A 72,089-nucleotide genomic window follows, 5' to 3' on the forward strand; every position below is an offset into this window, starting at 1 on the left:
TGTTCTAGAGGCCTTTGCTGTGCTTGCCATCAACCTATTAGTTGTTAGATCAAGGGGAAGACCAGGGAGGGGGTGTCTGAGGAGGACCAGGGCAGCAGGAGTCCTAGGAAAGAAAGGATCACTTGGGTCTCAGGGCACCATCTATTACCAACTGTATGGATGTAACTTCAATGTTTTAACAACCACTATGGTCATATTAATGTACAGTACCGCCCATAACCCTAGACAAGAGGGGTCCCTGCTCTGGCCCCCACATCTTAGAAGGCCTCACATGTCACAAAAAAATATACCATAAAGAACACACAGATACATTTGTCTGTCAGTATCCAACACCAGCAAGCATGGCCCACTCCCTAAACACCTGCTCTCAAGACCAACACCATTTTCAGGCCCCAGAGAAGCAGTTCTGGTCACCTCTTACCCTAAGTCCTTGAACAAAAGATGGCTGAGTCTGAGTGTTTGTAGGCTGTGGCTCTGCTGACCTCAAAGACAGGAATTTTGAGTACAAGTGGGATTTGTATGGAGAGAGGGTTCAGGTTGGAGAAAGACAGATTAATTAATTTGTCAAATTCTTCCACAAAGATAGCATAAACATGATAGATTCCTGAATAATTAAGTATCATTTCCCAGTAGTGCTGAGGGTCCATTTTTTTGCTTCTCTTTTGTGTCCCAATGTATTATTCCAGAATATTCACAAATTAGAGTGGTATTCATAGTATTCAAGCACATGGTGGCTAAGGAATATCTGCCATATTAAACATTTCATCTGTACGTACTATCATGAAAAGATGGCCAAGCTATACTAAGTTAAAGAACAAAGTGCAAAACAGTAAGTACATTACGTTCTTATTTGTGGGGTAGTTTTAAAGTTCATATACCTAGAGACATACACATTTGTGCAGTCATAGTAAATTTCTGGATGTTCTGTCTGGAATTTTCTCTTTCTGGGAGTCCAGTGGGAGGAGATCTTACTCTGCTTCATGCTCTTCTGAAGTGTTGGAGTGTTTTTTTTTTACTGGGCATAGATTACTGTTGCAATTTAAGAAGAAATTTCTTACACACCAAGTGAATTTCTTTTTGTGGTTCATCTAGATTTTCTAATTTTTCAATGTTCAACATTCTTAGTAAATTCTCAATAATTCACTTCAAGTGAATTCAGAAAGTTATAAAAGTTATGGTCACTGAACACTTCCCCTAAATAATTAGCCCAGTGCACTTCCACAGGATTTCTGTCCCCACAGGCTGAGAATATGTGGGTTTCCAGTTATTCTGGGAAGTGAAGCTACTGTGCAGAGATTGTGTGTGTGTGTGTGTGTGAGTGTGTGTGTGTGTGTGTGTGTGTGTGTGAAAGAGAGAGAAGGTGAAAGAGACAGACAGAGACAGAGAGACAGACAGACAGTGACAGCTTTTACAATATCCCTGGAGAGTAAAGCCAGGAAAGCAGCAAAGGTAACACCCAGAGTGTTTCATCCTGGTGCGTATCCGGAGAATCTTCTGGCATCACTCTCCTTTGAGAGAGTGAAAATCCCCAGTCCTGGGCCCCTGGGACAGCATGGAGATGGCTAACAGGAGTGAGGTACAGAAAGGACACGGCGCTGGCAGCCTGTGTGAGGTTCACATCAGCCCGCTGGGCTGCAGAGGCCCGTTCACACAGCTGTCAGTCTGCTCCCTTCCCAGGTTCTAAGCTTCCTGCTCACCCTGGCACTCGCTGCCAGCCCTCAGGCATTGTGCACAAGTTGTCCAAAACTCTGAAACCAAAGCAAGGAGGTTTCCACGGTCCTGAGCTTCATACCTACAGTTCCAAATGCCTCAACCTTCTATTTAAAAAAAAAAAAATGCCTATTAGCTCCATTTCATTTCATCTCATTTTAAAATCCACTATTTCATTTAGGGAAATAAGACTCTTTTGATCTCTGATTGCCTCACCATTCATAATTGATAACCTGCCTTTGGAAAAAAGAAAAAAAAAGTCACCATTAGCTGTTCCATTTGATATGCCCCAGAGCTTCAATTATGGAAATCCCACTAGTTGAACAGAATTTATTCCAATGAGGCAAATCAATAAGGGATGAGAGGGGTGGGGTGGAGAAGAACAGGAGAAAAGAAATATAAATGGAGACAGAGACTAGAGTCCAGTGTACAGGCACAGAGAGGTAGAGGTAGAGATAGAGAGAGAGGATGAATTCATCAAACTTCCAACAGCCAAAGCATCATCCAAGGTTTTTAGCACATTCCTGGTTGTCTTCTCAAATCAGGTTTGGTAAAATTCCCGTGGCACTTCCCACAGATGAAAATAGGAAGCAGCGCTCCCTTTTTCTAACAGTGACCTCTGACAGTAACCTTTCCAGCATGCATATTCATGATCTTAAAGGCTTCAGCACCCAGCAACCGTCAGATTGAGCAATACGGGGGAAGTCACTGCACGTTTAAGAAGGATTAAGTTATGAAAGCCTATGGGTAAGGAGGGGAGATTGGGGGAAAGGAAGGTAGTTCATGTGGTGTAGGGGAAAAGCCAGGGAACAAGCTCAAAGGCAATACACTTTACTGCCAAGAACTTTGAAGTAATCAGCTCTTCTTAAAAGAATGCTCTGTTACTATGTCATTTATATGTGTCTTGGTTGCAATGTCACTACTCAGGAAATGTGTATCGTGTTCCATCATGTCAGCTCTGGCAGCAGTGGAATGCTTAAGATATCTCTTCTGGAAAATCCTATTGCAATGCAAACACAATACTACACACACACACACACACACACACACACACACACACACACAGTGACCTCATCTCCAAGACAGTCTCATACGTGATTGCCCACACCCAATTTTGCGTATAGAGGCTCAGTAGGGAAGAATGTTGGAATTCAACCCCCACAAAAGACAGCTTGCTGTTCCCTGCTTCAGCGTCTACTTCATTCTTACCAATTTGCTTTGAAAAGCCTGACACAGGCACTTTTGAGCCCTAAATGGGGGTGACTGCTGCTCTCCTCAGAAAATGTGATCAGCAAGCTACTTGCTGAATTCAAAGTCCAAATCCCTTAATCGTGGGTAACATGTTTTCAAGTAGTGCTACTACCTGGAAATCGTACGGCACTTTATATTTTCAAAGTGCCTTCACCAGCACAGTCCCCCAGTGCCAGCAGCCTGGCAGAGCAGCAAAGAGGAAGCCAGCAGAGGCAGTGATGTGCCCAAAGCTGTGCATGTTTGTGATGTGCCCAAAGCGATGTCCCAAGCGTACACTGTGGCTGAATCAGTGATAAAGCCCCAACTCCAAAGATCGTTCCACAACGCCCTGGAAACCTTCCCATCACTAAGCCTCACATTTCAACATCCTTACTTTGCTGTAATTATATCACTCGCTATCTCCCAGCTCAGGGCCTTTGTGGCAACCTCTGCCTGGAATGTTCCTCCCCTAGGAACAGGCAATTTTTTCTCATCTCATCTTGGCTTCCATGTCACCTCCTCAGAGAAGTCTTCCCTAACTACCCTTTCTAGAAGGCAAGACTTCACAATCACATTCCTTGCTTCAGTTGTCTACACAGAACTTAGCACTCTCTGGAATTATTTTATATACTGATGATCTTACTAATCACCTGCTCCCCCATAAGAACCAAGAGGACAGGAATCTTCATTAGCTTGTTCACCACTGTACCCCATGTGCCTAGAACAGTGCCTGCTATAAAGTAGGTGCCCCAAAATATTTTCTGAGTGATGAAACTATGTCATCAATACTCATAAACAATCTCATAAAACAGAGAGGAAAGCGTTAATGTTCCCATTTGATAAATGAGGACACCGAGGCCCAGAGTGGTTAAGTGTCTTGTCCAAGATGACACAGCTAGAAAGTGACAGAGCTGAGAAAAGAACCTGGGTCTCTGACATCAAGTCTAATGCTGCCTGTGGTATCTAACTCTTTTTACACTGAAAGTTTGGGGAATAAATTCTTTTTTTTTTTTTTCCTGTTTTCCAATTCATAAGTCTTTTATTAGTTTTCTTCTCTATAGTTTGTAAATACTTCTAAAAATACTTTTTGAGTTTTATCAAATGCATTTTCTTTTTTTTTTTTACAAATAGTTTATTGTCAAATTAGTTTCTACATAACACTCAGTGCTCATCCCCAAAGTGCCCTCCTCCATGCCCATCCCCCCCTCCCCCCCACATCCATCAGTCCTCAGTTTTTGTCAGCATTCAAGAGTCTCTCATGGTTTGCCTCTCTCCCTTTGTTTGGGGAATAAATTCTTATTAATCAAGAATTACTTTATATGCCCCTCACTCCCTCAATGGGAAATGCTGAGTACTTACGGAGTCCAAGAAGTATGTTTAACACTGTAGGAGATACAAGAATATAGACAAGGTACCCTCCCTGCCTTCAAGGAACTTACCATCTTCTGAGGAAGTGAAAATAAGCATATAAGTATCAGTAAAATAAAATAGAAAGTTTTAAATACTGTTTATGGACTAAATTGTGGACCCCTACCGAAAATTCTCATGTGGAAGCCTGAACCCACAGCACCTCAGATTGTAACCTTATTTGGAGATAGGGCATTTAGAGAGGTGATTCCATTAAACTGAGGCCGCTAGGGTGGGCCCTGGTCCCATAGGACTGGTGTCCTTAGAAAAGGAAGAGACACCAGGACAGCATGAGCACAGACACGGCCAGGTGAGGACATGGAATGAGGGAGGCTGTCTGCGAGGAGACAGAGAACTGTGGTACTTTGTAACAGCAGCACAACCTGACTACTACAAATGCTTGCTGGAGATCAGGAAAAAGCTCAGAAGCCAATGAAAACATGCAGCTAAGAAGTTCTGGTAGCTATAGACATCCAGACGGCCAAGAACACATGAAAAAATGCTCAACATTTTCACACATCGTCAGGGAGATGCAAATCAAAACCACAATGAGATACTACCTCATACCTGTCAGAATGGCTGACATTAACAACTCAGGCAACAACAGATGTTAGCGAGGATGCAGAGAAACAGGATCTCTTTTGCACTGCTGGTGGGAATGCAAACCGGTGCAGCCACTCTGGACAACAGTATGGAGGTTCCTCGAAAAAATTAAAAATACAGCTACCCTACAACCCAGCAATTGCACTGCTAGGTATTTGCACTGCTAGGTATTTATCCAAACGATACAGGTGTGCTGTTTCAAAGGGGCACATGTACCCAATGTTTGTCAATAGCAGCACTATTGACAATAGCCCAAGTATGGAAAGAGCCCAAATGTCCATCGATGGATAAAGAAGATGTGGTCTGTGTATATATACACACACATACATACATATGATGGAGTATTACTCGGCAATCATAAAGAATGAAATCTTGCCCTTTGCAACTACATGGATGGAACTAGAGAGTATTATGCTGAGCGGAATTTGTCAGTCAGAGAAAGACAAATATCATATGACTTCACTCATATGAGGACTTTAAGATACAAAACAGATGAACATAAGGGAAAGGAAGCAAAAATAATATAAAAATATGGAGAGGGACAAAACACAAGAGACTTTTAAATATAGAGAACAAACAGAGGGTTGCTGGAGGGGTTGTCGGAGGGGGGATGGGCTAAATGGGTAAGGGGCATTAAGGAATCTACTCCTGAAGCCACTGTTGCACCATATGTTAACTAACTTAGATGTAAATTAAAAAATAAATTATAAAGCAGTTCCAGTAGCTGTAGCCATTCCCTGGCTTGAGGTGGCCTAAAACCAATCTCTGCCTCACAGCCATCTTCCTGCTGTGTCTCCACATCTTCATGTGGCTTTCTGTTCTCTGTGCCTCACTTTCCTCTCCTTCTTAGGCAGCAGGCACACTGTATTCACAGCCCATTCTGCTTCCACATGACCTCGTCATAACCGGACTAATCACATCCACCACAAAACTATGTCCAAACAACATCGCATTCTGACCAACTGGTGGTCAGGACTTCAATGTGTCTTTTGGGAGAACACAATTAAACCCGTAACAAGCGGCTGCTTTAATCTTATCCAAAAAGACTTTTTTCTGGAAATAAGAAAAATAAAAGGTTTGATGTAAAAATGATGTAAACCTGGAGTGTTGGGGCCCATCATCATTGGAGAGGGACTGGCAAAAAATAGGCCTAAGGAAGGAGAAATGGAACAAGTCCTCATGGCATTCTCTGAGCTGCTGGATCCAATCATACCTGATGTTGGTCTCTCCAGGTATGCAGAAAATCTATTCTATACATATTTCATTCTCTGTGTTCATTGACCCAATATAATTGGATAGCTTAATACCAATAACCCCAACTAACAAAAAAAATAAAACCAATAAGATTTGACAAGTATATGACAACACTAAGAAGAAAGCCAAAGCTATCTCCAAACCTGAGTTATGGGGAGGAAGTAGAGAGGATGAAAGATAAAAGAAAGTCTATAAAGAGAGTAGGTTTTGGAGGGAAAATAATGAAGTTAGTTTTGGATTCCATGAGTTTAAGATTTTAGGATGTTATGAATGGGGCTATATTCTCTAGGAAATAGGAAACAGAAGATCAGGAGCCAGGAGAGAAACAACATTACATGTTGGAAGTATGATTTGTGCTAACACAGAGGGATATGTCAGAGTTCAGGGCAGGAAACAGATTACTCTAGGTATGTCAAGCAGAAAGAGGTTTAATGCAGGGAATTAACTACTCAAAAAAAGGGGGGGGTGGGGGCATTGGAAGGCTAGAAGAGGCAGAAGTCAGGGGTCTCCCAAGGACTGCAGAGCTCAAGGACATGCTACCAGAGCTCCAATCCCAGAGTCGGGAAACTGCTGCTGTTACTGAGCCCTAAAGTCCTGGGGGCTGCTGGCCAGCCACTGGAATACTGAGTCCAGTCACCATGGCCACCCCTTAACACATCTCTACCACTTGTGCAAAGGTAACTAATTGGTGGAACTTACCTTGCACTCGGAATCCTTGTTGCAAGGAAGGTAAGTTAGCTTTCTAACCTGTCCAGATGGAAGGAAGAAGAAATGGTCATGGAGATGGACAAGTCACGGATCCCACCACAAGGCATGTACACATACTATGAGAAAGCAGGTAAAGGAAAAATTAATTGTCAGTGTGATCGCTGTACAGCCTTCAACAAGTGCCTGCAGATTCTGAGTCTCAGTTTCCCCATCTCCAAAATGAGGCAGCTAATGTCTGGGATTTATAAGGGTGTCTTCAGCCCAACTATTTCACAGATCTGTGAAAAGCACCCTGGCCCTGACCCAGAGATAAACAATTTTCTTCCTGGGAGTATTATCTTCCCAGCCGACAGGCCAGCCCTACACATTTGAACATAATCATTAAACACCTAGGAAGAAGTGCCACCCCACATACAGTTTAATAATTCACATTCCAATCCAATTACTGCGAGTTTCATAAACAAGGGCTTATTAGAATACCGTCGTTTCCTCTGAGCAAGCAGCATTTTTAGAAGGGAAATTACAATGATTATCTTCAAGATACAGGCATGAATAATATAATCATTCCTCCTCTCTCCTTGTTTTTATCGTTCTCTTCCGTGCCATCTTATATAGGAAGCTCAATTCAGTCACTTCTCCCACTCTGGACACTTGGCATAAGGTCCTCCCTGTCTCTTCATCAAAACACATCTGTCCTGGGTCCTATTGAGGCTTAGGTGTTTGCTAAGGGTTCTACTTCCTACTTATTCATCTATGACTTACTATTGCACATGAAGTTGGAGGGAGTTTGGTGGGGACGCAAGCAGCAGACTGACAGTGAGGTGACCACATGGCTTTGGGCATTTGTGACATCTGGGTATTAAATCTGCATCTCTAAAATAAGAGGATTGGTTTAGACCAGGAAATCTTAACCTGGGTACATGGGCAAGCTCCAAGGAATTTAAGAATAAGCCTAAATTATATGCAGTCAGTCATATGTATACAGGACATCCATGTCCCCCATTTCTATTTAGAAAATAATGTGATCCCAGAGATACCAATTCCAGGTCAGTTCCATGACAGGACAAGGGATCCAGCTAAGGCAATCAGTGCTCTCTATTTCCCGGCCAGGATACTGATCCAGAGACCAGCTATGTGCCTAAACCTTACAATCTCATCACATCTTAGAACATTTGCTGGGAATACAGAGACAGAGACATTCTTTCCTGCTAGATGAAGCACAGAAACAGACGAAATGAGGAATGTCTGGGTGCTTCAGTCGGTTAAGTGTTGGACTTTGGCTCAGGTCATGATCTCGAAGTCCATGAGTTTGAGGCCCACTCGGAGCAGACAGCTCAGAGCCTGGAGCCTCCTTTGGATTCTGTGTCTCCCTCTCTCTGCTCCTCCCCCTCTCATGCTCTGTCTCTGTCTCTCAAAAATAAATAAGCATTGAAAATAATCTTTTAATAAAAAAAAGAAACAGAAGAAATGAGAGTCTTGATGAAATTGTTGAATTTCTGGATCAAGCTTCACCTGATATCCCTAAACTTTTAGTTATAGGAACCTTACTGTTTAAGCTTCTTTGAATAGAACTTTCTATAACCTGAAACTAAAAGCAATTTCAATGACAGTATATTCATGTATGAGATGTTCTGAAGAGAGAAGCCATAGTTTGTAGGAGATCTTCAGAAAATTTTTAATCCTTAAACTAGGAAAATCTCTGTACAAGCAACTAGGAAAATTCAGTACTATGAGTACTATTAGCACTCTGTAATCTTATGAATCTACAAAGTTCTAAATTGTTGGCCTAACTTATAATGTGATAATGCATAACCCTCACCGTTGTAAATCAGCTTAACGATAACCCACATCCCTCGGACCAACTCACCCTCACCATTGTAAAAAGTAGTTTTATTTTTTTTAAATAAGGTTGAATTTTTCCAATACAAAAGAAATACATGCTTATTACAGAAAATTTGTAAACTATAGGGGAAAAATAAACAGAAAGACAACCACTGTTAATATTTTGGAAATTTCCCCCAATGTTTTCACTTTTCTATGCATAATCTTTGGGAGGTTTTAATATAGCTGAGTTCAAACTATATGTGCAATTCTGTATCATGCTTTTTTCACCTGACATTATCACATAATTCCTACATCATTACAACCCCTCTGTAAAAAGCCTTTTTAAGTGGCTTCTTAACATTCTGTTGAATGGATATGCTATAATTTATTTTACCATTCCCCAAGTGTTAGACAAAATGAGAATGTTTCCAGGTTTTGTTTTTGTTTGCTTGGTTATTTTGCTATTTTACTTCCTCTTGGAACAAATGGCTCCTTGTGGATTGTAAAGGAAGGAGGTACTGGCCCTGGCCATCACCATGTCAGATCACAAAAGGAAGGAGGTAGGAGTACAATTTTAGACATGGGCGAAGCCTCTGCCTTGCCATGGAGATAACTCATGGCGACTATATCTATCCAATGTTAAGCTGCCTGTATTCTTCTCTTGACTTCTATTAGGAAGGTGCTTTGCTTAGAAGACTTCTTTCCACCTGGAGGGCAAGTGCCTGCCATGATTGGTAAACTGGAGAAGAAGCCCTCAGTGAGAGCCAGTGCCCCTCTCTGTCCCTTCATGCTGTAAGTTTAGCAGGGGAGGGCCGTGTCTGGGCAGCCCTGCAATTATCTGCCTGTCTATGACAGAGTATGAAGTCTCATTCTGGGGTGCAGCCATACGAAGCCCCTTTATTCTCCAAAATCAGTTTAACTGGTATAAAGGTGATATTTTGGTCTTTTTAGGTTGTCTTATTATCTCATTGGCTTAGGACTCAGGCAGAGAAGGATGCTATTTATCAGACGCCTTCAAAACCACAACTAAGACATTAATATCCTCCACTGTTGCTGAATCACTTCTCCCCACCCCACAAGTCAGCTGTTGGGGGTTGGGATTCTGTTTAGAGGATGTGGCTCAAGGCACAACTCCTTGCCACCACTGGATCTTAGCAATCAATACTATGCTCAGGTGGATACAAAGATAATAGAATTATTATTAATAGCTACTACCATTTATCAAGCAGTAATAATGTACTGTGTGCTGTGTTAAATGCTTTACACCATTCATGCTAACAAATCCTGCGTTAGCCTCCATTTTTCTATTTTGAGGCTCTGAGAGGGGCTGTAATATCTGGATTTATGCTGTCAGTAGTGGCCAAATCCACAGTTAGATTAAGAGCCCTGAAAGTCTGTGCTCTTAACCTCTCATCTCTGGTGAAGCTCCTCTGAGGAGAGGTAGGAAGGGCAGACAGAGGGAGTGAGGACCCCCACACCACCCAGGTCAGGTGATGCCACCAGACCAGAGTCCAGCCAGAGTCTTTTTCCAGAGGCCACCTGGACAGCATCAATGTGGTCACAAGGGACCTGGGTTGGAGAGGGAGTATTTTGGGCTTCTGTGTTTTTAGGCAAAATTCACCTAACATTAAACTCACCATCTTAAAGTGTAGAATTCAGTGGCATATAGTACATTCACAATAGTTCCAGAACATTTTTAATCACCCTAAAAAGAAAGCCTGTTATGTACTCACTTCCCATTCTCCCCTCACCTCAGCCTCTGGTGATCACTGATCTGCCTTCCTTCCCTATAGATTTATCTATCCTGAATATGTCACACAAATGAAAGCACCTGTAGGAGACTTCTCATGGGTGACAGCAGCTCTCACAAGTTATTCTCTTTGTAGATAGGGGAGAAGTCCTCAAGGCACATGGGAAAGAATTCTTCCACTGCCCACCTTGTCTTCCTGCTCTGCCATGGTGCTGCCTCTTGGCTATTCTCTCCTTGACAGGCCACCCACCCTCTCCCCCATCCTCCCCCTCCACATTCCCCCTAAAAACTCTTCCCAATCAATGGGCCAGGGATTATGCCCCCTTCTAAGAAGATAATCTGAGAAATCCAGTGACTTGATCCGTTTTCCCTTGGCTCAAGAGGGTCAAGACCAACAGCACTGATTGTGATTGGAGTTCAGGAGTTCAAATACAACTTTTAGCCTGGGCTCCTACAGGTGTCCTCAGTCAATGAGCCCACAATTGAACTGTCACCTCCCTCCACCTCCATCCCCACTTGCCTTCCCCCCCCCCCCGCCCCGCCCCCGGGGCACAGGAACTCTGCAGACTGTCTACATCCTTATAACGTTATCACCTCTTCTTTCGAGATGAAGGCTAGTGAGACTGATTTATCAAGCCCACCTGGGAATGTTTTCCCTTCTGTTTGGAGAAAGGAAGAGAACTTCAAAGCTGCCCAAAATGACAGGCCAGCGTACAGAATGGGAGAGGAAGAGAAGGAATGACTGATGGAGAGGAAGGACCAATGAGGTCAACAGGGGGTGGAGGAGTTCTGTTTTGAGAAGGGGCTCCTCCACATGTCAGGACCACCTTTCAGAAATATGAATTAAGACAGAGACCACCTGCGGTCTCTGGGAAATATGGGCACAAGATACACTCCCTGACAATATTCTCCTGGTCCTCACCTGACTTGAAGAAAGAGGCATTCAACAAGGGCTCACAAATCCCAACAGTTTCCCAAGGCTGTTCCATTTTCTGTGTCTCAGCCCAACAAGAAAATACCTATATTCACACGATAGGGAAGGGGAACCGGGGAGACTTCGCAGGACAAGTGGGGCACATGACATACAACAGCCCTTGCCGTCTGTCCCACCATGACCCCTCCTGTCTTTTCTGAGTGTGCTCCTCGCATTCTGTAATCCTGGATATCCACTCATGATCATGAAGACTGCTGGCTCTCATTAATCCCACCAACCAGCACACACACGCGCGCACACACACCCCTCCAGGATCACTAAGTCAGTAGGTAAATATTCAGGCTTGTTTGGAGGGAATTCTTCAGTATCTGTATCCATAAATAAGGAAATGAATGTTCTCAACCTACCAATCCTAATTGTGGATGCTCAAATGGGAGCCCAGAACCCTCCCTCAACCCCATTGACTTCCTCTGTGTTAGCTTCCTAGGTCTGCTATGACAAATTACCACAACCTCAGTGGGTTAAAACAGCATAAACTGATCACCTCATAGTTCTGGAGGCTAGAAATCCAAAATCAAGGTGTTGCCAGGGCCACGCTCCCTTCAGAGTCTCTAGGGAAGAATCCTTCTTTGCCTTTTCTAGCTTCTGAACGTCAAGTAACCTCTGACGTTCCTTGGTTCATGGTAACATCACTACAATTTCTGCCTCTGTCTTCACACAGCATTATTCCCATGTGTCTGTGTACAAATTTTCCTCTTCTTAAAAGGACAAAAGCCATTGGATTAGGGCTCACATTAATCCAGACTGCCTGCATCTTAACTTGGTTATATCTGCAAAACCCCCCCCCTTTTTTTTTTTTTGAAAAATGGAACCCACATTCACAGGCGGCAGGAGTTTCTTGAAAATATATTTTGGGGTAACACAGTTCAGCCTGCTACATTCTCTAATAAGGACCAAACCAGAGCCTGTGGCATGTGAGCAATAGAAATATTTTTCTATTATCAGCTCCTGAGATCTCGAAAACGTATTATCATCAACAAGACAAAATAACAATATTTACTGAGTACTTACTAAGTGCCAAGCATTGTGCTATTTTATGTGGAATTTTTTGTTAATCCTAATATTCACCCTATGAAGTAAGAACAACTACCAGCCCCATTTCACAAGTGAGGAAATTGAAGCTTTAGAAAATTAAGCAACTTACCCAAGGAATATAATGATAGATCCAGGATTTGAACCCAACTTTCTCTGACCCCAAAGCCTACCAAAGTTTTTCCATGCTTTACTTTTGGATAAAGCTGTGTGACTTTGAACAAGTAAGCACCCCTCCCTGGCTTTAGGATCCTTATCTGAAGAAACAGTTCTGAAGATTTCTAAGAGCTCTTCCTGCTGCAAGTCCATAGCTCTGTGAGTCTTTTCATCAAGGGTAACCACTCCCTCTGGCCAGCTGATCTACATTTGAAATCCACTAAGTCAATATCTGCTTCCGCCCCCTCCTTGCTGAAGAGCAACTTGACACACTGCAAGGTGTGTTTACACATGATTCTAATAAACAGGACTTCAGATACCTTTCCCAAATCTAACACTGGGCTCTCATCTCACCAAATCTAATCTGGTCTCGTCAGATGCAGTGATCATTTCCATCCAAATTTATACTTCAGAAAGAGCCTAACTGACCCACAGGGAAAGACCAGCCCCACCAGAAACACATGTCTTGATGGCACTTGGGGAAAAACTCGCATTTCTAATTTGTTTCTTATCAGCAGTGTGCCTCCAGAACTGAGCAAGAACATCAAGTTCGTGATGTCTTTCACTTGACTTAAATGAATATTTCATATTCCAATTCTAGAGAATTGGAAGCGATTCCATATTTCCTGACTCCCTCCTCCTGGCATTTTCCCATTCTTTTCATTCCATTTTCCAACTAGGCCACATTATGTGGGGCTCTAGACACCCTGACAGAGCAAGCAGGGGAAGGGGGTGGGCAGTAACAAAAAGATTAGGGTCAGTAGGGGAACTGGTAGAAAGATAAAGAACAGTGCTCAGAGCAAGCTAAAGCCAAAATGATCACAAAATCATAAAATGAATCACATTTATTGTATGCTTCTAGTCTCAGGCACATTTTCTCTTCTAATGCTCTCGGCAATTATGTGGAACAGCTGCATTGTGATCCCACTTTGCAGATGAAAAACCAAGGCTCAGCTGGTAAATGAGATTTAGGACCAGGTGTGGCTGGTTCCAAAGCCTCTTTCCTCTACAACCAGGGCAGGAGGGGCCCGAGCATCACAAAGAATAAAACAGTCACCTCCCTCTTTGTAGAGTTTGCATTGCTGTTGGTGTTACAGCGGCCAACTTCCAAGAGCAAGTACTCTTTTTTTTTTTTCCACGGAGGAGGAGACAATATTTTATTCTAATGATGCCAAAAACAGTAAGACTGCCTTAGATCTGGAGTCTTGAGCGGAATCAGTGCTTGGGAGGAATGAAGGAGGAAGGGGTGAAAGTGGCCCTCGTCGGCCTTGGTCCTCTTCACTCCTGCTTCTGTTGCAATGTCAGAGCCAAGGGCTGAATGGTTCCTGCAGTCCCCCCAGAGCTGCAAGGCCTTCCTCCTCAGAGCTGCACCCCATCCCTCCTCCCAGCAGAGCACTCAGGTCACACAGACCTAGATTCCAGCCCCGGCTCTCAGAGGCCCCCCCATCTGTAAGACGAGGGTGATATTAGTACCGAGATGTCTTGAATCCCACTACCTCTCCCTGCCCCCACCCTACAGCCCCATCAAGCTCAGTCCCCTGCAACAGGCACCTGACTCCTTCATCTCCCTTCTCCCACTCTTGTTCCTTAGAGCCACCTGGTCCACCCAGCAGGCTCAGTGATCTTTTTAAAATATAAATTAAATCACATAACTGTTTTTGCTCAAACCTTTCCAGTGGCCTCATAATTCCTAGAATTTAAAAAATTATTTGGCATGGCCTTCAAGGCCCTCCTTCGCCTGCTCCCCCTACTCTCTCCCGCTGGATCCCTCCATGGTGCCACATGGGCCTTCTAGTTCGTGAAAGGTGCCAACGTCATTAGTTGGTCCCTCTGACCGGCATGTTCATCCCCAAGGCTTCACATGCTTCCTCCCTCACTTCATTCAGGTCTTTACTCAAAAGTCCTTTCTCCAGAGAAGCTTCTCTTACCCCTCCCATTTAAAAAGCAGCTTTCTGGGGCACCGGGGTGGCTCAGTCAGGTGAGCACCTGACTCTTGATTTCAGCTCAGGTCGTGATCTCTCAATTCGTGACATCGAGCCCCGAGTCGGGATCTGCACTCATAGTGTGGAGCCTGCTTGGGATAGTCTCTCTGCCCCTTCCCTACTCCTGCTCACTGGCTCTCTTTTTCTCTCTCCCTCTCTCAAAAGAAATAAATAAACGTTAAAAAAATAAAAAGCAACTTTCCCCTTACACTTTAGAACTTTACTTGCCTTATTTTTCTCCATAACATTATTACTACCTGAAATTCTACATGTATTTAAATTGTTATTATCTGTCTTTTCCACTAATATGCTCCCTGACAGCAGGAGCCTTACCTATTTTATTTATCCAATACTTGTCACACAGTAGGTGCTTAATAAATTTTAGTAGAATGAATGAATGAATGAGACCGTGTAAGTTTGGGCAAAGACTGCTAGCTGTCCCCAGTATCCATTCTCCCCTTCTTCCTTTTAGTAATTAAAACTCCAGGTTGTAGTTGGACACAACACTGCCCACGTAAAGGATCAGTTTCCCAGACTCTGGAAACTAGATGTGTCTGTATGACTAGGTTCTTGCCAATTAAGATTGCCAGATAAAATACATGATGCCCAGTTACCTTTGAATATTAGACAGACAACCAACAATTTTGGGGGATAAATGTCTACCAAATTACAAGTTCAATAATTGTGCAATGTTATTTGCAAGAGCCAAAATATGCAAGCAGTCCAACTGTCCATTAATAGATGAATGGATAAATAAAATGTCACACACACACACGCACGCACACACACGTGCGCACACACACACACACAGAGGAATATTATTCAGCCATAAAAAAAATGAAATCTTGCCGCTTACAACAACCACATGGATGGATCTAGAGAGTGTAATACTAAGTGAAATAAGTCAGAGAAAGACAAATACCATGTGATTTCACTCATACATGGAATTTAAGAAGCAAAAAAAATGAACAAAGTAAAAAAAAAAAAAGAAACAAACCAAAAAAATCAGACTCAACTGTAGAGAACAAACTAATGGTTACCAGAGGGGAGGGGAGCGGGGGGATGGGTAAAATAGGTGAAGCGCATTAAGAGTACACTTATGATGAGCCCTGAGTAATGTATAGAACTACTGAATCACTATATTGTACGCCAAAAACTAATACAACACTGTATGCTGACTACACTGGAATTAAAATAAAAATCAAATTAAAACAATTCTTAAGTCCAATAATTGTTTTAGTATAAATATGTCCCATTCAAAAAAATTATCAGTTGTGTCAAAATCAAACACAAGCAGAGATAGGACTTGAAAATTCCCTGAGCCAAACCACTCAAACAAGCAAAGCTTAATTTAGCTTATTTTGCAAGACAAGCGAGGCTAACTTGACCTGGGTCACTTCTTGCTCCGTTCCTCTGAAAATCAGAAGCAAAAGTTAAATTGTACCCCAAAATGGATATGAGGTCTCCACTCACCAATTTCCTGTCATTTAAGAACTTTTTAATTTTGGAATCAATCACTGTGAGGATGAAACAGTCACTGCCTCCACACCATACAAGCTGCTTCCTAACAATAGATGTCTGAGCTTCATTCCACGTTCTGGTTTCAGGGCCCCTGGTTTGCAAACTATCTTTTTGGTGTGTACACAACAAACTTTTATGAAATACTACTTCAGTGGTTCATTGGTTTTACTTCTGGTCAAAATTAAAGAAAGTAATGTCTACAACTCCAAGGTCACAGCCTTAAAACTAAGGACATGTCCTCAACATTCCCTGTCCTGCAGGCTTCAACACCTTCATAAGGGGCGGTGTGAGTCGCCTGTGACCCGGTGGACCAGAGCAGCACTCAAGGATGTGGCAAGGCAGACAATGGAGGGCCCCTCCCCAGCCGGGGCGCACGGGATGGGACAGGGCCATTCTACTTTCCAGGCCTGCCTCCTAGCCCGGACTTGTAGATGAGAGGAAAACTACCTTCTGCCTCATCAAAGCCTCTGTTAGTCTGTTCGCCATTAAAGCAGCTAAACCAGTAATGTGAACAAATGCCAAAGTATAAATTTTGCAAAATTATTTCAGAAAGCCTCAGTAAATGTTTATTTCTCATGTCCTCGCTAACAGAGTTGCCCCTCATTACCAAATTTCACAGCTCTGTTTTGAAGGAGATTGGCAACTTTATCCTTCTTTGGCAGCTCCTGACTTGGTTGTTTCCAAGCGCCGGGTTGGGACTACAAGAACTCGGCTGCCCGCAGAGGCTGGGTGCCCTGTTGGCCTCCAAGGAAAGGGGCTCAAAGAGAGGCACGTTCACAGGGCCAAATTAACCAGAGGGACCAAGAAGTTCTTCTGTTCCCCCATTGTTGATTCCCAGCTGCCTGGAGATGTTCTTAAAATATTGCCGTCTATGGGGGGCCTGGGCGGCTCAGTTGGTTAAGCGTCTGACTTCCGCTCAAGTCATGATCTCACAGTTTGTGAGTTTGAGCCCCACCTCAGGCTCTGTGCTGACAGCTCAGAGCCTGGAGCCTGCTTCAGATTCTGTGTCTCCCTCTCTCTCTGCCCCTCTCCCACTCACACTCTATATCTCTCTCTCTCAAAAATACTGTCATCTATGGAAACCCAGGGAGAAGAGAAGGAACCTAGAGTCCTTCTGCACTATGGCTGAAGAGCCTAAGTAACGTCATTTTGAGATTAAGGCCTCCATTAAGAGCAACCTTGGGCTGCACATAGCCCCAGTTCCAGGAAAAGCCTCAGATTGCTCAAGGCTAAAGCCATCCTCAGATTGCCCTCAGATCAGCTAATCAAAAAACATTCCTGTGGTCTGAGTCAAGGCTGGGAACTGTACACAGTTATTTTGTACAAACTAGCCAATTACTCACCGCTTGCCTGAACCCCATGTGGGCCCTTTGAACTCACCTCATAATTGGTCATTTTCAAAGGATTCTCAAAAGTCATGATTGGGTCCCACCAAAAGTAATGAACAGCTCACAGATACTGAATGGTCAAAGCTATTACCATGGGTGTTGTACAATTGTAATTGGTGCTTATGTGATGATGCTATATGTACAACGTGTGCACTGTAACACCCCCGTCCCTTACCCCATAAACACCCTACTCGCTATTGTTCGGGGCTTCACCCTGATGCCACTACACCGGTAGACGGATAAGCCCAGGCTAGAGATTGTAATAAAGACCCTTTTGTACTTGCATCGGTGTCAGCTCCTTGGTGGTCTCTGGGGACTCGTGAATTGGGCACAACATGGCTACCCTGGGTTAGCCACAGTCACAGACCCATGGCAGGGAGGAACCTCTAGGGCCTCTGGGAAGTTCTTCCTTCCACCCCTGCCTGGAGCACACTTCCCTGTATCTTCCTGTGGCTGGTCCTCTCCCTTCATTCAGTGACCCCTCTGAGGAGCCCTGCCCTGACAGTCCTTTTAAAAGAGAAGCCCCTGTCACCCTCTAGTTCCTGGCCTGGCATTGTTTTTCTCTACAGCACCTATTACTTCTTTTTTCTTTTTGTCCAAGTACCAGTCATGTTTTGTTGGAGGTTAATTTGGAATTAGGATATAAAAGGATTCCAGGGTGCCAGGCAAAGGTCACAGTCTGGAATGCTGAATGCACCTCCTACCGGGCCCCCTCGTGTGGTACTTGCTAGCCCCTCATGTTTGCGTTCCTGTAGTTGAAAAGCATGTAAACTGCCAGCACCATAGAAATCCCAGCGACACCCCCTTTCTTCACACTGACTGCTTATAAGACCCGCACTAACCTCTTTGAAACACTCCAGCAACGCCTTCAGGGGTGAAATCCTGCATCAGTATCCAGCGTGGTAGCTCTCCTAGCTTCACATCCACAAGCTTCTTCCCCTTCGCTGGTATGGATGACGCCATCTTGGAGTCCTGGGTGTCTGCCAGCCTACACCTAACACTTCTAACATGTTATTATACATCTACTGGCTTACTGTCTGCCTTGCTCACTGAAAGGCAAGCTCTGTGAAGGCAGGAGATCTGCCTTTCATTCATGGTTATATCCCCAGCACCTCAAACGGTGCCTGGCATTGAGGCATTGCTAGATACACATCTTTTAATAAGTAAACTAATAAAAGATAGATACGGGTATAGATATAACTACAGATGTGGATACAGACACAGACATAAATATATCAGAGTAACTGTCAAGTCAGATTTTATCAGTGGCTTCCTTGCAGAGGGTGACCAGAAAAGGGATGAAACCTCCATGTGCACAATGATGCTGGTGCTTCACTAGAGAAAGCACAGCCTTTTGACAGAAGGCTTGCTTCCCTGTTGGCTTGGGAACCTCTGCTGGGCAGAAGTAGTGTTTCTGCAGAATGTCAGAACTAAAGGATTCTGAGATCCAAGCCTCTGGTGGGGAAGCAGAGCCCAGAGAGGGGATGAGGGCACCTGTACAGGAGTAACTGAGGCCAGCAAAGCCTTGGCTACTTGAGAAAGCATCTTCACCTCCTTTTGTTTCTTTGCTTCACACCACAGTTCTACTGGGCACATGGTGGCAATATCAGTAGTGTTATAATTATAAACATAGTTTAGTAGCCTCCTGTACTGTGCATTTAAAAATGGGCAATATGGGGGCACCTGGGTGGCTCAGTTAGTGAAGCGTCTGACTCCAGCTCAGGTCATGATCTCACGGCTTGTGGACTCAAGCCCCATGTCAGGCTCTGTGATGGCAGCTCAGAGCCAGGAGCCTGCTTCAGATTCTGTGTCTCCTTCTCTCTGCCTCTCCCCCACTCACCCTCTCAATCTCTCTCTCTCAAAAATTAAATAAAATATTAAAAAATAAATAAAATAAAATAAAAATGGGCACAATGGCAACTTTTATCTTATGGGTATTTTATTACAATTAAAAACAAAAAGGGTATACATAGTTATTATCAACAACTGTTTGATTTTTTTATATATTTTTATTTATTTCTAGGAGAGAGAGAGAGAGACAGCGTGAGCAGGGGAGGATCAGAGAGAGAGGGAGTCACAGACTGAAATAGGCTCCAGGCTCTGAGCTGGCAGTCAGCACAGAGCCCGAAGCGGGGCTCAAACCCACGAACCGCGAGATCATGACCTAAGCGAAAGTCGGACGCTTAACCGACTAAGCCACCCAGGCGCCCCAACAACTGTTTGATTTGCTCATGAATCAAATAAAGCTCAGAGAGGCTGTGACTTATAAAAGTCACACAGTCAGGGATTGAAGAAGCTAGCCTTAATGTCGGGACTTCAGAGTCCAGCTCTGGACCTCCTCCACAAGGGAGAGAGAACCTTCACTCCCCACACATGCCAAGAACCAACCTCAAGTTAGAATATTGGGGCCCTGAACTCTCCAAGGAGCGTTCTCATATGCTTAGAACCATCATACCTGTTCACGCGACTCCACTGCAGAGGCCCGCCTCTTCCATGATTCGGCGCCAAAGGGTGGCTGATCCAAAAGACAACAGCTCAATACAGATCGTGTGTCATTTACTCTCATTTTGTGATGATTAATTTGCTCGGGGACCAAGAGAGTTCAGTGGTTACATTAACATGCAAAGAAAAATTAAACATTTATGCATCCTTTATCTCTTCGTTCCTAGACAGATAAGTCCTGTCAGTGTCTGTAAGAGATATTCTCATCGACATTGTTTATCTGTTCCACTTGACTCCAAATTACACTTGAGAAACAAGAACTAACACACCGTGGTGTTTTTGTACAGAAGTAATGACTATAGGGGGCCAGATATTAAAGAAAAAATATCTAGCCTGAGATTCTACTATAGCATAAACTCAGTGCAATACGACACAAAGAATTAGGCCCCAACAGGTAGGAGCTCAATAAAGCCTTCTTGGAATAACCCACCTGGGTTCCTTGCATCCCTGTTTAATATGCAGCATCATGCTAGGGATGTGGAAGGGTTTTGTCTCTCTGTGCCAGCTTTGCTCTAATGGCCAAATCACTAAGTTGAGAAAGAATCTGAGGCCTACTTAGAAGAATAACAGTCATAGCATGGAGCAAATTCCCTTGTCTTTGCTCCATCCTTTACCACTTATATGACCTGGGAAGTGACCTGACATCACTGATCTTGTTTTCGCATCTCAGAAGAAAGGATAATAATACTGCCCACCTCAGAGGATTGCTGTGTGAATTACATGAGATGTGTGCAAAGCACTGAGTTCAATACATGAGCTCATGTTAGTAGATGCCCCACAATGCATAGCACTGTGCTTAATCACAGAACACACTTTCAATAAGTATTTATTGATCATTATTGCAAGATCATGAGGATGAGTGATCTGTAGTTGTTTTTTACTATAATTCATTAAGTACTAGTTAGAGCTTATTGAACACATATTATGTGCCAGACTTTGGTGCAAGTGTTTGATGGGGTCTTAACACATCTAATCTAACACAGTGGCTGGGGGAACAGGAACCTGAATCCAGACAATCTGGCTCCACTACCTGCCCTCTCAACCATGACCCTTATTGCCTCTGTCAAGGAGCAGCTGTTATTTCTTTTGTAATCTGAAAAAACAAAATATTATTTTTTAAATGATTTAAGATGTTGGGGCACCTGGGTGGCTCAGTTGGTTAAGTGTCCGACTCTTGATTTCAGCTCAAGTGGTGATCTCTTGGTTCATGAGATCAAGCCTCATGTGGGGCTCTGCACTGATAGCACTGAGCCTACTTGGGATTCTCTCTCTCCCTATCTCTACCTCTCTCTCTGCCCCTCTCTGGCTTGCATGTGCTTGCTCTCTCTCACTCCCTCTCTCAAAAATAAATAAATAACCTTAAAAATCAAAATGATTTAAGATGTTAAATACATATTTGTTGAATGATTATCAACTCCCACCCAAATCTATGAGAACCTCAAGACTGAGAGATTGGGGTGCCTAGGTGGTTAAGGATCTGACTCTTGGTTTCGGCTCCCGTTATGATCTCATAGTTCATGAGTTTGAGCCTCTCATAAGTGAGTCAGTGCAGAGTCAGTGCAGAGCCTGTATGGGATTCTCTCTCTCCTTCTCTCTCTGCCCTTTCCCCACTCTTGCATGCTCGCTTACTCTCTCTCTCTCTCAAAATAAATAAACTTAAAAAAAAAGATTGAGAGATTGACACTTCTTTCATTTCAGATGAAAATTTTTACTGAGATCAGGGTATTCAGCACTGAGGAAGATGCTATGGGAAATATAATAGAAGAGATGATATCTTTCCTTCAGGGCCTTGTAGACATGGAAGGTGAATTCTTACTGCAAATAGCTGACATTCATTTAGTGTATACCCATATACCCAGTCACTGTGCTAAAAGCTTTGCCCACATTATTTCACTTAATCCCCACAACAAATCAAGGAGATAGATATAATTAATATCCCCACTGTGCAAGGGAGGAAACCAAAGCCTCAGGGGTCCAAGAAGGAAGACCTATAAAGGTTAACCGTCACATGGCTACCATAGGCAATGATTTCCATCCATTTTTCTTTTCCCAGCTATCTTCAAAAGCAGGCCACTTGATGGGTGCTTGAAACATTCTTAGCAAAGTGAATACCAACTCTTTAATACACTCTTATCACTAAACATGAGTGCATTTACCAGACATTAAACTTTACATGCACACACTTACAGAGCTAGTGAGTTCTAAAGAATCCCACTCTCTGGGTTTATGGACCTCTTCTTACATCCTCCCCACCAGCTCCTCTTTTCCCACCTTCAGCATTTGAAGATGGGCCTGAAATGGAGAAGACATGCTGTTTCCCTGTTCTTGCCTGCTAATTCTCAATTTCAAGATGTTCTGTTATACCTGATTAATGGCCTGACAGGGCTCATTCTAGCCCACAACCTTGAGCTTGTAAAATGCACAGGGGAAAATTCACTAACGACCATGTTCATCTTAATGTATGGTAGGGAATTTTTTTAAGTGAAAAAGGCTCAAGAAGCAGGGACATTTCAAACAACCAATTATGAATAACAATTGTTTGATAGCTGAGCACAGTAGATCTTCCAGCTCATTCGGTTTTCATCTAATTAAATCTTTCATTTCCACAGGCAGCATGCGGTACATGCTTGTGTTTGCCTTTGTCGGCAGGATATAATCAATAGGAGAAATGTGGATGCATTTCAGCATTTATTAGCAGCTCAATTGGAAGTTGTTTTATTTTAATAACATCCTTGCCTTCATTCTGTTCAGGGTAAATCGACAGCTTTGATGAATAATAGACGACAGAAAACTGGTTTATGTTATCCCATTAAGAGGAAGAAATCAGAGAATGAAAGGGAGCTGAGAGAGAAATTGAAAAACACTTTAAAGCTGAATTTTCTTTGTTACACACACAAAAAAGAGAAACAAACAAAAATGCCTTCCACTCACTCTAAAAGATCATCAGACCTATCTGACTTCAGCTAGATATACCTCCCAAGACCATGGCAATAAATTCCCTTTCCACCACTTTTATTCGCAGCTCAGTTAGTTATTCCAGGTTAATTTCCACTGGAGCTGCAATACGGACTAGAAAGGGGAGAACCAGGTACCAAATGTCATTTGCTCACCAGAAGTGAATCCAAATGCCCAAATGCTTCCATCCTCAAATAGTAGGCTCACTGGCAGAGATAGGATGCTGTAGAACAACCATAGAAGTTTTGCAACAGTGAGGCATTCACAAGAGCCTGCTGCAGATCAGCAGAATTTTAAGTGACCTGCGGGCCAGGAGACCACTCATCAGAAACCCCACCTGGTATAGCCAACCATTTACTTGACAGTGTCACATGAATATCCCTCATCTACAAATCTGAGCGTCTTACCACAGTGAGATGAGATACTACTTCACACCCATTAGGACAGTGATTATCCAAAAAGTAATAATGATAACAATAAATAGGGGAGGCTGGGTGGCTCAGTTGATTAAGCGTGTCAGACCCATGATCTCCCGGTTTGCAGGGTCAAGCCCTATGATGGTACCTGTGCCGACAGCAAGGATTCTATTTGGAGTTCTCTCTCTCTCTCTCTCTCTCTCTCTCTCTCTCTCTGCCCCTCCCCCAGTCATGCCCACTCTCTTTCTCAAAATAAACATTTTTTAAAGTTTAAAAATAAATAAATAAATAAATAAATAAATGACAAGTGTTAGTGAGGATGTGGAGAAGCTGGCATCTTTGTGCACTGCGGGTAGGAATGTAAAATGGTATAGCCTGTAGAAAACAGTTTGGTGGTTTCTCAATACGTTAAATATAAAATTACTACATGATCCACCAATTTCGTTTCTACCCAAAAGAAACGAAAGCTGGGACTCGAACAGATATTTGTACACTCATGTCCTAAGCAGCAATATTCACAACAGCCAAAAGGTGGAGGCAATTCAAATATCCATCAATGGATGAATGAATAAATAAAATGTGCTATATACATAAAATAGAATTATTCAGCCTGAGGTAGAAAATTCTGACACAGGCCACAGCATGGGTGAACCTTGAAGACAGCACGCAGAGTGAAATGAGCCAGTCACAAAAGGATAAGCATCGTGTGAGTATATGAGGTTCCTGGGGCAGTCGAATTCATAGAGACAGACTAGAATGCTGGCTGCGGGGAGGTGCGGGAGGGGGACGTGGAGTCCCTGAGCAATAGGAACAGTTCCAGGTGGGCAAGATGGAAAAGTTCTGGAGATGGATGGTGGTGATCGTGGCATAATGGGAATGAATGCCACAGAAGTGCACATGTAACAATGGTTAGGATGGTAAGTGTTGTTATGTATATTTTGCCGCAATAAAAAAAAAATCTGAATATTTTAACCCTCAGATAGAGTTGTCTTTGGATAGCTCCCTGCTGACATACAGCACATCTGTTCATCCAGTTGCTCAAGCCAGAGACCTGAGAACCAGCCCTGACACCTCAAGTCCTGGCCACCCGGTCAAGTCTACTGCCCTAATGAATGCCCCATCAGTCCCCTTCCTACCACGCCCTGCCATCTCCCTGAGTGGCTGTCCTCTTACCTGAATGACCTCCTACCTGCTCTGGGACAGCCCAGGGCCTGCCCCCTCCAGGCCTCTCTCCACCAGCAACTAGACTGAGCTTTTACAGACATAAACCACGTCCTGTCGTTGCTGAGCTCCAAAGCTTCCCCTCCCCCCCCCCCCCCCCCCCCCCCCCCCCCCCCCCCCCGCCTCCTGGCACTTAGAACCAAATCCGGGCCCCTCCTCAAGCCTACTGAAGTCCTGAAGCCAGGGGGCCCCTCCCTTGTGTCACAGTCTCCCTCACTCAGTACTCCTGTGCCTCTCTGTACACAATGCACTTCTGCCAGCTCCCCAAACTCATGAGGCTCCACTGTCATGCACGGCCTTTGCCCACAGTACCTTCTTTGCTGGGAGCATTCTTCCCTCCTGGTTTGCCTGGCCAAAGACTCCTTTGACTTCAGGCCTTGATATAAATGGCATACTCAAGAGCCCTTCACAGATGTCATGTCTCAAAGAACCCCCACCCCCCTGCCCACCGCTCTCCTCTCGTGTGCTCTCTTTTTTGTCCTCATGGCACTGTTACGCTTCCATATTCGTATATTCCTCCCTACCCGGGCACTGCCAGATCCCCAACGGCAGCACCCATGTGTGTCTTAATCAGTATTCCCAGTACCCAGTAGGATATCCGGCACCTAGTAGGTACTCATGTGTCAGATGAATGAATAAGTAAAGAACGCATGTTCTTTTAGGTCACACAGACAATGAGTCCCAGAAACACTGGATCTAGCCCAGACAGCCTCCACCTTTTACTTTGCACTGTGACCTGAAACCTGCTCCCCTAACAGTAACCCACATACCCACTTACACCCACTTGGTGTCAGACACACACACACAGGGACCCTCTTGCGAAAGGGCCTTGCTTTTCCCCAGAAGGGGAGAAGAGTGACACTTGCTGAAGACAAGGTGATTGCTTGAGTTGTTTCCTGCAATGATATAAATCCGTTGACAAGTGCAGTGCAGCTGTTCCCGTCCCTTGGTTTTCCATGGCATGCCACCTGCGGAATTAGTGAGTGAGTTCCTCAAAACAACATGAGATCGGCGATAGGGATGGAATGTAAAATTGGGTCTGTAGTTATCAAGGCCCCCAGAGCAGTTGCGATTCCTTACCTCAGCAGTAACGACGAAGCCGCGGGTCCCTCACGGGTCGTCCCCCTTTGGCAAGCCGTCTTCCCCTAGGTAACGCTCCACCAAATAGTAACTTGGATAATGACCAATGCTACAGTGATTATTATTGTTATTATGGACTCTATTTTATTCTCATTTAATTAGTAATTATTTTAAATTACATGGCTGAAGAGCTGCTACTATGGGTGTTTCCTGGCAGTCAAGGGCTAATTCTCCATCAATGCAGAAATATGGGCTATTGTGAGTTCAGCCACTGGAAGCTGTAGTGATGAATGCCTCTCAGTGCCATATGGCGTAGTCTAAACCCAGTGTCTCTTTACAACAATAGTTTCGCTTCTATTACCGTTAAGGAGAAATATGTAAAAACTATTTCCTCTCTAAACAGAGCTCCCATGCTGGCAAGCCCTTGAGTATCTGAGAGAAGGAAACCAAACAATCTTGTCACACGTATCAGTGCTAGATCCTTTTGGGGTTCCCTCAGGGGACCAGGTTTACAGCTAACATTTACTGGGCTATAAAATGCACATATCTTCTGTTGTAGGTGACACCTACCGGATCCGGTGACGAACCAGCGGTAAAATCTGAAACCTGCAACGCTAAACATTAGTGGGTGCACATGAAACAGCCTAGGTAGCAGTGTTTGCATTCTAAATATTTATTCTATAAATAAATATGCTCTCTTCAAATCACTGACTACGGGGGGGAAATAAGATGAACCTGGACCATCATTTTGTGTCATAAAGTAAGGAAGTGCACCAACAATGATGAAGACATGTCAACGGGACACAAGAACCAATTTGGAGTGGCTTCCACTGACTAAATCTGAGAAATACTGAGCATTAAAATAAATAATGGAGGTGCCTGGATGGCTCAGTTGGTTAAGTGTCTGACTCGATTTTGGCTCGGGTCACGATCTCACAGTTGGGAATTGGAGCCCTAGGGTCTGCATGAGACATGGAACATGCTTAAGATTCTTTTTCTCTCTCCTTCTGCCCCCTACCCTGCTCCCACACTCTCACTCTCTCTCTTTATAAATATAAATAAATAAATAAATAAATAAATAAATAAATAAAATTTAAAAATAAACAAATGATTGTTAACAGCTTATAACCCATTGGGTAGAGTAGTATCCATGAATCCATACTGATAGAAATTGATGAATAAATAAATGAGACAAGAAAGCTCTTTACAGCAGAAAGATAACTAATAAATGAAGAAGAAATGATGATGGTGTTAGAAAATCACTGTTTGGTGCCATTGCAGTAAAAACGTATTCATCAAGAAACATCTATGGATGCTAAAATCTAGTGGGCAAGAGGCTGATGGGGAAAGCAAGATTTACATAGTTTCAAAGTATCTCCTCACAAGGTACTTGTTAATCACAAAAAGACTTTACAGTAGAGACACCTAGTAGGACCCAGAAGAAAAAGTGATCAAAGTTAAAAATACCAGTAGCCAAATAAGACATCATGTGCCACACCATGGGGTATGATGAGATAAAACACAGCATCTGTGACATTCTAGACCTGTGATACACACAATGGGATATTACTCAGCCTTAAAAAGGAAGGAAATTCCGACACATACTATAAAAGCATGGATGAACTTTGAAGACATTATGCTGAATTAAATGAGCCAATCACAAAAAGACAAACATCGTTTGATTCCACTTACATGAAATACCTAAAGTGATCCAATTCATAAAAGGTAGAATGGTTTCCAGCAACTGGGAGGAAGGAGAACTGGGGAGTTTATGTTTCATGGGTACAGAGTTTCAGGTGGGGGAGATGAAAAGTTCTGGAAATGGACGGTGATGATAGTTGTACAACAATGTAAATGGACCTAATGCCACAGAAGCATATACTTAAAAATGGTTAAAATGGTAAGTTTTCTGTTTTATCTATTTTGCCACAATTTTTAAAAAATTCAAACTTTGAGTCAAACCTGGGTTCCAGAGGCAGGAGGAAATTTTTAAAGGTGATGGATAAGTTTATGGCACTGATAGTAATGATAGTTTCACAGGTGTGTACTTATCTCCAAACACATCAAGTTGTATACATCAAGTATTGATTAGTTTTTTTATGTCAGTCATACCTCAATAATGCAGTTAAACAACTGTGTTTAAATTCTGACTCTACCATTTACTCACTGTGTGATTCTAGGCAAATTATTTAGTGTCTCTGAACCTCAGGTTTCTCATTCATAAAATGGGGATAAGGTAGGATTGGTAAGAGGCACAGGCTAATTAATACATTCAACACAGTGCCGGGCACACAGTAGGCATTTGATAATATTAGTAAGACTATAACTGCCCAGAGACATGAACTAACATACCATACGTGTTTAAGAGAGCTAAAGCTAATTTGGTATGGTTGGAGGATGTGGTGACAGGGAAGATGCTAGACTGAAAAGCAGGTCTTTTTGTGCCCAGATGAAGAGTTTAAACTTTGTTCTGAAGCCTGCGAGGGGCCCCTGGGGGGTTGTAAACAGTGCAGGAAAATATTAGAGAAGAAAGCAGAGAGGAGTGGGGGTAAGTATTAAGCTCAGTTTTAGGGACACAAACATCTAATTATTTCACTCAGTCTTGGGCTTTCTCTCCCCCATTAACACTGGTAATTACTACCATTGGCTTAAGGGAAAACAAACCATTAAGGACATGCCACATTTAACACTTTCATTTGCACCCCACACCCTATCAGAACAGGAAACTCAGATATAAAGAGGTAACTAGGGGCGCCTGGGTGGCTCAGTTGGTTGAATGTCCGACTTTGGCTCAGGTCATGATCTCACGGTTCGTGAGTTCAAGCCCTGCATCAGGCTCTGTCCTGAATGCTCAGAGCCTGCTTGGGATTCTCTCTCTCTCTTTCTCTCTGCCCCTCCCCTGCGTGTGCGTGTTCTCCCTCTCTCTTAAAATATATAAATAAGCTTTAAAATAAAATAAAAGAGGTAACTAGCCATGTTATAAAGTCACTTCAGGCTTAAGCATGAGCTCCAAAAAGATTGCTCTCCTTACCTCCTCGCCTTAAACACTGCGTGGAGGACATAAGGACTTCCCACAGTGTTCTCCATCTGTTCTCTCCCCTGTGCCAAGCTTTCTTTAGACCCCTAACATCTGTGCCGAGCAGGGCTGGGTCAGAAGACAGTTTTACTCAGGTTACAACCTGCACGTCAAAGGCCTGTATCACACGGGCTTGGCTCATTTCCACATTGTACTGTGGTCATTCCACTCCTATCACTAAGTGCCCTTCTAGACAGTTGCTCTCCACTGATTTTTCTCTCTATCCATAAGGCTTCAGCTTTTATGTGAAAACTCAAAGTAATGAAAGTAGTCAAAATCACACATTCCTCCTCAGTTAGCCCTTTAAATGAGATAGATTTTGGATTTTACTGTTTTCTTTTTCTAATCACCTAGATAATATATATTCCACCTAGAAAATATCGAAAGTATAGAAAAACACAAAAAATGAGTATGAAAGTTGCCCATTGAGGTGACTCAGTCGGTTAAGCATCCAACCTCGGGTCAGGTCATGGTCTCACAGTTCACGAGTTCGAGCCCCATGTCAGGCTCTGTGCTCATGGCCTGAAGCCTGCTTCAGATTCTGTGTCTCCGGCTCCCTCGGCCCCTTCCCCACTCGTACACTCTCTCTCTTTCAAAAATAAACATGAAAAAGAATTTTTAAAAAATTTGTCTATAATCTTGCCAGCCAGATAAAATATTCTTAAAATATTGGTATATATCTTACTAATTTTTCTTCTAGTTTTCTTTCTATGCATATATTACTTACTCCGTTAAGTTGGGCTTGTGTACACAACTTAAAACTTTACCTTTAAAATAATAGCTTTTACTGGGGCAGGATGAGGTGAGCAGCTGGATGGCTGTGCTTCAGCTACCTCCCCATCTGTGTGGGGACATTCCCTGCCCAGTGAGCTTCCTCAAAAGTTTCCTGCTCTGCTGGGGAGCTCCAGCAGCAGCAGCCAGATAGATAGCAAGGCTGTGCTGACCAGCAAGGACCTTGGCACCAGCACCCTTTGTATTGCTGAGAGCCACCTGACTTGGTCAAATGGCTCTGGATTAGGATTCTCGATGGACTACCCCATCATTAGTTTGCATGTGGTATCCAGGGACTTAAACGCCTATCCACAGGAGCATTTGTATGTTTGGGTGAATGCCAAATATGGAGAAGAATCCAAAGAATCTGTTGAAGGAGGAGGAGGAGGAGAAGTAAGAGAAGAAAAGGGAGGAAGAGAAGAAGGCAGCGATGATGATATTGAACCTATTGCTCAATTTAGATTTGTGCTTAGTGGTAAACCAACACTGGAGGCAATATTCGCTGCTGCACTGTGGGAATGCCAGGCTTTGCATCCAGATCCTGAGGATGAAGACTCAGATGACTACCATGGAGAAGAGTATGATTTGGAAGCACATGAGCAAGGGCAGGGAGACATCCCTGCATTTTGCACCTGTGAAGCAGGACTACCCCCCTGAACAGTGGAAGGCCAAGCCACACTGGAGAGATAAGAAGGTACGCTTTCTCAGTCTGTGAGCAGCCAGTATAAATGGCTGGAGTCCGGATCGAAGATTCAATGAGATTATGAAGAGGGGATAGAGGTCAGTACTGCCCCAGCAGTTGCTGGTCAGTTTGAATATGCAGCTGTTGATCTCTGAGGATGATTTATTCTGCTGTGGGATTCTGCACGTGACTGTAGGAAAGAACTTGGTGCCTCTTCTACTATGGAGTGGCTGTTGATGACAGTCTTTGTCCTTCTCCAAAAGCTACCTGAACCAGTTCTTTTTAGAGGCAGATTATACTGAGGCAAAAAGTTGCCATGAGCATTGGATGCTATGGCCTTTATTAACAAAGGCAAATAGGCTTGACCAAGAGGGTCTTTGTACCCCCAAACCTTCTGGGTATAGGTACTCTCTGAGTAGGCCTATAGTCCCTTCTTCCACTGTATGTATCTTCTGTAACCCAGCAGGCCTACGTGATGAGAATGTGCAGGTGCAGATACACCAGATGGGAAGGAGGGAGGCTGAGTCTAAGATACACCCCTTTAGAAGCTAAGGATTTCCATACCCCTTAAAAAGACAAGGTCTCAGAGAAATCCTGGCCTCTGCTCATTCTCCACAGGGGGAAGGGTCTGATTACTAATTTGGGACCCAGATAAATTCATTCAAGCATCTTTAGGGAGCCCTTTGGGAAACATCACAACCTCATTTACTACCACTAACAAGTGCTTCTGACTAGCTCTTCCGCCTTTCACCATGTCTCACCAGAATGTTTGGTTATAACCTCTTAGGTTATATATATATACATTTCTAACTTTCTTATGTCACTTTCCATAACAACAAGTGAAAATGGAATGAAGTCCTCAGAGTACTTCAGATGATAACTGTTTTGTCTTTTAAGAGTTTAACAAGTAAATCTAGGTTTTCTATAAAAATGTATACATATATAAATACGTAAATAAATAAAGGAATGGCTTTTGTTACATTCCAGAAACTACTCTTGGGGCTTCATATGTTTTATGTGATTAATGGCATACTGTGAACATATCTTTATGTCATTCAAAATTATTCAAACATGTGTTTTAATGGCTATATACTATAGCATCACAATGTACATTATCAGAGCCTTGGTGTCCAATATATAAGCCGCTGCCTGCAGAAGCCATGGGACTGGCATGTGGTGAGGTCTCCCTGGAGTAAGAGGAGCCTTTTCTCCTACATCACACAAAGGTACCATTTCGGCTAGAAAACGCCCAGGTTCACAAAAATAGCACAACCTAGCCAGCTCCCCTTCATTGCAATGTCTCAGGTCATTTCCAAGCACCACTATTATAAATATCTTTGTGCGTAATTTGTTTCTTAATTTCTTAAATGTTTACTTATTTTTCAGAGAGAAGCAGACAGAGAGAGAGAGAGACAGAGAGAGAAAGAGAAAGAGAGAGAACACAGGAGGGGCAGAGAGAGAGGGAGACACAGATCCAAAGCGGGCCCCAGGCTCCAGGCTGTCAGCACAGATCCCAATGCAGGGCTCAAACTCACAAACCACAAGATCACAACCTGAGCTGAAGTCAGATGCTTAACCAACTGAGCCACCCAGGCACCCCTGTGCATAATTTGTTAAATCAGAGAATACATAATTTTTGATGCTCTTGTTAATGTTGCTGAACTGCTCTCCAGCCACATACTTCAGAGTGCTCTTTTCTCTACAGCTTCTCCATACTAGATGTTTCCATTTTCTCTAATCCTGAACAGTTGAATGTATGACACTTTTAATGTACGATGATTTGATTACTAGAGAGAATGACTATGTTTTTTTAAATTTATTTTTTATTTGAGAGAGAAAGAGAGCATGAGCAGGGGAGGGGCAGAGAGAGAGAGAATCTTAAGCAGGCCTCATCCTCAGCCTAGACCCCAACACGGCTTGATCCCATGATTCTGGTATCATGATCTGAGCCAAAATCAAGAGTCACACTCTTAACCGACTGAGCCACCCAGGTGACCCAGAATGAATATTTTTAAATGCTTATTAAAAATATGTATTTCTTCCCTTAAAGATGGCCAATTCATATTCCTTGCCTGCTTTTCTATTGGGATATTAGTCTTATTGATTTTAAGGGCTCTTTGTAGATCAAAAATATTAACCTGTTATCTGCCATGTATTTTATTTTCTATGTATTTTTTCCATGTATTTAAAAAATATTTTCCCCAATTGCATATTGTCTTTTGATTTTGCTTTAATACTTTAAAATTTGTATGTCATTTTTAACACGAGAGTAATGAAATCTACTGATCTTTTACTTTATGGCTTCTGTCTTTACTTTGATATTTAAAAGGCTTTTTCCATTCCAACACTCAGATTTCACTGTTTGTTCATTTTTTATTAAACATCACATATCTGTAACCTAGGTCCTTTCAAACTGGCCTTGGTCTATAAGGTTCAGAGTCTGCTAACTTGTTCCAAAAAATGTGACTGCTTTGGCTAGCAGAGCATTGGACTGGGAATGGAGAATTGGGCGAGGAAATGGGAGAAATTAATCTTCAATGGACTCTGCCTCTCTGTGCCTAAATCCTCTACATTGTAAAATGTAGAAAATTACACTTGGACCCCAATTTTACCCTTTTTTTTCTATTATAAAATATGGCACATATACAGAAGGCTGCACAGTGATAAATAATCTTGACAACTGTCCATGTAACTGTCATCCGTGTTATTGAGATGGAGATAGAGAGGGAAGGGGAGGGAAAGAGGGAAGATGACAGGGTGGGGGGAGTGAGAGAGAAAAGAGATTCCTGCCAAAGGTCCTTTCTCAAGGACACACTCCTCCTACCTCTTGTAATCACTATCCTCACTGTTAAGGTCTTCACCTCCTTGTTGTGCTTTAGACTTTTATCCCCTATGTATTCACTACCTATACTTCCTGCATGTTTCTAAGTTTTTAATGGTTTGATTTTTTCATTCATATCTCTAATCGATTAAAATTTATCTCATGACATGAGAAATCAAAAGTTACTTTTCTTCAGATGGTTTAGCAATTATTTTGGCACTGAGTATAGCACAATACTTTCTTCCTGAACCATGCTCTTAAATGTCCGGCTTCTTCAGGTGTAATTTATCCTTTTTAAGGATAAGGCTCTATGAATTTTCACAAACATACAGAGGTGTGTAGTCACCACCATCATCCCACAGAGTTCACTTGTGCACTCTTGTCAAGTGAGTCCCACACCCTGGCCCCCTGGCAACCACCGATCTGTTTGCTGTCCCCATAGATGTGCCTTTTCCTGATTATCAACCCAACACGAACATACAGTTTATAGCCTTCTGAGTCTGCCTTCTTGCACATAGCATGATGCTTCTGAGATCCATCCATGTTGTTGCTTGTATCAGTACTTCATCCTTTTTATTGATGAGTAGTATTCCATCGTATGGATACATCAGGATATATAGGTTCAGTCTCTCCCATTAAAGATGATGGTAGCTATAGGTTTTTGTAGATGTCCTTTATCAAATGAGAAAGTTCTAGTTTGCTGAGAGTTTTTAATCACAGATGGATGTTCAATTTTATCAAACGCCTTTCATGCAGCTATTGAGCCATGCATCTCCGTCTGCTGCCTTGGGAGTAATAGACTTCGCCACCCTGGAGACTTGAAGCTTTAGTCTACATGTCCAGTGGAGTGGGGAGGGCCTTGTGTGCCACAGCACTTGAAGCCCTGTAAGCAAGTACTGCTCTGCCCCTGGTAGCTTAAGACTTTTGATTCCTAAGCGAGAAGAATCCAGGAAGTACATGGCACTTTGTGTCCCAACAGCCCTTAATTAATTGCCTTTCCCCTACCTGTACCTCCAAGGTGGGCTGGAGAGAACCAGACTCCTGCCCCCAGTGTTTCTTGTGAGTACCTGGTGGAAGTCTGTGAGAAAGGTTACAGCTGAGTGTGAATTCCTTGGCTACCTCTGCAATTCCTGATTTACACTCTAGCACAGATGTATGTAGACAGTGGTACAGTTTAGAGCTGGTTTCTTCCTACCCACATGGACAGTGGAGGTGGCTTGGCTTTCTGTGGTCCGTCAGAGCCCAGAGGTGGCGAAGCCCATCGCAGCTGAGGGGGATTCGTTTCTCTTCTGAATCAGGTTATTCGGTGGCCTCACAACCTCATCTTCCTCCCAAGCTCAACCAAAGGAAGGATTTTATAGTTTATCTGTCATCTCCTCATTATTAGATCAGCTTAACAGCTTTCTATATTTCAAGCAGAAGCATAAGAATATTTAAACTCCACCTTTATCTTATACCAAATGTATATACTTGAGCCTGTTTGGGGGCTAGTTTTATTCTTATGCAAGAATCATGCTACTTTGATAATAAATCTTTCTTTCTAACAGTGTAAGTCACCCTTCAATCTTCCAAAAAATTCTTCAGCCTTTTATTAATCTTCCCAGGTGACCTTAGAATTATATTGTCTAGTTAAAAAAAATACTTTTGACATTTTTATTAGAATTGAAATGGCAGAATTATTGAGATGCCATCCAAGAATGTGGTATGCCCTACAATTTATTTAAGACTTTGCATCTCCCAGTGAAGTTTTAGTTTTATTTATATGGGTCCTGCATACTTTTCTTATGTCAAGTTTATTCCTAGATATCTTATATTTTAGCCTCTATCTTAATGCCTTTTTTAAATTGTACTTTCTAACTGATAATTGTTGATTTAAAAGATAAACATTGATTTTTGTGTACTGATTTTGTAACCAACAGACTTGTTCAACACTTCTTACTCCTAATAATTTTTCGGTTGCTTTTCTTTAATGCCCAGGTAGGCAATTATATCCAAGTAATAATTTATCTCCTCCTTTCTGAAGATTTTTCTCTTATTTCATTTTGTCTTACTGCTTTCACTAAACTTTTGGGAAATATTAAGTGATCCTGGATAGTGGGCATACTTGACTTTGGTGGGAAACACCAGTTTCACCATTAAGTATGATGATACCTGGGGCAAATAAATAAATCTGCTTACCCAGCAGCCACTCCAATTCCCTTTTATGTTGTACTTGAGGAAGAAAAGAGCATTTCTTCCTGACATTCGGAAGCTGGCCAGGCATTCGACACTAAGCTATATTGTTCTTCTGTTGGACATAAACCATCTCACAGAATACCAGCTTAGACAAGGTCGCTCCGAGACCATGATTAAATGAGATAAAGCAAGTCCACACCATAATTTTGTCTAAGCACAGACAAAACTAAGGTCGCTGTTGCCACCCACAAAATACCAAACATCTCCCTCTCTTAAATAAGTGATTGTTAATTCTTTTACCAATTATACCTTTTTTCTCACTCTAGTTTGGCTATCTCTAAACTGTTGAGACATTAAATCACAAAATTCCCCTCACCCCCACTTTCAGATGGCATCCTATGTAGAGTGAACCTTGCTTCCTCAGGCCCTCCACAAGTCACCCAACCAAAGGCCAAATCCTAGAATAGGTTCTAACACCCTCTTATGGAGGGTTCCCATTGTTTCTTATGATGTGTGTATTCCCTTGCTGCCACAAGTAATGATCCCAACCCACTCAGTTATGTGTTCACAGCAGCCTCTGGCTGGAGGACATGGGCTTGCTTTAAGAGTACAGAAACCTAACAAGTACAGTTCCAGACACCCTTAATAGCTGAGGTTCAAATCCGATGACATTTCTGCCAATAATTTATAACCATGATTCAGGTAAGAAAGAAAACAATGTGAGGAAGTGGCCAAAGACTGAGAGAGTACATATTCTAGAAAGCATAATGCAGACATCTGGCCTTTATAGAGCAGCTACAATGGGCCCTGTATTGAGTCCATAGCATCATGGGTGATCTTTCCACTAAACAGTTCTGCAGTGGTGGAGGGACTGTTTTTGTGGCTGTATCATCCTGAATGCATGTAGCTTTAAAACCTTAGTTATTGGAGCGCCTGGATGGTTCAGTCCATTAACTGTCCGACTTCAGCTCGGGTCATGATATCACGATTTGTATGTTTGAGTCCCATGTCGGGCTCTGTGCAGACAGCTCGGAGCCTGGAGCCTGCTTCAGATTCTGTCTCCCTTGCTCTCTTCCCCTCCCCTGCTCATCTCTGTGTCTTTCTCTCTCAAAAATAAATAAACATTTTAAAAAATTTAAAAAACACCTTAGTTCTTGGGCCCACTTATAAATCCTTTGAGGTAGCTAAAATATTCTCTAATAATTCCCTTTTGTTTATTCTTAGAAGATGTCAGAATTAGATGCCTGCTGCCTTACTGTGGTGTCTGACTCACTATTATAGCTATCAAGATGCCAAAATGATTGTGAGGGCATCATTTCCAACTCTCAGATAATACTCAAGTTCATCTTTTGACCAACTCTAATCCAGAACCATAAAGAAAGGAGGATTCTGAGAAATGTAATTTCTGATCAAGCAAGTGGGCAATGGAATGATCCAGCACATTTCTACATAGGATTCCTGATTTTCTCTGCTTGCTTTATGCCTTTCTCTGATACTTGTTTTTTTCATCACTTGACTTGACTCACAAAATCTGTCCATTTCAGGGATTTTTTTTTCTCAACAGAGTTAGGAGTGTTCTATTATCAAGCAGATTATGTTTTTAGATTATATTTAAACTTTCTTTTTAAAAAGAACAAATTTCTAGTTTTAGGTCAGTAGGATTTTAAAAACCTATGTGTGTGTGTGTGTGTGTGTGTGTGTGTGTGTATATGTTTTGTTTTGTTTTTTAAGGGGGAGAGTGTGCTCATGCATGAGCAGGGAGGAGGAGAGATTGAGAAAGAGATAATCTAAAGCAGCCTCCACACCTGGTGCAGAGCCTGACATAGGGCTCATTCCCAACAAACCTGGGATCATGACTTGAGCCAAAATCAAAAGTTGGATGCTTAACCAACTAAGCCACCCTGGCAGCCCAAAAGTGATCTATATAATTCTTATTTGGGGGAATTTACTGAGGTCTTCTTTGTGATAAAGCTAGAGTCAATTTTACATATTCATACAGACATTTGGAACAGATAGGTATTTATCACAGCTGTTATTATATAACAAACCACCTCAAATCTCAGAGGCTTACACAGTAAGAACTTACTACTCTTCATGAGTCTATAGGTCAGTTGTGGTGGTTTTTTATAGTCTCAACAGAGTTCATTCATGCTTCTATCATCAGTTTTTGGTTGGGTAGATAGTTGTGTTGATCTAAGCTGGGCTATGTCTACGGTTTGGCTGGATGTAAGCTGGGGGCACCCAGTCCTTCCACATGGTGTCTATCCTCCAGCACACTAGCCTGGGCTTGTTTACATGGCAAAAGCAGAGGTGTAAGGAAGAAAGGGGAAGCACACAAGGCCTAGGGCTGCAAACTGCAAACTGTCAGTGCTGGCACATCCTACTGGTTAAAGAAGTCACAAAGCCAACCCAAATTCAAGAGATCAGAAGAGACTCCACTTCTTTTTAAGTTTTTATTTATTTATTTTGAAGGAGAGAGTACACACAGGTACATGTGAGCAGGGGAGGGGCAGAGAAAGGGGGAGAGAGAGAGAATCCCAAGCAGGCTCCATACCGACAGAGCCCCGACTCCACTTCTTAATAAGAGGAACTGCAAAGTCACGTTGCAGAGGACATGGATATAGGGAAAGAACAAAGAACTGTGGCCAGAGAGATAAATGAACTTAAATCATTTAAATCAGAATTTCTTACTCTGGGGTCCACTACAGATACTTGGAATTTATAGATGACCCTCAGGAGGTTTAGAAATGTTCTCAAATTGACTACAGAACGTGTTCCTCCATATGTGTATTCACACATAAATTTAGTTTTATTTAATGCCTTTTCCTTAAATTCCACTTTGTTTGATATTAATATTGCCATCCCTTACTTTACAGAGTGGAATTTTTATGAGTCTCCTTGGGCCATAAGTGAATATAATGATTCATTCAAGCCCCTACTGAACAAACATAAAAAAATTTTTACTTGAGTGCAAAAGTGTGATAAAAAATTTTTTTACTTCAGTGCAAAAGTGTGATTTACCTACAAATATTTCTTGTCTTCCAACCAATGTATTTGTGACTCCATAACAGATATATCTGATGTAAACAGAATTCGCAGTAGGCTGGTTTGACTTAAAAATAAAGAAACCTTTCTCATATAGAAATCTGACATTAGACAGTTACATCAGAGACAGAGGCTTAAGGGGCCCAAACCAGAAGTGTTCATGTCACCTATGCAACTTTCTCCTGCTTTAGAATCTGTCTAGAAGCTCATCTACTCCAAAACCATTTTCTGTTTTAAACCTATATATGTGAGTGGGCCCATCTTAATCAACTAAAATCATTATTACAATGTCTGTATTAAAATGAAAAGAAGGGGCGGTGCCTGGGTGGCTGAATCAGTTAAGTATCCAGCTCTTGGTTTAGGCTCAAGTCATGATCTCACAGTTCAGGAGTTCGAGCCCGCCTTTGGGCTCTATGCTCACAGGGTGGAGCCTGCCTGGGATTCTTTCTCTCTTCTCTCTCAATATAAACTTAAAAAAAAAGAATTTCTTTAAAAAAATAATAATAAAATGAAAAGAAGGGACACACTCTTGATTTTGGCTCCAGTCATGATCTCATCATGAGATTGAGCCCTGCTGTCATGTTCTTGGCTGATAGTGCAGAGCCTGCTTGGAATTCTCCTTCCCTCCCTCTCAAAAGAAACAATCAATTAAACAAATGAATGAGTGGAAAGGGAAGGGGAGGGGAGGGGAGGGGAGGGGAGGACTCCACCATTTTTCATTACTCACAGAAAAACTCACTCATTTTATTTTGCAGTGTTTGCAGTACACTTCATGTGTCTTTCCCCTGGGGCTTAGTGGGAACCTTATAAGGTTTGGTAAATTTGACTCCACTCCAATGACAATGTTCTCCCTCTGCATCCCACATCCATCTTAACTTATGGAAGCATGAAATGGTCCTCATGTTCATAGTGTTAAAAACAGAACCCAAGTTGGCATTCTAATGCAACTTTTTACTGATCTGTATGACATTTATTGTTTTTACCCTTTTACCTAATTGTATCTAAGGAGATAAGCTTTCCTTTTTTTTTTTAAACACATTTTAATTTTTTTTAATGTTTTTTAATTTATTTCTAGGAGAGAGAGAGACAGCATGAGCAGGGGAGGGTCAGAGAGAGAGGGAGTCACAGACTCTGAAACAGGCTCCAGGCTCTGAGCTGGCAGTCAGCACAGAGCCTGACGCGGGGCTCGAACCCATGAACCGCGAGATCATGACCTAAGCGAAAGTTGGACGCTTTACCGACTAAGCCACCCAGGCGCCCCGAGATAAGCTTTCCTAAGAAGCAGTTACTATGTCTGCCTGCATAGCCTCATCCCTCCACTTCCCTAACACGCAGCATGGTAAACCCTTGCAATCACTGATTTACAGTCTGTCTTTCCTGTCACAGGGTAAGCTTCATGGGGGCAGGGCTGTTTCCTCTTCCACTGCTTGAATCCTCAGCACCAAGCCTGTAATGCTTGCCCAATAAATTGAGTTGAAAAACAATAAAAGCTAATTACTTTTTAAAAATCTGAGTCTGGGTGGCTCAGTCAGTTGAGCAGCCAACTCTTGATCTTGTCTCAGGTCATGATCTCACGGTTCTTGGGTTGGAGCCCTGTGCCAGGCTCTGAGTTGCTGTCATGTCCTATCCACCTGGTTACCTGAGCATGTTCACTAGTTCACTGATTCTGCTATATTTATGATTAGTGCATTTTCTGAATGTGCTACACTCCGGCAAAAAAAAGTCTATCATGACAAAGAAGGAAATTACAAGTGTTCAGAGATCACCATTTAAAAAAAAATGAAGAGGGGCAACTAGCTGGCTTAGTTGGTAAAGCATGCAACTCTTCATCTCTGGGTGGGGAGCTCAAGCCCCACGGTGGGCATGGAGCCTACTTAAAAAATAGTAATAACAATAACAGTAATAATTAACAGACCTTGTTTCTGAACAGGTAAAGTTAAACTTTAAGTAGGAACCAAAATGTTCATTTATGTCAGAAAATGCACTCTGAGCCATGGAAACTGACCAGATATACTCTGAGCCAGTTGCAATGGGAAAGATTCATTGAGATGATGTACATAAAGTGCCTGAGACAGTGCTAGGGGCATAGTGCTACATGTTAGCTACTATTCTACTTTTTAACACATCAGAAGCATTTCCAAATGAAGGCTTCACCTTAGATCACAGCAGATTTTCTTCATGAGAATCCAAGGTCTGTTTTGCCCTTACCTTTTTAAAAACAGTTATGCAGTCCATTCGCCACCTGGCTTGTTTCTGTCACACCTGAGGAATTCAGAATTCCCAGGCTAAGAATCATGGAACAGCTGCACTGAAAGAGAACACAGAGACCCTCTAGTCCAGGGATTCTCCAGCATGCACATCACATGGCATCATTAGTGAAAAGTTCAAGTGCCCACACCACATTCTGCTTCACTTAGTGTGAAAGTAGCACCAAGAATCTGCATTTTTTTAACCAGTAATTCAATCGATTCTGAAGGTGATCTACAAGAAACACTGAACCTCTTGTTCTGTAGATAAACAAAATAAGAAACCAAGGAGGGAAGGGACCTGCCCAGAGCCTTCTTTCTGGTTAATGAGCATAGGCCAGGACCAGAATGGAGGTAGCCTTTCACTCTAGTGTTATTTCCATGAAGCCACACCACAGTAATTCAGGACCCAGATGAATCTGTCCTAAGCCTTCATGGCTTGTTCCACTGAGCCCTTTGCCTTTTCACCCATGCATTAGGTTAACTGGAGAGGCACAAAAACCCACCTGTCTATTCTTTAGGTACACATAACCAGGTACTTTAGAAACCTAGTTTAAGTCGTAGCTTGGATATTTTTACATACCATGTGACCAAGAGAATTGAGTTTTGTATGTGTTGGTTTCTTCCTTTATAAAATGACAAAATAGTATCTACAGTTTGCAGGATATTGTGAAGAGTTATTTAAAATACTATCACAGAGCTTGGCAAATAATGAGGTTCCAATCGATAGTAGCTATTATTAATGCCACCTTAAAGCACTAAAACCACATTCTTCGTACTAGAGGAATATCCTCAAGTGTGGTTCCCTACAACAGAATCATCTAGAAGTACTTGTTTTTTTGTTAAATAAAGATTCCTGGGGGCACCTGGGTGGCTCAGTCAGTTGAGCATCGAATTCTCGATTTTGGCTCAGGTCACGGTCCCAGAGTTGTGGGATCGAGCCCCGCATCGGGCTCCGTGCTGAGCGTGAAGCCTGCTTAAGATTCTCTCTCCCTCCCTCTGTCCCTCTCCCCTGCTCGTGCTCCTCTCTTTCAAAAATATTTAAATAAATATATTCTGAAACTTGCCCCTCTCAAGAATCATGGGAGCAAGACCCAGAGAGTCTATTAACAAGTAAGCACCCCAGGTTCTTCCTCTGCACACCAAAGTTTGAGTAACACTGGTCTAGAGCTAGTGCTTCTCCTGTCAGTGAAAACACACATACCAGTGAGAGCCAGGTACTGCTGAACACTCACTCTAATTTAATACTAACAACTTTCTGGAATAAGAGGTAAATGAGTGCCACCTACTGCCTTATTTTAGAATGCAGTGCTTAGATCGGTTCAATTCCTCTCTCGGTAATTGAATTCACTCTGAAAAATGAATCAATCCCGAACAAGATATCCAAGCAATAGAAAGCATTGTTGGAAGGAGACATGAAAACAGTCTTTATTTAACTAGAAGACAACTTTCCCAGTTAAAGGGTTTTTGGAGTTCTAGATTAATGTATTTAATAAACTTCTGTAATTTCAAGTTACTGCTAGAGCAGTCAAGGAAAACATATGCCTCACCCACTGGCCCATGCCAGCGGTGAAAGAAGAAACAGAACTACACAATGCCCTAAAATACATACAGCTATGTTCACCTCCACCACTTCCTTCCCTAATCCCAAGAGAAAATCAAGTGACACAACACAAGCTTTCTTCTTCTGTAACATTCTACTCAAGCCTGGTATTGAAATTGCCCTCCTGCAGCTGGAAAGTTAACATGCCCTTCCAAAGGTCCTCAAGCCTTCTGAATTACAGTCTGTTACTATGTTTAATGCTGATTTCCCCTCCCAAGTTGCAAATGCATAAACATACCCAGAGGACAAAAGAGGTGGGCAAGATCTTATGAATATTCATATAAAATGAGCAATTATACGTCATAATGCAATAATTCAATGACAAGTCATAAAAAGTATTTGTCTTTAATTTGTCTGTTTTTAAGAAATAAATGGCAAAATATGTACACTGTGGAATCTAAACCCCCAGTCATAGAGTGTGAATAATGGTCCGGTTGCGAAGCTCCTGAATATACTCCTTGGCATGGGTGACTGCCGTCTTCGGTGCTTCACGTGGAGGTGGAGGGCCTTCCACCAACTTCACAAAATAATGGCAATAAACCTTCTCCATGATCCCAAAGCGACCTCTGCCATGGTATCGGATGCGTTTCAGGTACTGGCCTCGCCCTGAGGTTGACTCAGCTAGACAGAGAAGACAAAGAAAGTTACAGGAAATGACTGCATCCACAAGACTATAGCTTGATCAGCCGAGTAATCTGTCCTTTCTTCAACTGGATTCTCAGACTACATGAGTTCGCTGGCTGGTGACAGCAGATTTGTCTCAAAACAAGTATCTCTTTTTTTTTTTTTTTTTTTTAATGTTTTATTTATTTCTAGGAGAGAGAGAGACAGCGTGAGCAGGGGAGGGTCAGAGAGAGAGGGAGTCACAGACTGAAACAGGCTCCAGGCTCCGAGCTGGCAGTCAGCACAGAGCCCGACGCGGGCCTTGAACCCACGAACTGCAAGATCATGACCCAAGCGAAAGTCGGACGCTTAACCGACTAAGCCACCCAGGCGCCCAAAACAAGTATCTCTTGAGTACTTATTAAGGACCAGGCTCTATCCTAGGTGTTGGAGAAAGAAAAGAGAAATGGGGCGCCTAGGGGGCTCAGTCGGTTAAGTGTCTGACTTCGGCTCAGGTCATGATCTCACGGTTCGTGGGTTCGAGCCCTGTGTCAGGTTCTGTGCTGACAGCTTGGAGCCTGGAGCCTGTTTTGGATTCTGGGTCTCCCTCTCTCTCTCTGCCCCTCCCCCACTCATGCTCTGTCTCTGTCTCAAAAATAAATAAACCACAAAAAAGACCTTTTTAAAAAAAAAAGAAAAGAAAACCAGACTAGCAAGGGTCCTGTCTCCACCAAGTGTACAATCTGGAAGAGACAGACAGAAAATAAACATGATCACTGTAGTCAGTGACAAATACGAAGAATCAAACAGTGATGTGACAGAGACTGATGGGGTGCTGGGGGTGACTTCAGACTTGAGGGTGTTGTCAAGAGGCATCTTTGGGGAAGGGACATTTGATCTAAGACCAGAATGAGTTATCCATGCAAATATTTAGGGACATGATAGTCCAGGCTTTTCTAGGGAAAAGCAAGTGTAAAGACCAATGGTGACTGGCTTGTTTTACAAACAGAAAAAAGGGGTGCCTGGGTGGCTCAGTCGGTTGAGCGTCCAACTTTGGCTCAGGTCATGATCTCACAGTTCCTGAGTTTGAGCCGTGTCAGGATCTGTGCTGAGAGTTCAGAGCCTGGAGCCTGCTTCGGATTCTGTGTCTCCCTCTCTCTCTCTAACCCTCCCCTGCTCATGTTCAATCTCTGTCTCTCAAAAATAAATAAATGTAAAAACAAAAACAAATTAAAAAAATAAAAAGAAACAGAAAAAAGACCGGCCTGCTGAAGCATACTAAACAAGGGAAAGAGTCGTACAAACAAGGGAAAGAGATCAGAGATAAAGGCAAAATTACATAGAGTCCTGAAAGCTGAGGCAAGGAGTTTCTATTTGATTCTAAATGTAATGAGATGCCACTGGAACCAAATGTTACCAAATGCTGGTCCTCTGGCTACATCATACTAACCTACAGAACATATTTTAAATGCAGATGCTGAGACCCCATCTCTAGAGATTCTAATTTCATATATTTGGAGTGGGCCTTGGAAATTACATTCTGAACAAACAACACCAATCCCTTTCCCTCAATAATTCTGATTTGTGGCCAGTTTTAGGAACTCCCATATCACAGCTGCTCCCTTATCTCCCCTCCCTAATTCTGCAAAGTCTGACCTAAAAAATTTAAGGAATTTTTCAAATACTAGTTAAGAAGAAATTTCTTACCTAAGGTAAATCAGAGTAGCAGCCACCTTCTATTATTTTCTGAATTTATTTAGTCAGTTATTTTGTGAGTCAATTTAATAAGACTTTTAAAAAGACAAAACCTATAGAGTACGTATCGAATCAATCCATTCACCATTCTTATATTCTTGCTGTGACATAATTCTATACATACAGGGACTATATTCAAGTATGCACTTGACAACCCTCTCACTATAGTCCTTTCATGAAATGGGTTTCTGCAGAAACATCCTAGCTTTGCTAGAGAGAAAGCTAAGGATGAAAGTGATTAAGAAAACCACTTCAGGTCTTAGTGAGATAAGGAAAGAGGTGCTATCCTTCTATCGACTTCATCCCTGGGCACTAAAGAAATGTGTTTAAGGATTTCCAAAGAGAAAGACAAATTATAGAAATCACTTTATAATGAAGTACCACTAGTTCCTCTGGATCCACCTGTCAGGAGGAAATCTACAAATAAGTATGACGACACTAAAAAAAAGTTTAGAAATCTTCTAAAAGGCATTTTACAAACACGATGGCTGCTTCTATCCAAAATTGTGACTCAGCTCAACTTGAGCACCATTTCCAAACACCCTGAGGAAAAGGAACACTACTCCTGTGAAAATAGTATCTTAATGAGCTAACTGCGCAGTACTACATAACCTTTCCAAACACAATGATCGGCCTTATCAGGGTCTATGTTAACTACCGTTTTCCATCTCCCCCAAACACATTTAGAACAAACATCAATATCTGCTAAATGTGAGTCATGATTTCATCCTAAAGCCATAAAATACCATCTGCCTATATTGTGGCACATAATGCCATCATTTTTTCTGTCAGAACAAAAACATTAATTCTTCTGAAACACCAGGATTCTTTGGTACACTACAATGGGAATACACAACACAGCCATTCTGAGGTCTGAATAAAATCAGGACTTAGAAGTATAGATTACAAATTGCTTTCCAGACTCCACTCCTCCGGTCTCTCATAATAATTCTGTTTGTTAAGTGATTCAACCACATTTATATGGAACCATTTCAATTAAAATGGAACAATATAGGGGCACCTAGGTGGCTCAGTCAGTTAAACGTCCAACTTCAGCTCAGGTCATGATCTCGCAACTTGAGGGCTTGAGCCCCACATCGGGCTCTGTGCTGGAGCCTGCTTCGGGTTCTGTGTCACCCTCTCTCTCTGCCCCTCCCCTGCTCATGGTCTGTCTCTCTGTTTCTCAAAAATAAGTAAACACTAAAAAAAAAATAAAAAAAAAAAAAAGGAACACTATATAGAAGCTTACTGTCCTGTGGCTCTGTTCTAATTCAAACACAAGCAGAGAGAGATACAAAACCATGCCATGCATTCATTCACCAACTATTTCTGAGTTCCTACTGGATGCCAGACCCTATCCTGGACTCCAGGGCTGCAGCAGTGACCCAGACATCAAGGAGCCCTTCAGTTTGCCTTATGCCCAAGGCACAATTTCAAAACCACTGCTTATAGTTAATAGTCTTAAAGCATTGCCTTAATAACGTAAATCTCCTACTCCCAAACTCCTGTGGTTCCTCTTCAACACAGTGTGATCCAAATTCCAGAGCCTGCCATGGTCGACCCTCTGGATCTAGATCCAATCTGCCCTTTCAGTTTGATCTACTCAACGCACTGCTTCCTTCAGCTATTCTCACTGGACCACACAATTGCTGCTCATTTCAACCTATGTGCCTTAGCTCATGTGGTTACTCCACCCTGAAAATCTTCCTTCCTGGATGCTCTTTCAGATACCCAAAAACCTGTCTTCAAAAGCTACATTTTTCTAGAAGATTACCATGATTCTTGTCATCAATACTGACCTCCTCTTTTCTACTCCTACAATTTATCTACACTACTCTTTGTGGTCCCAAACCATATGCTATCTTGTATAAGTGTTCATGTTTAATTATAAAAGCAATTCCTCAACCAAACTTAGACATCTTTTGAATTCTCCCAAAAGTTCACATTCAACAAGGAATAGAAATGATTTTGAAATACAACTTCTGCTAATTATTATCATTTTTTCAATGTACATGTCTGGCAAATTTGCTCAAATTCTAAAATAATTTCAAAGTTTTCTAAGTACGTATAGTACTAACAGTATAAATGGTTTATTCTAGCTCAGAAGAACAATTTATGTGTCCTTCCAAAGGACTACTACTGTCAAACAACAAAACTATATGTGCTAAATGTTTTAAATTGCTTTAATAAGATATACTACCACCTAACTGTGTGGGTAGTATGCATGTGGAAGGTACTTAAATAGTATCTCTGAATCACAGAAAAAAACATTAAGATATCTCAAAAATGGGAACAGCCTAAAGATAATGCCCAACAAGTATCAAGAATTTAAAATACTGTCAGTATTTTCTATTACTAATACTTAGGTAAATGTGAATCTTGACATTCTAAAACTGGAAACCCTCTTCTCCCCCGTTCATCACTCTTAGCCCACAAGACTGATTTACAAAGTCAGTCAATCACTTTCCCTAAAGTGAATCACTTTAGATGCCATGAATCACTAAGCAATGACATTTTATTAGTCCATGTCCACCTGTTAAGGCCTATTCACAGTGCTATTAGTCATCATTATAAGTTTGAAAAGGAAATGAATTTTCAAAATCTGTGGTCATGCAACACCAGGTATTAGCTTTAGACTGATGAGGCATCTGAAGGAATTACCATATAATGAGAACATATGCTACCAAAAAAGCACTTTCCTTAATAATGCCTATACTTGCTTATGTCAAGGGACTGAGGAGTCACTGCTAAGCCTAAATCATAGCCAACAAGCAACCAGTCTTTCAAAACTCTTAAAGACATCTATCTATGGAATGAAATGTCTAGGCCTTTTTCAAGAATACAACAAGAAAGGCAGTGTTCCGTATTTTATAGGTAAAAATCACGAAGATGTTTATTAAACAAATAGCTCCCCAGGCCTCCCCACTGAGGTTTCAAATCCAGTGGGTCTGTGGTGGGGATTGGTAATCTATATTTTTTTTAATTAGAACCTCAGATGATTCTTATCAGGGTGGTTTGGCAAATACAGGAATAAAATGTCTGACATGTCATGGTAAGATTCTTCATCTTCCTGAAGGTACTCCTCTCTTTTTCCTTCCTAAAGGAAGTAGGCAGCAAAATACTTAGCAAATGAGTTTTTATAATCATAAGATAAATCTAAACTTATCAGTCCCATTCAAGAAGAGATTTTTATATAAAAGTGAATGAAAAAAGGGTACAGGTGGAACAGAGATTTTTCAGTGGAAATGTGCAGAAGGAAACCAATGAATTAAAGGCTGATTCACGTAGGACTGGTTAAGTTTATTTTTGCTTAATGGCAACACTGAACTTTTTTCTTTCATTTGGGAAGAGAGGATTAAAAGCTCCTAAGCTTTTCTCACTTTACAAAAATTACTGAAAAGGATTTAAAGACAAATTCTATTTCATTTGTATCTGATTTCCATTACAAAGTTTTGTCTGCCAGCTAAGAAGGCCATATTCCTGTGAAACTGAATAAAATTAATTAAATTAGATTTGATATTCAGTCACACAGCAGGAAAGGTCACCAAGAGGTTTTAAGCAAATGGTCTTGTTCTTCCTCCATTTCATCTCTTCCAATGATTCTGGGCCCTCCCAGCATTATTTATTCATGCCGCTCCCAGAAGAAAACACTTATGATGAACTACTATGGCCTTGTATCTTCTGAGTTGCCACTTTGATTTCCCTTTGCATCTGTGCATGTATCAGAATATAATCAGTTATACAAGATTCAGCTTTAAAATTAGATATTTCAATTGAAAATCGTAACTCATTTGAATTTCAGGAGTAGGTGTGGTTGCCAGCATCAATTCCAGGTGAGCTGAGGTAGGATTTTAATGAATCAGAATAAATATCTCCAGTAGGGCTGTGGTCATGTGGCAAAGCAGAATTTACATGATCTGTTTTTATTCTAAATGTTGAAAAATCATAATGCACAACTAACTTCTCCCATAATGATTCAGCCCTTTTTCCTCTATTTGGAGAGGAGTAGTTCCCCATATCTTGAATTTAAAATATCTTTAGTCCTTCCTATATGCAGGTTTGGCAGATTGAGAAAATTTTGCTTCAACATCAACATCTCTGTTTGATTACAAAATTGCTGAGGTTAGGAGTAAGTACTGCTGAAAAGAGAAGAAAACATTAGGCCCAACCACCACATGATTTTACTGTGGTGATGGAAGGAGGCAAGGGAGCTTTGTAATAGCATTGGTCTCTTTCTTGAAGGAGAATTGTGTGAAGGTATGAAATTAAAAAAAATCTGTTACATTGTACAGTGGATCATGCTTCCCAAAGCATTTTCACTTACGTTAATTTAACGTGAAATGGAACAAGCATAGAAAACCTGAGACAATCCTTCGGAATGTAACAACAAAGGGAAACAAACACACCTGGATCATCTGAGCCTTCCGAAGCCCCTCAGCTTTTATAATTCAACACATTTTCCAACCTGGTAACTAGAAGGTTAAATTACAGGCCATCCCTATGGATTAGGCACCTGGTTTGGCACATTACAAATAAAGACTTTTTTTAAGACCACCTGTGATTCTTTATTTACTCCTCCAGGTTGACAAAGAATTCATGTTTTAAAACTCAGTTCTGGGGCACACGGGTAGCTCAGTCAGTTAAGCATCCAACTTCGGCCCAGGTCATGGTCTAACAGTTCATTAGTTCGAGCCCCGCGTTGGGGCTCAGTGCCAACAGCTCAGAGCCTGGAGCCTGCTTCAGATTCTACGTCTCCTTCTCTTTCTGCCCCTTTCCCACTCATGCTCTGTCTCTCAAAAATAAATAAATGTGCTCATAGCAGCACTCTCAACAATAGCTAAAACATGGAAAGAGCCTAAGTGTCCATCAACAGATGAATGGATCAAGAAGATGTGGTTTATCTATACCATGGAATACTACATGGCAATGAGAAACATTGAAATCTGGCCATGTGTAGCAACATGGATGGACCTTGAGGGTGTTATGCTGAGCGAAATAAGTCAGGCAGAGAAGGACAAATATCGTTATGTTTGCACGTATAGGAGGATTAGGAGGAACTTGACGGAGGAACAAGGGGGAGAAGAAGGGCGGAAATGGTGGGGGAAAGGGAGAGAGGCAAACCATGAGAGACTCTTGAATGCTGACAAAAACTGAGGACTGATAGATGTGGGGGGGAGGAGGGATGGGCATGGAGGAGGGCACTTGTGGGGATGAGCACTCAGTGTTATGTGGAAACTAATTTGACAATAAACTATTTGTAAAAAATAAATAAATGAATAAATAAATAAATGTTAAAAATAAAATAACTCAGTTCTGTTCTTAGTTTTATTATGACTCAAGGACCACTCCATGTACCATCCTGGGACCCACTATTTAATAATTACTGGCAATGATTTCAGTCATATTATAGAACAGGTAACAATAAAGCAGTAAGGTTATTACCATTTATAACCATTGAGGACAGACTAACTTTAGCATGCTGAAGGCAGAAGAATAAGCTATTACCAGCAATTTTCACTGGCAAACCCAGTCCTATGCAGTTAGATATCAAAGACTGTTATTAGGTAATGAACTTGGCATCACTATAGGAAAACATTTCCCAATACTAAGAATATTAAAGATCTTACCTATATATAAATTGGATCTGAATTCCACATTGTGGTCTCTCACTGCCATGTCTTGTGCTTCTAAAAGAATCTTAAACAAAGAAAAGACAGGCATTCACATGGCTGATCCTGAACTAGAACAGAACTAAGTTTCTCATTTCTTGTTATCTATATAATAAGACTGCTAATCACATGCCTCTGTTTTACAGTCAATTTTAAAAAGAGGATATTAAATGATAACAGTACTGAGGAGAAGGGATACAGTGAGCTTTCCTTCCTCAGGCAAGAACTGAAAATTCAAGCAACCCAGTCCATTCTGCCAAGTTTAAAATGGAATGTACAAGATGTAAAGGAAGAAACAGCAGCACTGGTAACAGTACCCTTGGTAATGAACATTATGTCTTTGAGTCAAGAGACTTGTCAAAAGTTCAAGAAGCTTAAGAGCTAAATCTTATTAAAATTTCTCAGACTTTGGATCCAAAATAACCATTAAATAACATCAGACAAGTAGAGAAAATCATACTTAAAAATTTTAAGAGTTATTAAATTTATATTCTGTAGATATTTTTAATTAAGTTAACCTCCTCCAGGACCCATTTTAAAAATAGGACAATTGTCAAAAATAACAGAAACCAGGGGCGCCTGGGTGGCTCAGTCAGTTAAGCATCCGACTTCAGCTCAGGTCATGATCTCATGGTTGATGGGTTCTAGCCCTGCGTCGGGCTCTGTGCTGACAGCTCAGAGCCTGGAGCTGGTCTTCAGATTCTGTGTCTCCCTCTCTCTCTGACTCTCCCCTGCTCATGCTGTCTCTCTCTCAGAAATAAATAAAACATTAAAAAAAAAAATAACAGAAACCAATCTTTTACTCAGAGAATACAATAAAAAGCGGAGTACACAAAAGATACTTAGTAATCGCATTCTTAACTGAATTAAATACAAGCATTACAATGGAACTTCTTAAAAAGTCTGAATCCATCAATCTCAACTACTGAACTACTAAACTAAAGAGATCTGGCTTTAAATGAGATTTAACTGAAATATAGAATATAATGCTGATATCCCCAGATGCCCTCATCCCACCTTTTTGAAGTAAGAATACCACGTGTCCACAGGGAAGAAGGTAGAAAGTACAGTGCTGTGGTTTGAGGGAGAAAAGGATAGTGGGTGCTGCAGAGGGAGGGAGCTGTGGTTGCAAGGAAGGGTGAGGGTGAGGGTGAGAGTGAGAGAGTGAGAGAGAGAGAGAGAGAGAGGAGCACACAGGAGAACACATGAGAATGCTTCCCCTTAGTCGATGGTTTGGAAAACGAGAGGTGCTGAATTTTTTGAGTTCTTACAACCAGTGGGGCTGGGTGTTAAAGGCCAGCAGCCTTGGCTGGAATAGAGCCTCACAGGGCACCACATTGCTCCTGGAGAGAAGGCAGGCAAACAACCTGGGACACACTTCATGGAAACAGCTATCTAAAGAGCACCTGGGGCACACAGTAGGGAGACTACTGCTCTTCTTAGAGCATGTTCCTGAGAGGCAGCATTCACAGAGATGCCTCTCTGGGAACAAAGCGGCTGGCTGGCACCATTTCCCTCCCAGTCCCCCAGCATAAACACAGAGCCACCTGACAGAAGCAGCTCAGTGCCAACAATGGCTGCCTAGCTTGTTTACACCAAGCCCCAATCCCCTGTGCTCTTGTGGGGCTTTCCCTCTCAGCCACACTTGCCGTAGTCCCAGTGTGGCAGGCCCCTCCCTCACAAGACCAGCACAAGCCCCTGCCCACAGATCTCCCAATGAGAGAGTTCTGGAAGTCTCAGTGTTCTGGTGGCGCTGGTCTCAGGTTTCAGGTCTCATTTCACAAGCCGACCAAAGCACATCTAGTTAAAACTCACCACATTCGGGCCAGGGACAAAACATTGTCCACAGCAAGCAAGGAGGGCCTCTGCAGATGACTGGCCTGAAGGACAGAGCAGCCAAAACACAGCAGCAGAGCACATGGAACACACATAGGGACATTCACCGAAGCAATAGGCCCTGGACACTACTTGACCTCTTCTTCAACGTCAAGTTTACTTTCAGGAGAGCCTAAGTGTCCATCAACAGACAAATGGATCAAGAAGATGTGGTTTATCTATACGACGGAATACTACACGGCAATGAGAAAGAATGAAATCTGGCCATGTGTAGCAACATGGATGGAACTAGAGGGTGTTATGCTGAGCAAAATAAGTCAGGCAGAGAAGGACAGGCACGTATAGGAGGATTAGGAGGAACTTAATGAAGGACCATGGGGGAGAAGAAAGGGAAAAATAATGGGGGAGATGGAGGGAGGCAAACCATGAGAGACTCTTGAATGCCGAGAACAAACTGAGGGCAGATGGGGTGGGGGAAGGGGGAGGGAGGTGATAGGCATGGAGGAAGGCACTTGTGGGGCACTGGGTATTATATGGACACCAACTGGACAATAAACTATTTAAAATAAAAATTTTTTAAAAAGTTTACTTTCAGGAGTAGGAGACATACTGGCTACTTTTTTTTTTTTTTTTAAATTTTAGACAGAGAGCACATGAGTGGGGGAAAGGGACAAAGGGAGAGAATCATTTTTTAATGTTTGTTTATTTTTGAGAGAGGGAGAAGGAGAGTGGGAAAGGAGCAGAAAGAGGAGAGAGAAAATCCCAAGCGGACTCCACACTGTCAGCACAGTGCCTGACGCAGGAATGAAACTCACAAACCGTGAAAGCATGACCTGAGCCAAAATCAAGAGTTGGATACTTAATTGACTAAGCCACCCAGGCGCCCTAGGGAGAGAATCTTAAGCAGGTTCAGTGCAGAGCCTGATGCAGGGTTCAATCCCATAACCCTGGGATTTGACCTGAGCCAAAATCAAGAGTCAGAGGCTCAACCAATTGAGCTACCCAGACACCCCATAACTGGTTTTTCTAACAGAGGGAAGAAGGCTGGGACTTAGACAAACTGCCAAGACAGAGGAATTTATCCGAAATCAAAGAACAAGATAAGGCCACGGCCAGAGATCTAAATGAAACAGATATAAATAACATGCCTGATGGAGAATTTAAAGCCACAATCTAAGAATACTCACTGGGCTTGAGAAAAGAATAGAAAACTTCAGTGAGACCCTTACTACAGTGGTAAGAGTTAAAAAAAAAAAAAAAAAGAATTAATCAGAGTTGAACAATCAATAAACAAGACTAGAAACATGCTTGATGCAATGAACAACAGGCTGGAAGAAGCAGAGGAATGAATTAATGACCTAGAAGGCAAAATAATGGAAAATAATAAAGCTCACCTAGAACAAAAAATAATGGAAAATAATGAAGCTGAACACAATACGAGAACAGATTAAGGAACTCAGTGACTCCATCAAACATAATTACATTCATATTATAGGAGTCCAACAAGAAGACAGAGAAAAGGGGAGAAAAATTATTTCAAGACACAATAGCAGAAAACTTCCCTAATCTGGAGAAGGGGACAGACATCCAGATCCAGAAGGCACAGAGAATTCCCATCAAAATCAACAAAAGCAGGCCAATATCAAGACACAATATCATTAAATCTGCAAAATATAGTGATAAAGAAAAAAATCTTAAAAGCAACAAAAGAAGTCCTTAATTTACAAGCGAAATGGAAACTGGTACAGCCACTCTGGAAAACAGTATGATGGTTCCTCAAAAAATTAAAAAGAGAGCTACCCTATGAGCCAGCAATTTCACTACTAGGTATAGATCCAAAGGATACAAAAATGATGATTCAAAGGAGCACATGCGCCTCAATGTTTATAGCAGCACTATCAACAATAGCCAAATTATGGAAAGAGCCCAAATGTCCATCAACTGATGAATGGATAAAGAAGATGTAGTACATACATACACACACACACATATATATATGTATATATATATATATATATACACACAATGGAATACTATTCAGCAATCAAAAAGAATGAAATCTTGCCATTTACAAGAATGAGGATGGAGCGAAAATGTATTATGCTAAGTGAAATAACTCAAGCAGAAAAGACAAATATCATATGATCTCACTCATGTGGAATTTAAGAAACACAACAGATGAGCAATGGGAAGGGAAGGAAAAATAAGATAAAATCAGAGAGGGAGGCAAACTATAAAAGACTCTTAAATACAGAGAAAAAACCAGGGTTTGCTAGAGGGGAGGTAGACGGGGAGATGGGCTAAATAGGTGATGAGCATTAAGAAGGGTACTTACTGGGATGAGCACGGGGTGTTATATGTAAGTGATGAATCACTGGGTTCTATTCCTGAAATCAATATTACACTATATGTTTACTAATGTGAATTAAAAAAAAAAAAAGATTCTTTCTCCTTCTGCCCCCTCCTCCACTAGTGTGTGTGCTCTCTCTCTAAAAAATATAAATAAATAAATAAATAAATAAATAAATAAATAAATAAAGGGCACCTGGGTGGTTCAGTCAGTTAAGTGTCCAACTTCGGCTCAGGTCATGATCCCACAGTCCGTGGGAGAAGCAACCCGGAGCCTGCTTCGGATTCTGTGTCTCCTGGTCTCTCTCTGGCCCTCCCCTGCTCACACTCTTTCCCTCCCTCAAAAATAAACATTAAAAAAAATCATTAAAAAAATATAAATAAACAAACAAGGAGTTCCCATGCTTACTTGTTTTTTATGGGGGGGGGTTGTTTTTGAGAGAGAGTGTGACTGTGAGCTAGAGAGAGGGACAGAGGAATAGAGAATCTTAAGCAAGATCCACATTCAGCAGAGATCCCAACACAGGGCTCGAGCACAGGACCCTGGGATCATGATCAGAGCCAATATCAAGAGTCAGACACTCAACCAACTACCAAGGCACCTCTTTCCTTACTTGTTCAAAAAAAAACCCCAAAACAAAAAACAAGACCCATCTTGTGTATATGCTGCCTATAAGAGACTGATTTTAGACCTAGAGACACCTGCAGATTGAAAGTGAGGGGGTGGATAGGGAGCCAGGGTGACTCCATAGGTTAAGTGTCTGACTTTGGCTCAGGTCATGATCTCACGGCTTGTGGGTATGAGGCCTACCTCAGGCTCTGTGCTGACAGCTCAGAGCCTGGAGCCTGCTTCAGATTCTGTGTTTCCCTCCCTCTCTGCCTCATCCCTTCTCGTGCTCTGGCTTTCTTTCTCTCAAAAATAAACAAACATTAAAAAATATATAAAAATTTTTTTAAAAAGTTAAGGGTGGAGAAACATATATCACACAAATGGATGTCAAAAGAAAGCTGGGTACCATACTTAGGTTGAACAAACTAGCCTTTAAAACAAAGATTGATAAAAGAGACAAAGAAGGGCATTATATAATCATAGTGGGGACAATCCAACAAGAAGATATAACAATTGTAAATATTTATGTACCCAACATGCAAGCACCCAAATATATGAAAACAATTAGCAACAAACATAAAAGGGAATGCCTGGGTGGCTCAGTCAGTTAAGCATCTGACTCTTGGTTTCAGCTCAGGTCATGACCTTGCGGTTCATGAAACTGAGCCCTGCCTCAGGCTCTGTGTGGACAGTACAAAGGCGGCTTGGGGATTCTCTCTCTCCCTCTCACTCTGCCCCTGCTTGTGTTTTCTTCCTCTCTCTATCAAAATAAATAAATAAACTAGAAAAAAAAACATAAAGGAACTAATTGATAATAACAAAACAATACTAGGGGCCTGGGGTACCTGGGTGGCTCAGTCAGTTAAGAATCTGACTCTTGGTTTCAGCTCAGTTCATGATCTCATGGTCGTGGGATAAAGCCCCACACTGAACACGGAGCCTGCTTGGGATTCTCTCTCCCTTTGTCTCTGCCCCTCCCATACGTGTGCTCTCTAATAATCAACTAAAAAAATATTTTTTTAATATAGTAGGGGACTTTAACACCCCACTTACATCAATGGACAGATCATTTAAACAGAAAATCAACAAGGAAACAGTGGCTTTGAATGACACACGGGACCAGATGGATTTAACAGATATATTCAGGACATTCCATTCTAAAACAACAGAAGACACATTCTTTTCAAGTGTACATGAGACATTCTCCAAAACAGATCACATATTAGGTCACAAAACAGACCTCAACAAAAACAAAAAGACTGAAATCATCCCATGCACCTTTTCTAAAGACCGTAACAGTATGAAACTACAAGTCAAACCACAAGAAAAAACCTTGAAAGACCACAAACACATGAAGGATAAACAACATGCTGCTAAACAATGAATGGATCAACCAGCAAATCAAAGAAGATATTTAAAAATACATGGAAACAAATGCAAATGAAAACACAACAGTCCAAAACCTTTGGCAAGCAGCAAAAGCAGTCCTAAGAGGGAAGTATATATATAGCAATACAGGTCTACCTCAAGAAGCAAGATAAATCTCAAACAACCTAATCTTACACCTAACAGAGCTAGAAAGAGAAGAAATGAAGCCTAAAGCCAGCAGAAGGAAGGAAATAATAAAGATTAAAGCAGAAATATGGGGCGCCTGGGTGGCTTAGTCGGTTAAGCGTCCGACTTTCGCTTAGGTCATGATCTCGCGGTTCGTGGATTCAAGCCCCGTGTCGGGCTCTGTGCTGACAGCCTCTGAGCCTGGAGCCTGTTTTTCAGAGTCTGTCACTCCCTCTCTCTCTGACCCTCCCCTGCTCACGCTGTCTCTCTCTCTCTCTCTCTCTCCTAGAAATAAATAAAAAAAAAACAAAACAAACAAAAAAAGATTAAAGCAGAAATAAATGATACAGAAACTAAAAAAACAACAGAACAGATCAAAGAAACCAGGAGCTGATTCAAATACCGTTATCACATTTGTACATACTGATACAGCTACATTCAGAAAGGGAAGAGTCTTTAGAACTCATTTAAGCAATTCCACCCAGGTTACAAATAAGAAAACTGGAACCACACAAGTTAAATGTTTTTATCATCACAATAAATGATAAACTGTCACAGAAAAGATTAGACTCCAAGTCTCTTAAGTCCCAAGCCAGCGCCCTTTCCACCCAATTAGTTATCAAATCACAAACTCTCAGTTATGGTGGAAATGACCAAAAAAAAGTATTCTAAAAAAAAATCTACCAAGACCCAATTCATTAAACACTTCAGGGGAACCTAGGTGGCTCAGTGGGTTAAGCGTCCATATTTGGCTCAGGTCATGATCTCATTGTGGGTTCAAGCCCTGCATTGGTTTCTATGCTGACAGCTCAGAGCCTGGACCTGCTTCAGCTTCTGTGTCTCTCTCTCTCTCTGCCCCTCCCCTGCTCTCACTCGCTCTCTAGCTCTCTCTCAAAAATAAACATTAAAACAATTTTTTAAATAAATAAAATAAATGGTGCAAATAAAAGCATCTTCGAGAAGAAACAACAAGAACAAAACCCAAACAAAAAAACTTAGGGTACACAACATTCCTAAGGTATGAAGACATCAAGAAAACTGAGTGCCCTGAATCGGTATTATATGAATGATGCATTTATAACAGAGAATTCAGGATTGAGGTCGAGCTTACTAACTCCAGCAAGACAGCTATGCACTCCCTCCCCACAAATCTTAGTTTACCTCTTTAATTATTTGGGCCCCTTTTTTGTCACTGAATTCCAGTTGAGCCAAAGCCTGGTCAATGGACATTCCTCGTATCTAGAATTAAAGGGTAACAGACAAGAGAAGATAAATTTTTTTAAAAGTCAAAGTTCCCTTTTCAATGAAAAGCAAAACCCTTTTACATAATACAAATGGCTTCTAAAAGAAGCTAACCAGTTATATGTCAATTATATCTCAGTAAAACTGGGGAGGATTTAAAAAAAGTAAAAATAAAAACAGCTAACTAAATGCAGGCAAAGAAGAAAACATATTTGCGAAGGGATGCCACCCTCTTTAAGCCAAAATCAAAGTTAGGGGCACCTGGGTGGCTCAGCTGGTTGAGCATCTGGCTCTTGGTTTTAGCTCAGGTCACGATTTCACGGTTCATGAGTTTAAGCCCCATGTCAGGATCTGTGTGGACACTGCAGAGCATGCTTGGAATTCTCTCTCTCTCTGCCCCTCCCCTGCTCTCTCTCAAAATAAATAAAGTTTTGTTTTTTTTTTTTAACATTTTTATTTATTTTTAAGAGACAGAGACAGAGCCTGAGTGGGGGAGGGACAAAGAGTGAGTGAGATACAGAATCTGAAGCAGGCTCCAGGCTCTGAGCTGTCAGCAAAGAGCCCAAAGCGGGACTTGAACCCACAAGCCGTGAGATCATGACCTGAGCCGAAGTCGGACGCTAAACCCACCGAGCCAACCAGGTGCCCCATAAAAAACTTTTAAAAAAATTGTTAAAAGAATCAAACGTAAACACTTTAGCCATAAAACTTAGATTATAAATGTTTCAGTAATATTAAGAGAGCAGGTGTGAGAGAGACCATAGGGTGGCAAGGACCACACTAAGCATTAAAGGCATCTCCTTCTCCTATAGGATAAATATATTATATGTATATCTAAGGCTTTATCTTTTCTTAAAGTTCCTTCTCCTGAAAAAATCTTAAACAGCAATAGTTTTGAAATAGGTTGAGTCAACTTTTAAGATAAATAAGCTTACTTCCTGGATCCTCTTAGGGTATAGTGAGCTCCCGATGTCTTTTTCTAAATACCTACGTAACCAACATGATTCAGTTTCTCAGAAGAAAGGTAAAAATTAAGCAAAATCACTCATCTCTGAGCAATTATTTGTGGACTACCTACAAACTGTCTGAATATATAATTATATTTCTCACTTTTGGGAGAAATCAGGGCAATGTTTTTCGATTCTTAAATCTTGGTGGAAAGTTTATAGTTTATTTATAGTCACTTAGCTTACCAATTTTGCCAAATACCACATCTTGTCTTTGCTGTATTTTATTTGCCTTCGACAATGGTAGATCTCCTTACAAACAGGAAAAAGAAGAAAAAGTTAGCAAATTGATCAAAATAACAATAACATACACTGTTAATAAAGCTTTCACTTTTTATGCCTAATGAAAATACTGCCACAAGAAATAAAAACATTATTAAGAATTTGGAGATTATTTTTCCTTACATTAAGTTGTATTTTTCCAAATCATCACTATGTTAAAAAGACTATTAAAGGCAGAAATAGAACTACAACCTGGCTACTTTGTGCCAATATTTGCAACATTTCTATCCAGAGGAATAGCAAAAGATTTAATTTTGATATAAAATAATAAATTTCAAAATTTATTTTGAAAACACTTAGTTGGCTAAAAAGAACAAAAGAAAAGGTACAACAAAAAAGTCTCCTGTCATGAGGAGAATAATGGTGAAATGGACAAAATAAATGTTTTCATGGGATAGTCTTGGTATTTGGTAAGAGCACAGGTTCTAGAATCAGACTGAGTTTGAATTCCACTTCTACCATCTACTAGCTATAGAATCCAAGCTATTTAACCTCTCCCTGCCTAAGTTTCCTCATTAAAATGAAAATCATAGCACCAACTCCATAAAAATATAGTAAGAATTAAGTAATCTAAGAAAGCATTTTACAGTGCCTAGGCACATGGTCAGATCTTAGTAAGTGCAAGCTTTTATTATCTTATATTTATAGTGGTAGGTATGTCCCATTTAAATTTTTTAATCAATCATCCACTACACAACTTACAGTTCACAAAGTACTTTCCAAGCCCATTATTGCATTTGCTCTCACTCTATTTTTATTTTTACAAAATAAAAATCAGATCAAGGGGTGCCTGGGTGGCTCAGTCAGTTGAGCGTCCAACTTCAGCTCAGGTCATGATCTCATGGTTCATGGGTTTGAGCCCCACGTTGGGCTCTGTGCTGACAGGTCAGAGTCCGGAGCCTGCTTCCTTCCAATTCTGTGTCTCCCTCTCTCTCTGCCCCTCCTGTGCCCATGCTCTCTCTCTTTCTCTCAAAAACAAATAAACATTTTAAAAAATTTAAAAAAAAAAACAGATCAAGTGACTACTCCCAAGACTGCAAAGCTTGTAAAAGGCAAAGCTAGAAGTCAAAGTGCCTTACAGGGAAGTAAATGAAATGCCTAAAACAATGTCTGACAGGTGTACCTTTAAAGTTCCCCCATGACTGCAAAACCTACATTCCTTCTACCATATTACACCATATTGTCCCTTTAAAACAAATAGAGGGGCACCTGCATGGCTCAGTCGGTTGAGCGTTCAACTTTGGCTTAGGTCATGATCTCACAGTTCATAGGTTCGAGCCCTGCATTGGGCTCTGTGCTGACAGCCAGCTCAGAGCCTGGAGCCTGCTTCAGATTCTCTATCTCCCTCTTTCTCTGACCCTCCTCTGTTCATGCTGTCTCTCTCAGAAATAAATAAACCATTAAAAAAAATTTTTTTTAATTAAAAAAAATAAATAGAAACCATTTGTCAAGGTAAACAATAGCAAGGAGAGCTCAGAACTTCCTAACATTCTGACTCCTGCTGGAAATTTTCAACTGCCTCAGAAACAGCAGTTTCCTCAAGTGGCCATCTTTTAATATGGAGCAGATTTCATTTCAGTTGCAATAGAAGCTGACAGGCTGAAAACTGTAGCAATAGCCTAATTACGTTTTCAGCAATAAAGTGTCCTGGGGAGCACTGGAGAGGAAAGAAGACTGTCATGACTGATAACATTCATCTGCAAAAATTAATACACTCAATAAAATCTTTAATATAGATACCCTTCACTTCTTGGTTTCCCATGGGGGGCTATCTCCAAACCTGAATTGTATGTGATTATCTTTACATTTTGTAAAAAAGATATACTCCTGGAAGGGGCATGGGGAAAAAAGGAATGACATATTTTCAAAAAAAAGGAAAAACAAAGACGAAGAAGAAGAAAGTTATTCAATTATGTTTTAAAACTAAAAAGTTCAACATTTACTTTAGGCAGGTGCAATGCCTAAGTGCATTTTCTAAAGATAAACCAGGGGCGCCTGGGTGACTCAGTCAGTTGAGCATCTGACTTAAGCTCAGGTCATGATCTCGTAGCTTGTGGGTTCAACCCATGTCGGCTCTGTGCTAACAGCTTGGAGCCTGGAGCCTGCTTCGGATTCTGTGTCTCCCTCTCTCTGCCCCTCCCCTTCCCATGCTCTGTCTCTTTCTCTCAAAAGTACATAAACATTAAAAAAAAATTTTTTTAAGATAAACCAGACAAATCTATCATAGGAAATACATAAAAGTGGCAAAGTTGGAGGTCAGAAGATCAAGTTAAAGTTCACTATTAACCAACCTATATGGTAAATCAGATAAAGTTAACTTAGGATATAATGTGCAAAAAAGTTATTCAAGTAAGTCTAAATTATGAAATGTCTACCCTGATAACTTTTAAAGAAGTTAACTAATTTTAAAATGCATGTAATAACTCAAATGATAAAAAGTATCACCTAAGAGTTGTCCAAATTAGAGTTTTATAGGATCCATATAATGACCTACCACTTATTATCAGTATGTCAATTAATCCATAAATTAAAAATGTCTCCTATGGAAATCGCTGTCAAAACAGTTTTGATATAGTCTTACTACATTTTAAATTTATTTAACATAGCTTTCTTCAAAGATATTACAAAAGTAAATTCAAGACCCACTGACTATTATGAAGAAAGCCATTTCTCTCTGGCTCATTTTCTTTACCATGATGAAGCCATATATAAGATAAAGTCTACACAGGAATCTATATTGTTTGGAAACTAGTGCTAGCTAAATTAGGAAAATAGCCAGGGTGCCCGGGTGGCTCAGTCAGTTGGGCCTCCGACTTCGGCTCAGGTCATGATCTCACCGCTCGTCGGTTCGAGCCCCGTGTCAGACTCTGTTGCTGACAGCTCAGAGCCTGGAGCCTGCTTCAGATTCTGTATCTCCCTCTCTCTCTGACCCTCCCCTGCTCACACTGTCTCTCTCTCTGTCTCTCAGAAATAAATAAAACATTAAAAATAAATAAATAAATAAATAAAATTAGGAAAATAGCTTTAAAAATAATCGGAATGGCCTGAAACATGCCTATATTGATGACATTCATTTTATTTATTTATTTATTTATTTATTTTTAATATTTTTATTTATTTCTAGGAGAGAGAGACAGCGTGAGCAGGGGAGGGTCAGAGAGAGAGGGAGACATAGACTCTGAAATAGGCTCCAGGCTCTTAGCTGGCAGTCAGCACAGAGCCCGATGCGGGGCTCGAACCCACGAACCGCGAGATCATGACCTAAGCGAAAGTCGGACGCTTAACTGACTAAGCCACCCAGGCGCCCCTGATGACATTCATTTTAACTTACTGCTGTAGGATTTACTCATTATGGGCCCACTATTATTTAACTACATATTTCAGCACTGAAGATCAGAATGAGTTATGTAAATATTATCTAACCCCTTTCTATTTTTTTTATTTATTTCTAGGACAGAGAGAGAGAGAGAGAAAGCGTGAGCAGGGGAGGGTCAGAGAGAGAGGGAGATACAGACTCTGAAATAGGCCCCAGGCTCTGAGCTGGCAGTCAGCACAGAGCCCGACGTGGGACTCGAACCCACGAACCGCGAGATCATGACTTAAGCTAAAGTTGGACGCTTAACCGACTAAGCCACCCAGGCGCCCCTCTAACCCCTTTTTAAACTAGGGATAAAACTAATTTTTAAGATGTTTGCACTTAGCAAATTGGCAAATACAAGGTCACACTGCACAAAATGATAGTACAAGAGCTATGCGACTAGATGTGCAAATTATTCCATTATTAAGCTAGGTATTTAATGAAGGGCATCAATATTTCAGTCATAATAGGTATAAATGATGCACCAATATCAATTTATCAAATACTATTTAAAGTCAGAAAATGTTAAGGTATCTTCTAAAAATCCTAGCTTGTTCCCAAAAGGATTACTCACTCAAAATCTGTGATCTCAACTGTTTACTACTTGAATTTTGTCATTTTGGATACATCCTAAAGTGAATTTTTTTAGTATTCTAAAAGATTACTACTACAAAATACAAATTTTTCTTTTACATTTTGGACCTGAAAAATGTTATGATTTCTTTCTCAATTAATATGTAAGTTCAAACCGCTCAAATAAGAAGAAAGTTCATTAATAAAAGGATATTATTTATGATATGTGTACACATATGTAACTTTTTCTAAATTTTGGTTAATTATAAAATGGAATCAATACTTAGCATAGACTCTGTCACAAATCTAACTTTAAGTTCTGATGCCAAGATAAAACATGAAAGATAGAAAGTTATTTGTTTAAGGGTGCCTGGGTGGCTCAGTTAAGCGTCCAACTTTGGCTCAGGTCATCTCATAGTTCATGGGTTCAAGACCCTCACTGGGCTTGCTGTTGTCAGTACAGAGCCACTTCCGTTCCTCAGTCCGCTCACTCTCTGCCCCTCCCCCACTCGTACTCTGTCTCACTTTGTGTCTCTCTCCCTCAAAAATAAACATTAAAAAAATTCAAACAGTTAAAAACATTTTTTTAAGTTGTTTAAATTATTAGCATCTCTTGTTCCTCTTATTTCCCAATGAGGTGGGAGCTCTTTAAATCAATGAATTAACTACCCTAAATAAGAAAAAAAAAACAAACCCCCATAATACTGTACTAATTCAGACCAATACTTTGACAGCAACTGAATCCTAATGAAATGCATGCTGTCAAATTCATATAAAAACTAAGCAAATGATATTGCTTAGATGATATTTATTCTCCAGTAGCCTTAAATCCCAAAGGTCTTTAAAAGATGTTTGTTGAACTGAATGATATATAATTAACACTACTGATTCTATTAATAGAGTTATTAAATAAGAATTCTATTTCTAAGCATTTACTACAGTTTACTTTCTTTTTTCTTTTTTTTCTTTTTTTTTATTTATTTCTAGGAGAGAGAGAGAGACAGAGCGAGCAGGGGAGGGTCAGAGAGAGAGGGAGACACAGACTCTGAAACAGGCTCCAGGCTCTGAGCTGTCAGCACAGAGCCCGACGCGGGGCTCGAACCCACGAACCGCGAGATCATGACCTAAGCGAAAGTCGGACACTTAACCGACTGAGCCACCCAGGCGCCCCACAGTTTACTTTCTTAAGAATTCAAATGTTCCCGGGGCGCCTGGGTGGCTCAGTCGGTTAAGTGTCCGACTTTCGCTTAGGTCATGATCTCGCGGTTCGTGGGTTCGAGCCCCGCGTCGGGCTCTGTGCTGACTGCCAGCTCAGAGCCTGGAGCCTGTTTCAGATTCTGTGTCTCCCTCTATCTCTGACCCTCCCCTGCTCATGCTGTCTCTCTCTCTCAGAAATAAATAAAACATTAAAAAAAAAAAAAAAAAACTACCAAAGAATATATCTAAAACACTTTCTGTGTCAATCAAATGATCATGCAAACTGCTATATACTTTTTCCCTTTCTTCTCATGGAACAATAAGTTATTGCTAGCCACATAAGAGTAAGAGCTCTTCATCAAAATTAGAGATTATTTCTACCCACAAACTTACTGCTGGTCGCCGAGGTTCACCAGGTAATTGTGGAGGATAAACAATTTTATTCTTCTTTTCCCATTTTCGAGATATGTCCAGAGATGCAGTTGTATGGATATGTGACTGGGGTAAAACATTGTGAGATGAAAGAAGTCTGCAAAACAAGAGACACATAGAATCTTTTCTGAAGCTTATGTATCTTCTGAACCACATTAGCTCCATTTTGATAGAAACTATTTAGGTATCACAAGTGGAAACAGTCTAAGTGTATTCATTAACAGAGAACAATTTTACATAAAATACCACAAAGAGCTAGTTTACTAAAAGCTAAAAGTAGCAAGTTATGGGGCACCTGGGTGGCTTAGTCAGTTAAGCATCCAACTCTTGATTTCAGCTCAGGACGTGATCCCAGGGTCATGGGATCAAATCCCAAGTCACGCTCCACACTGAGAGCCCTGCTCCTCTCCCTCTCTAAATTTAAAATAAAATTTTAATTTCTCTCTCTCTCTAAAATTAAAAAAAAAAGTAAAAAGTTAGTAACTAGCATAAGTCAAATAGTAAACAGATATTAACCCAAGATCTCTTGCCCTGACTGGCTAAAATATATTGACTCTCTAATATAACCAACTCAGGCCTAAAACAGACTTAAAGAAGACACGAGGTGCCTGGGTGGCACAGTCAATTAAGCGTCTCACTTGGGCTTAGGTCATGATCTTGTGGTTTGGGAGTTCAAGCTCCACATCAGGCTCTCTGTGGTCAGCAAAGTCAGCTTCAGATCCTCTGTCTCCCTCTCTCTGCCCTCCCCCACTTATGCTCATGCATTCACACTTCTCTCAAAAATAACATTAAAAAAAAGAAGATGATAACGACACAATGGATCCCTGACCTGACCTGTAGAATTCCTCAACTTTGCTGAGCAGGCAAGACAAACTGCATCATTTTGCAATCCCCAAGAACTTAACAAAGGGGGCATTATGTGCCTCCTAATTAAAGAACACACTACCCACCATCCATAAAGCAGTCTTTCTGCAAAAAACCTGAACTAATTGAGCTTCTAGATTCAATACAAGAAATACAGAGAGAGGCAAACATGTTCAACAATACAAGGAATGTGCTCAGCAAGATCCAAGCTGTACAATCTCTACAAGAGAGCTTGTTTTCCTTGACAAATAAATTACAAGGGGAAAAAGAAAGAGCTGAATAAAGAACCTACTAATTAAGAGACTTATGAGAAATATCAATTAATTTCAATGTTAGATTATTACAATTTTAAAAGTACAACAGTGGGGTGCCTGGGTGGCTCAGTTGGTTAAGCGTCCGACTTCAGCTCAGGTCATGATCTCACGGTTCGTGGGTTCGAACCCCACATCGGCTCTATGCTGATAGCTCAGAGCCTGGAGCCTGCTTCAGATTCTGTATCTCCCTGTCTCTCTGACACTCTCCTGCTCACGCTGTCTCTCTCTCTCAGAAATAAGTAAAAAACATTAAAAAAATTTTTTTTGAAGTACAACAGTTACTTAACCATTGGAAAGTTGAATATTAACTGGATATTGATACTTTCTAATGAGATATATAGTGAAATTTTTATGGACTAAATAATATAGTGTCTGGGATTTGTTTCAAAATATGATGGGAGAGAGCAGGGAACATAGATAAAACAAGAATGGCCATGAGTAAATTGTCAAAGTTGGGTGATGGGTTTAAGAGGGTTCATCAGATTATCTACTTCTGTATGTCTGGGGATATCCAAATAACACAGAAACTTGGTGTTTCCATACTGTGCAGAATACAGAGTCTAAACTCCTAACAAAACAAGGAAGGCCTTTCATAATCTAACCCCAACCTTGCCATCTTGGCTCATTCACCTTTTGGCCTGGCCATACAGATGTTCATTTTTCCCTAAACAAACAACATACTTTTTGTATCTTTATTCTTCTGATTATATTGTTTTCTCCTCAATCATTATCTGCTGAATGAAATGCTTGTCCTGTTTGAAGCTCCTGCTCAAATGTCACCTCATCGCAAGGTATCACTTGATCCCTTCTCCCAACCATTCTCCCCACTGTCTTTTGTTTCTATTTATTTTCAAGAGACGGAGGGGGAGAGAGAGAGACAGAGAGAGAGAATCCCAAGCAGGCTGTCAGCACAGTACTCAACATGGGGCTTGAACCCATGAACTGTGAGACCATGATCTGAGCTGAAATCAAGGTCAGACTCTTGGCCACCCAGGTGCCCCCTCCCCACTGTTAGTACTCTGTTCTTGTCAACCATACAACAGTGAATTAGGACTATGGTACTGTAAGTTGGCTATAGAAGAATGAGTTCCTGTATTAAGTGTATAGATTTGAGCCTTCTGAGGGTAGGTGTAACATCTTCTGTATTCTAGCACTAAGGACAATATCTGGCACATGAATACTGAGTAAATATTTAATCCAGACTAAAATATTCAAAGTTATTGTAGGGGCGCCTGGGTGGCTCAGTCAGTTAAGCGTCCAACTTTGGCTCAGGTCATGATCTCACAGTTCATGGGTTCAAGCCCCTCGTTGGGCTCTGTGCTGACAGCTAGCTCAGAGCCTGGAGCCTGTTTCAGATTCTGTGTCTCCCTCTTTCTCTGACCCTCCCCTGCTCACACTGTCTCTCTCTCTCTCTCTCAGAAATAAATAAAACATTAAAAAATTTAAAAAAAAACAAAGTTATTGTAAATTGGCAGATTTTCACACAATTTATGCAATTGGATGATATATTTAGCAAAGCCTGTTAGTTTTTTTAAATCATTCAGACTAAAGAATTTTAAAAATCTATTTTCCTACTGGGTCATTTTTCCTATTCTACCTTAAATTCACCATTTTACATCCTGATATTAAGATTAGTACTATCTGGGGGCACCTGAGAGGCTCAGTCAGTTGAGTGTTTGACTTTGGCTCAGGTCATGATCTCACAGTTCATGAGTTCAAGCTCTGCGTCAGGCTCTGTGCTGACAGCTCAGGGCCTGGAGCCTGCTTCGGATTCTGTGTCTCCTTCTCTCTCTGCCCATTCCCCACTCATGCTCTATCTCTGTATATTAAAAATAAATAAACTTAAAAAAAAAAGATCAGTACTATCTAAATACTTGACAAAACCTTTGCCATCCACATATAGGCTCTACTATTTTAAGTGAAAAGCACAAAATTAGGATACATGATGCTACAGGGCAGAATTTCCAAAGGAAAAACAAGAAAAAAACAAAACCATAAGCCAAGTGATGAAGGCAGAGACTGTGGAGTCAAGTAATCCTGAGTCTAAATCCCAACTCTAGTACAAGGTAAATGGACTTAGGAAAGTCACATAACTTTCTAGAGCTCAGTTTTCTCATCAGTATATGTAGTAATAATGGTAATTACTTCGTAGTCTTCTTAAGGAGCTCAAATAAGATATTTTAAGTAAAATACTTAACCTGACACTTAAAAGAGCTCAATAAAATTGATGTTACTACTTTTAGAATGAGAATAATACCCACTTTGTTCTGTTGATGGCCGATAAATAATTAATATACTGCACCCTACAGCGTCTAGCACATAATAAACACTGATGGCTAGTATTGATTTTATTTTATTTTGAGATAGCATGTGTGCCAGTGGAAGAGGGTCAAAAAGAGAGAAAGAGAGAATCCCAAGAAGGCTCTGCAATGCCAGCACAGAGCCCAACACAGGGCTCAAACTAACAAACCATGAAATCATGACCTGCGCCGAAATCAGCTGCCCAACTGACTGAGCCACCCAAGCGCCCCAGTTTATTTATTTACTTTTGAGAGAGATCTGTAAATGCTGGCTGCCTCAGGAATCAATCCTTGTACTCTTGTAATTTCTACCTCACTCTATAGTGAAGTCAACCAGTCTCAGGGCTTTAAATACTCTTCATGTACTGATGACTCCTGAATAGACATCCTTTCCCTGAATTCCAAACTCCAAATATTCCAAATTCCAAATATTCAATTGCCCACTTTCATCTACTCTTGAAAGCTTACTGGACATCTCAAATTTAATAAGCCCTAAACTGAACTTCTGATATTCTCCCCAAAAACCTGCCCCTCTGATGCTTGATCCCTCATTTCCTTTAGATCTTTTTTTTTTTTAATGTTTTATTTATTTCTGAGAGAAAGAGAGAAAGTGTGAACAGTGGAGGCTCAGAGAGAGAGGGAGACACAGAATCCGAAACAGGCTCCAGGCTCTGAGCTAGCTGTCAGCACAGAGCCCGACGCGGGGCTCAAGCCCACGAATCGTGAGATCATGACCTGAGCCAAAGTCGGACACTTAACTGAGCCACCCAGGCGCCCCTCATTTCCTTCACATCTTTACTCAAATGTTATCTTCTTGCTGAGGACTTACCTATCCAAACCTGTAACCACGCTCTGATACAAGGAGCAGCTAGGTAACATAAATAAGAGGGCTTGGAATGAGTGAAGGATTTTATACATGGCTAAAAAATGAGGAAAACTGGGGGCACCTGAGTGGCCCAGTCAGTTCTCAGGTCAGTTCATCTCAGTCATGACCTCATGGCTTGAGGGTTCGAACTCCGTGTCAGGCTCTGCGCTGATAGCTCAGAGCCTGGAGCCTGCTTCGGATTCTGTCTCCCTTTCTCTCTCTGCCCCTTCCTCACTCACTCTCTCTCTCACTCACTCACTCACACACACACACACACACACACACACACACACACACTCTCTCTCTCTCTCTTTCTCAAAGTAAATAAACATAATACAAAAAAATGTTTAATGAGGAAAACTGAAGAGTGTAGCCCCTATCTAAAGAGTGGTATACTTTTTAAGCTCTAGAAAATTGTTGCCATATTTTGCAATGCATAAGATAATCTAGAAACCTAGATTTTTATAAGAAGCTGCCAGTTTTTTTAATTTAAATTTTAAAAGTTTTTAAACCCTGTGTAGTCCAAACAAAACACATCTACAGGCCTGATTCATCACCCAGAGAATGTTTTGTTTAGATCCTAGCTTTGACTTGTATTAACTATATAGCCTTCAGTAAGTCATTAAAATTCTCAGATGCATCCATCAGTAAAATGGGCAGACTTGGAATTCAAAAGCTGGAAGCTGTCATTCTGCTACCATATACAGCCTGAAGAAAAGTTTTATTTTGTTAGCACTTTTTGTTAACCCATTTCAATGCCTTCTGATGAGGAATGCACTCTACTAATTGCCACAGTCCCTACCACTTTCTTTCATTTTACGCAAACTGTATCTTCTAGTTCATTTCCATTATCTGATTGTCATCTATATGTAATTAAGTTTCATCACTGAATTAGAAAATCTCTTAAAAGATTTTACACAGTTATCATGAGCATTAATTGCACCTGTTCTATTTTGTTTTTATATAACCATTTGTCCATTAGAAAGTCCAGAATAGGGATTCATAAAAGTATATAACTTCACAACTAGAAAGAGCCTCAAGGATTATCTGGCAAAATCGAACCCTTTTGTATTACCTAGATAAAAGACTGAGGCCAACATGCTTAAGTTGCTTGCTCAGAGCTTCCCACAATAAGTCAGTGCAGGACAACTTAAATTGACAAACATTAACAAAATATTCACTTAGTGGAGACCATAACCTGGCGCTACAAAGAGAAGCAAGAATTGTGCCTACCTCTCCCAGGTACACAGCTAGTAAAGGACACAGACACACTAACATGAAGCCACTATTTAAGACACATACTAAAAGGAAGGAGAGGTTAATCTCTTTACTTTTTAGTGAGATCTGAGAAATCTCCTAAGGAAGAAACATTTGAACAGGACTTAAATAATTAGCACTTATCTTATAGACAGGAAGTGAAGGCACAGCATGAAAAAGTCAAGCAGCAAATAAAAGGACAGCATATTCAGAAAAAGTAAGTAAATCAGAATAGTTGGGGTGGAATGATAAAAGATAATCTGAAAAAGTAAAGCATAAACAAATCCTAAATCCTAAAGGGCAGTGCCACCTATTTTCTTCATTAGCCCATTGACCCAAGAACAGAGAACAGAGCTAAATACAATGGGAGCACATTAATAATTCATAATGAAGAAAACAGTAATGGCAGATAGAATCGAAGGTGGGATTATTATATGTCATGCACGATACTAAACATATGCGTTATGAATTCTCGTAAAAATTCTATGACATACGTGCTAATACTACTCTCATCACATATATAAGTATTAAAACTTAAAAAGGATAAGTAATTTTTCCAAAATCATACAGCTAAAAAAGTGGATTCATTGGGGCACCTGGGTGGCTCCGTGGGTTAAGTGGCCGACTTCCGCTCAGGTCCTGATCTCAGTTAGTGAGTTGGAGCCCTAGGTCAGGCTCTGTTCTGACAGCTCCTAGCCCAGAGCCTGCCTCAGATTCTGTGTCTCCCTCTCTCTCTGCCCCTCCCCCACTTGCGCTCTGTCTCTCAAAAATGAAGAAACGTAAAAAAAAAAAAAAACTACTCTCTGTACAGAAAATGCAGACCTAAAAAAAAAAAAGTGGATTCACAACCAGCTTATGTTTCAAAGCCTATGAACTAAACCAAAATAAACTCCAACAATTGCACCGATCAGACAATTTACAATCAGATTATCAATCTCCAAATGTCAATAGCTGCACTGCAGAAGAGGGACAACGAGAAGGGGACAAAGGCTCCTTGCCAGTGCTGACTTAACTGCATTCTCTAACCTTAAAAACGCTTCTGTCCTGAGGTCTAAGAAAACTCTGGAGAATACAGTATAAAGCTTTAAAACTTCCTATGACTAGGGGAGCCTTGTTTTACTTTGGGGAACTTCAATTTTCTTGTCTGAAAAATGGTAGAGCAATACCTACACTACGTTAGATGAGAATTAGATAATGCATAAGAGCGTTTAACACAATCCCAGGTGCGTTGTAAGGCGCAGCTGTCCCTGCTCCCGTAATCAAGTAACTACAGAGGGCACTAGAAAAGTTGGAGGCTCCCAACACGGTTTGGGAGAGTCTAACCATATTCAGAGATTGTTTGGAAAAGGGATTCAAAGTGTCCCTTGAGTGATAGGTTATCCTGAGTCCCTCAGGGCCATGCAACACGGCGACGGAAAGATGGAGTGACCCAGCAGAGACCTGCTGTCTTGCCTCGACAGCCCCAGAGCCTAAAGGCATACGGCGGCTCAGTAATCGACTAAATGGTAAGGAGGCCTTGAGCCCTCTGCAGCTCCGAGGCGAAAGACTTACCCTAACGCCAGCTTCCCCCTCAGATTCTGCATCCATAATGCACCTGAAATATTAAAACAAGCCATCAATTGAGACTCCCACCTCTACTCCCTCTGCCGCCCCTTAAACCACTAAAATAATCCCTACCCAGACGTTCGGGTATTGCCGCCGCCATCTTTCTCCCTCCCTCTACGGAAGCCTCCGAGTTCATGCCCTGTCTGGCCTAGGCGCGTGCGCAAGCCTCAGGTTGCCGTAGCCTGCGGGAGACTCGGAGGTATTTACACCCGGGATGTTGTCATGGAGACCGCGAACGCGCCGCCGGCACTTCGGGTGAGATCCG

The 72,089-nt window shown here is 41.4% G+C and overlaps 2 protein-coding genes across 4 annotated transcripts in view; one reads left to right on the forward strand and one right to left on the reverse strand.

Moving 5' to 3' along the window:
- The first annotated feature begins 25,673 nt into the window (after positions 1 to 25,673).
- Positions 25,674 to 30,417, forward strand: LOC120248983 (methylosome subunit pICln-like). The gene is made up of 3 exons (XM_039257463.1): positions 25,674 to 25,783; positions 29,676 to 30,177; positions 30,349 to 30,417. The coding sequence occupies exons 1-3, from the start codon at positions 25,674 to 25,676 to the stop codon at positions 30,415 to 30,417; spliced, it is 681 nt and encodes a 226-aa protein (XP_039113394.1).
- A 12,061-nt stretch (positions 30,418 to 42,478) lies between these two features.
- Positions 42,479 to 72,089, reverse strand: part of MRPL22 (mitochondrial ribosomal protein L22) — a 30,683-nt gene continuing 1,072 nt past the window's right edge. For 2 of the 3 annotated variants that reach the window (XM_039257457.1, XM_039257456.1), the window contains exons 2-7: positions 71,771 to 71,813; positions 64,581 to 64,716; positions 58,964 to 59,029; positions 57,690 to 57,767; positions 50,138 to 50,207; positions 42,479 to 42,773 (exon numbers count right to left, since the gene is read on the reverse strand). In XM_039257457.1, coding sequence (XP_039113388.1) covers positions 42,562 to 42,773; positions 50,138 to 50,207; positions 57,690 to 57,767; positions 58,964 to 59,029; positions 64,581 to 64,716; positions 71,771 to 71,802 — 594 coding nt within the window. In that variant the 5' untranslated portion in view covers positions 71,803 to 71,813 and the 3' untranslated portion in view covers positions 42,479 to 42,561. Of the gene's footprint in view, positions 42,774 to 50,137; positions 50,208 to 57,689; positions 57,768 to 58,963; positions 59,030 to 64,580; positions 64,717 to 71,770; positions 71,814 to 71,896; positions 72,080 to 72,089 lie in introns of those variants that run through there. The other variant, XM_039257455.1, reaches the window with a different exon arrangement.

This window comes from Hyaena hyaena, unplaced genomic scaffold (assembly GCF_003009895.1).
Source record: "Hyaena hyaena isolate Hyena2069 unplaced genomic scaffold, ASM300989v1 scaffold_619, whole genome shotgun sequence".
NCBI classification, from domain to species: Eukaryota; Metazoa; Chordata; class Mammalia; order Carnivora; family Hyaenidae; genus Hyaena; species Hyaena hyaena.

Coding starts and splice junctions, on each gene's coding strand:
- LOC120248983 (XM_039257463.1), top strand. CDS start 25,674: ATGGAATGTAAAATTGGGTCTGTAGTTATCAAGGCCCCCAGAGCAGTT. Junction 25,784..29,675: donor TCACGGGTCGTCCCCCTTTG/GCAAGCCGTCTT, acceptor TTCCCTGCCCAG/TGAGCTTCCTCAAAAGTTTC. Junction 30,178..30,348: donor AGTATGATTTGGAAGCACAT/GAGCAAGGGCAG, acceptor TGAGATTATGAA/GAGGGGATAGAGGTCAGTAC.